Source organism: Salvelinus fontinalis, chromosome 36, assembly GCF_029448725.1.
Source record: "Salvelinus fontinalis isolate EN_2023a chromosome 36, ASM2944872v1, whole genome shotgun sequence".
In the NCBI taxonomy this organism is placed as follows: Eukaryota; Metazoa; Chordata; class Actinopteri; order Salmoniformes; family Salmonidae; genus Salvelinus; species Salvelinus fontinalis.
Window position 1 is genome coordinate 13,213,131 of NC_074700.1, and position 64,274 is coordinate 13,277,404.

Consider the following 64,274-nt stretch of genomic DNA (forward strand, 5'->3'; position numbering starts at 1 on the left):
TGGGTTTTAGATGGAGGTCAGGGGACCTCCAGTAGAGGGTTCTACATGGAGCCCTGGCCACTAACAGCTGGTTGGCACGGGTTGAACCGGGAGTCGGGCAGGGGTGTCCTTTCTGTAAAATGAAAGAAACTGTCATTCATGTGTTTTCTGTGTGCACCAGGTTAATGCCATTAATGTCTCTGTTGGAATGACTGTGTGAGAGGTTGGGGGTGGTTTTTGCTGTTGGGATGTTTATAATGGGATACAGGTATTCGAGTAAGGAGAAAGCAAAATGTGTGTTGTTGAATTTTCTGTTTGCTCAGGCAAAGTTAGCTATTTGGCTATCAAGGAGGAACAGGGTCAAAGGTGGGGGCATAACAGACCCTTTACTACTGTTTAATGGGATGGTCCCTGCGCGCCTTAGGGTTGAGTTTGAGTTCTATAAAATGATAAAAAGTGTGGAGATGTTTGAGGAGATATGGTGTGTTGGGGGGGCTGTCAGCTGTACAGCTGGGGAAGATGTTTTGGATATACGGTTGTAGGAGTGGGTATTGTTTTGTGATGTTGATTTGTATCATGTGGTAGATGGAAAGGTGAGTATGGTACATGTATGCAGCGCAGGATATATTTTGGGTTTTTATTTTTAGGGGGGAGGGTGAGTTTTAAATGAAATGAGAATGTTTCAGTAAAGAAAGTCAGAGAGGGAGAGAGGTAGGTTCTAGTGGTCTGTCCTCTTACTGGGAGTCCGGGGTGCTGCCCAGGGAGAGCCAGCTATGGTACGGTTCAACCTTGCACCCCTCCAGGACACTGGCTGGAGGGGGCCGAGCACAGACCCTGGTGTGGGGATAGAGTAAGGGACAACAGCTGGATAGTTTTTTGTAGTTGTTTTTAGGGGGTAGATCATCCTTAATATTGCTGATAGGTTGTAGCTTCCATCAATGTAATTGTCTGTATCATTTCCAATTCCCCATATATTTTTGTTGTAAGTATATACATATACAGTGTATTTGGAAAGTATTCAGACCCCTTGAATTTTTCCACATTTTGATACGTTACAGCTTTATTCTAAAATTGATTCAATAGTTTTTTTCCTCATCACCTGACACACAATACCCCATAATGACAAAGTGGTAACAGGTTTGTAGTAATTTTTGCAAATGTATTAAACATAAACATAAATACCTTATTTACATAAGTATTCAGACCCTTTGCTATCAGACTCGAAATTGAGCTCAGGTGCATCCTGTTTCCACCTGTAGTAAATTCAATTGATTGAAAATGAAAGGCACACACCTGTCTATATAAGGTCCCACAGTTGACAGTGCATCTCAGAGCAAAAACCAAGCCACGAGGTCGTAGGAATTGTCCGTAGAGCTCCAAGACAGGATTGTGTCGAGGCACAGATCTGGGGAAGGGTTCCAAAAAATGTCTGCAGCATTGAAGGTCCTCAGAACAGTGGCCTCCATCATTCTGAAATGGAAGCAGTTTGGAACAACCAAAACTCTTCTTAGAGCTGGCCGCACTGCCAAACTGAGCAATCGGGAGAAGGGCCTTGGTCAGGGAGGTGACCAAGAACTCATGGTCACTCTGATAGAGCTCCAGATTCCTCTGTGGAGATGGGAGAACCTTCCAGAAGCACTCTACCTATCAGGCCTTTATGGTAGAGTGGCTAGATAGAAGCCACTCCTCAGTAAAAGGCACATGACAGCCCGCTTGGAGTTTGCCAAAAGGCACCTAAAGGACTATCAGACCATGACAAACAAGATTCTCTGGTCTGATAAAACCAAGATTGAACTCTTTGGCCTGAATGCCAAGCATCACGTCTGGAGGAAACCTGGCACCATCCATACGGCGAAGCATGGCGGTGGCAGCATCATGATGTGGGGATGTTTTTCAGCGGCAGGGACTGGGAGACTAGTCAGGATCAAGGGAAAGATGAATGGAGCAAAGTACAGAGATCCTTGATGAAAACCTGCTCCAGAGCTCTCAGGACCTCAGACTGGGGTGAAGTTTCACCTTCCAACAGGACAACGGTCCTAAGCAAGCACACAGCCAAGACAACGCAAGAGTGGCTTCGGGACAAGTCTCTGAATGTCCTTGAGTGGCCCAGCCAGAGCCCGGACTTGAACCCAATCGAACAGCTCTGTAGAGACGCTCCCCATCCAACCTGACAGAGCTTGAGAGGATCTGCAGAGAAGAATGGGAGAAACTCCCCAAATACAGGTGTGCCAAGCTTGTAGCGTCATACCCAAAAAGACTCAAGGCTGTAATTGCTGCCAAAGGTGCTTCAACAAAGTACTGAGTAAAGAGTCTGAATACTTTTTTTTCTGCATTATTACCAGTTCGGATTTAAGTACAACTTTTGTATGACTTAAGCCTTTAGTGAGAGGTCTAATGCTTTAATATTTAATCATTTATACCGCTACATACATAGTGTTACTAGTGTCACTTTAACTGTAGCTAGGTCATCACTTTGGGTAGGCTCAAAGCATTTGCTGTTTCCTGTACATGAAGTGTATAGGAAAATAGCAGTAAGATGTTTTTGAGAGAATGTATGTATATCTGGTTTGTCTGTAGTAAGTTTAATGTGTGTATCCTTTGTGCTTGTAGGTGAGGGAGGAATGTTTGGATCGCTGTCGTCCTGTCATGACAACTCCTCCTTTTTCGTCTGCATGTGCAGGTAGTGTATTCTGACACAGAGCCTGGGACTGAGGGGAGAATGAGATGTGAGTTTATATGAAGATCCCACTCAACATTCCTTACAGCAAACAACAGTTTCTCCATTCCTTAATGTTTTCTATATCTGCTCTGTTACTCCACCTCACTCTCTGTCTGACTTGTGTTCTCTGTGTGACTTGAGTTCTTTGACTTCTGTTCTGTCTGTGGTTTATGGTGTCATTATCTCCACCTCCACAAGGGGGAGTGCCAGACTGATCTGGATAGTCTTATTTATAAACCTCTGATAAACAGGGTGAGTCTTCTGGTCTCATTCACTTTGTTTTATCTCTATCCTGTCCTCACTTCTGTTCTGACAATCTATCATATTCTCTTTCCTTCTCCTCATTGTCTCTCCATATCCTCTCTACCCCTCTCCTCTTCTTTCTCTTCCCACTCCCTACTCTTCTCACTGTGTTTTCCTGTAGACTGAGTGTTGGAAAGAGTACAATGAGAGAGACTGTAAAAGAGGACTGGAGTGTAGAGATGTACCGTTTAGACAGATGATGCTTCTTTTCTAACCTGAGCAGGGAGGTCAGTGTGTGTTTTTGTGTTTTTTCACAAGAATATGTACATATTCTTGTGAAAAAGTGTATGAAACTGACACATACCCATTATTTTATTTTCTCTCCACCTCCCTGTCAGAATGTCATCCTCCCTGTCAGAATGTCATCCTCTCTGTCAGAATGTCATCCTCTCTGTCAGAATGTCATCCTCTCTGTCAGAATGTCATCCTCTCTGTCAGAATGCCATCCTCTCTGTCAGAATGCCATCCTCTCTGTCAGAATGCCATCCTCTCTGTCAGAATGCCATCCTCTCTGTCAGAATGCCATCCTCTCTGTCAGAATGCCATCCTCTCTGTCAGAATGCCATCCCCTCTGTCAGAATGCCATCCTCTCTGTCAGTGACTCTGTAGTGGGTTGTTGTTGAAGGCCCAGGCAGGGGTGTCATGCACCCCAAAAATCTGAGGGGGCACAAAGTAGGGGGTGGTCCAGAGGGGGGCTAAGTTGGAGAATTTTGTATTTAAAAATACATGATGTCTATTCTGCATATCTAAGCATACCTCTTGAGCTGCCTGTATCCTCCTGACTGAGCGTTTCTGGGAATTAGATTGCAAAAAAACGTAATAGTTCCCCTGGATGCGAAAAGTTACAATTACATTTCAATTTACTCTGTTGATTGTCTTTAGGCTTGCTCCTTATGGGAACTTGAGACAAAAAAACATCTAATGGAACATATAATTAAACAGAATTTTGAAGACCCATACAGTTTCTCTTGCTTTTTTTGCAGGTATGGCGCATATGCAGGACTTTTATTTTAACATGAGGTAAGCGGAGAAGAAGTGGGTCCTTTTCCAACAATGCAGAGTTAAAGAAATAGTAACACGAGGAATAAATTCATAATGAATAACAATAAGTATAAATAACAGGGGTACGAGGTAATAACATGGCTATATACAGGGAATACCAGTACTGAGTCGATGTGTAGGGGTACGAGGTAATAACATGGCTATATACAGGGAATACCAGTACTGAGTCGATGTGTAGGGGTACGAGGTAATAACATGGCTATATACAGGGAATACCAGTACTGAGTCGAAGTGCAGGGGTACGAGGTAATAACATGGCTATTTACAGGGAATACCAGTACTGAGTCGATGTGCAGGGGTACGAGGTAATAACATGGCTATATACAGGGAGTACCAGTACTGAGTCGATGTGCAGGGGTACGAGGGGTAGAACAGACCCACGTTTTGAAAGTCTGTTTAATTGAAGTTCTATTAGATGTTTTTTCTCAATTTCCCCTGCGTAAGGACCAACCCTATGGACAATCGGAAGAGTAAGTTGAAATGTAATTGTATTTCACTTCTGGCTTCCGGCGGACTATTCTGGTTTTTGCAAGCTAATTCCTAGCAATGCTAGTGCGTAAATAGGCTACTAGCGTTGCTAAAAGCAGCTAGCTTCTTAACTAGTTATCAGGTTGGAAACATACCTGGCCTAGCTGAAGTCAACTTCATAACATTGCTAGGTGGCTAGTAGTATTGCAGAGAAACAACAAAAACATGGAATTATTATTATTTTAACATTTTCTTACAGGACAAATCTGAGGGGTCACATGCCCCTGTGCTCCTTATGGGCATGATGCCTCTGGACACAGGTGTACTGGACTAAACAGGTATTGGATACAGGTATCTGCCTCTGAATGGATGGACTACCCAGGGTGGGGGCACCATTGAGGTAACTTTGAGTTTGATGAGCTTGGATGACTCCACGACCCAATGCCTCAGTGATACAACCTTTCTACCCTGATTCTTGACATTAATGAATTAATTAATTAATTCAGGTGAAAGAATACAGGGCTTTAGTGATCTGTCCTCACAAGAAGTTGTGTCATTACTCTGACATTGAACTGTCCACCAACAACCTGACCTCTCCCTCTCCAGCTTCCTCAACAACAGGCCCAGTGACTACTGAGAAGTAAGTATGACACAAAATGTACTTTAAATTATATTTTTTCAAGTTTTAAACAGCATTTATTTTTCTCAGACAATTATTGTTCAGTACATCAGAAATGCAATGTTATGTATACATTTAGTATGAATAAAATGTGTCTCTATAATTATTCAATTTTATCTCTGTTCTTTTTTAGTCAGGTCAGTAAATAAATATAAATTACGGTCCCATTCTGATTTGTTTCTAACAGTACCAAAAATTAGAACAGGTCATGGTAGAAATAGTTTTAGTTACTCAGCTCCATGGTCCTGGAATTCTCTCCTGAACATTTTAATGTGTCTAGTTTCGTTGGTGGAGTTTAAACACTTGATCGATGTATATATCATAGAAGAGTGTAATTGTTTTTAGGCCAGCTGTTTTTAGTCAAGACGTTTGTGTTTTTAATGTACAATGTTTTTGTTGTACTGTATGTGTTTAATGTTGTGTTAGTGTATGTAAGTTGTTTTGTCTGAAACGTTGTTCCCTCTGCAGCTATTGGACCAGGTCTCTCTTGGAAAAGAGATGTTATCTCAATGAGAAAAACCTGTATAAATAAAGGTAAAATAAAAAAATTCTCCCTCAGTGTTTCCCTGTTATACCAGATCACAACCTCTGACCTGAGCCTGACCTTTGACCCTCCCTCTCCAGTACAGGGGGTCAGTACAGATGTGGCTGCATTCCCGGGGGTCAGTGCTGCTGTCTGTCTCCTGGTTGCCCTGATGGTAGCCTACAGGAGATACAGTTGAAGTTTACATACACCTTAGTTTTTCACAATTCCTGACATTTAATCCTAGTGAAAATTCCCTGGTTTTTAGGTCAGTTAGGATCACCACTTAGGTTAGGATCACCATTTTAAGAATGTGAAATGTCAGAATTATAGCAGAGAGAATGATTTATTTCAGCTTTTATTTCATTCATCACATTCCCAGTGTGTCAGAAGTTTACATACACTCAATTAGTATTTGGTAGCATTGCATTTAAATTGTTTAACTTGGGTCAAACGTTTCGTGTAGCCTTCCACAAGCTTCCCACAATAACTTGGGTGAATTTTGGCCCATTCGTTCTGACAGAGCTGGTGTAACTGAGTCAGGTTTGTAGGCCTCCTTGCTCGCATACGCCTTTTCAGTTCTGCCCTTCTATAGGATTGAGGTCAGGGCTTTGTGATGGCCACCCCAATACCTTGACTTTCTTGTCCTTAAGCCATTTTGCCACAACTTTGGAAGTATGCTTGGGGTCATTGTCCATTTGGAAGACCCATTTGCGACCAAGCTTTAACTTCCTGACTGATGTCTTGAGATGTTGCTTCAATATATCCATCAATTAGCCTATCAGAAGCTTCTAAAGCCATGCCATCATTTTCTGGAATTGTGATACAGTGAATTATAAGTGAAATAATCTGTCTGTAAACAATTGTTGGAATAATTGCCTGTGTCATGTGTAACGGATGTGAAATGGCTAGCTAGTTAGCGGGTACGCGCTAGTAGCATTTCAATCAGTTACGTCACTTGCTCTGAGACTTAAGTAGTGTTGCCCCTTGCTCTGCAAGGGCCGCGGCTTTTGTGGAGCGATGGGTAACGACGCTTTGTGGGTGACTGTTGTTGATGTGTGCAGAGGGTCCCTGGTTCGCGCCCGTGTCGGGGTGAGGGGACGACGTAAAGTTATACTGTTACACATGCACAAAGTAGATGTCCTAACCGACTTGCCAAAACTATAGTTCGTTAACAAGAAATTTGTGGAGTGGTTGGAAAACGAGTTTTAAATACTCAAACCTAAGTTTATGTAAACTTCCGACTTCAACTGTCTATATATATATTTTTTAAAGTAACCTTTATTTAACTAAGAAAGTCAGTTAAGAACAAATTCTTATTTATGATGACGGCCTACCCCGGATGACGCTGGGCCAATTGTGCGCCGCCCTAAGGGACTCCCAATCACATCCGGATGAGATGCAGCCTGGATATGAGGAACAATAAAGGGAGAAGATTGCAAACATGAAAAAAATAAGCAACAAATGTCAGAAATGTGCAAGTCGTGATAAAATGTAACAGTAACATCCATCTACAGACTGTAGCCTTGGATGCAGATGATGCAGAGATATAAGGCCCATCCTATGAACACATCCTGCTCAGCTCACGAGTACTTCCTGGTAGGCAGAAGAGGGCGCGTTTGGGCGTCCAACTTTGATCTCGTCATACAAAGTCTGCGGCTAAATGTGACAGACAACCAAGAAGAAACTGTTTCAGCATCATGAAAGGTAGACCATTTCCAAAATAGACTACATGGCCTGCCATTCACTTATAGACTGTTTTATTTAGATTTTTGCTCAACGATATCAGATATGACCATTCATGTCTCGCTCTCACTTTGTTCAGTCTTGGCTCAGCCAGGTCATCCACTGTCCCTCTTGTCTGGAATAAAAACAGAACAGAAATAGGTACTTAAACCCATAAACACAATGGATGAACATTGCACAAAACATAAAAATACTGCACATAAAAATACTGCACATAAAAATACTGCACATAAAAATACTGCACATAAAAATACTGCACATGTGCAGAAAATACACAGCAAGCAGAAATTACAGTAGGCTACACATACATGGGCTTACACAAATTCAGATACATAATAACGGCAATGCATACTTACATCTTTATTTCTTGTATTGCCCATAACATCCGCATATATTGTGTTGTCAATTTGATATACTGTGTTTGACAAGAACAAAATATCAACCAATCAGATAGATACTAAACAGGATATCCACAAACATAAACAGGAATTAATAAATGAGACACTTATGAGGCTCCTCTCTCTTTTTCCAATTTCATTAATATTCCAAGGCCAAAAGTCTCTAATTAGGCTTACGCAACATCGTAATCATCCTCAGAATACTTGCAGAGCTATCTGAAATGTTAGTTTATATAGTTGAGGGCCCTATGCTGTACATACCCGTGTTACGGCGGCCCCTGCAGTAATACACTGCCACAGCTACAATGAGGGTCAGCACCACTACAATGCAGATGCTACACCACACCAGCCCTGTAAGATAGTCAATAATAACACCCATATCAATGTTATGCTATTAGACCATACAGTATAACTACAGTCACCGCCAAAATGATTTGCACCCTTAATAAAGATGAGCAAAAAAGACTATGAAATGAATCATTCAAATACTGAGCTATATTGTATGCTCGAAACAATTTGGGAAATTATATTATTTTATACTAACACATTTGCTCAGAGAAAGAGATTTTGTTAACCTGTCTAGGATCAGCGTGGCGCTAGCAGCACACCCCCCCCCCCCCACTGAAAAACCAGTGCCGCGAAATTCAAATTTTTTTTTTTTTTTAAATATTTAACTTTCACACATTAAAGTCCAATACAGCTAATGAAAGACACAGATCTTGTGAATCCAGTCAACATGTCCGATTTTTTAAATGTTTTACAGGGAAGACACAATATGTAAAGATGTACATCTATTACCTAAAAACACATTAGCATAATCCACCATCTTTTATTTGTCCACCAACACCAGTAGCCATCACCAATTCGGCTAAACTAAGATATTTATAGCCCCTAACCAACAAAAAAACTCATTAGATGACAGTCTAATAACATATTTATGGTATGGGATAGGTTTTGTTAGAAAAAAGTGCATATTTCAGGTAGATGGCATAGGTTACAATTGCACCCACCGTCACAAATGGAATAGAAAAACTACTTAGAGCAACGTGTTTACCTACTTACTAATCATCAAACATTTCGTAAAAATACACAGCATACACGAATCGAAAGACACAGATCCTGTGAATACAGACAATATTTCAGATTTTCTAAGTGTCTTACAGCGAAAACACAATAAATCGTTATATTAGCATAGCACATAGCACATAGCAGCCCAGCATTGATTCTAGCCAAAGTGAGCGATAAAAGTCAACATCGCCAAAAGATATTAATTTTTTCACTAACCTTCTCAGAATTCTTCCGATGACACTCCTGTAACATCATATTACACAATCCATATAGAGTTTGATCGCAAATGTTTATATTTAGCCACCAAAATCATGGTTAGACAATGTGAAATGTAGACAAGCTGGTCAGAAAATGTCCTTGCGCCACTTAGACAGTGATCTACTCTTATACATAAATACTCATAAACGTGACTAAAAAATATAGGGTGGACAGGGATTGATAGACAATTTAATTCTTAATACAATTGCGTTATTACATTTTTTAATTTATCCTTACTTTTCAATACAGTTTGCGCCAAGCGAAGCTACGTCAAAAAACATGGCGTCCTAAGCCACTAAAATGTTTCGACAGAAACACGATTTATCATAATAAAAATGTCCTACCTTGAGCTGTTCTTCCATCAGTATCTTGGGCAAAGGATCCTTTCTTGGGAGTAAACGTCTTTTGGTGGAAAGCTGTCCTCTTGCCATGTGGAAATGCCAACTGCGTTCGGGATGAACTGAAAAGCGTGCCCAACTATTCACATCGTTTCAAAAATAAATGTCCCAAAATCGCACTAAACGGATATAAATTGCTATAAAACGCTTTAAATTAACTACCTTATGATGTTTTTAACTCCTATAACGAGTGAAAAGATGACCGGAGAAATATAACAGGCTAAACTAACGCTTGGAACAGGAGAGGGTCGGTGTGCTCCACGCGCGTGACGCACCAATAAAAGACTTGCTAGCTACAGGGTTTTTTGATTTATAGGGCCTGTGAACGCGCAATCGACCCCATTGGAATCGTCATCACGTAAAGGCATCCAGGGGAAGACGTAAGAAGTGTCCGTATAGTCATAGCAATATCAGTGCCCTTTTAACTGACTTCAGAACAGTGGCCAACATTTCTGAAATCTGAATCCATGTCAGGGAAATTGCTGTAGAATGGGCTCTGTTCCACTTAGAGACAAAATTTCAACTCCTATAGAAACTATAGACTCTTTTCTATCCAATAATAATAATAATATGCATATTGTACGATCAAGGATTTTGTGGGAAGCCGTTTCAAAAATTACCCAATTAGCATAAATAGTCTAAACAGCGCCCCCATCCCCAACAGGTTTTAATCAAGTAAACATTTTCTTCTCAAAAAGATAGGTGTCAAAATGATCGACATCCCTGTTTTCAATACTCCAGCACCCTACCCTTGCGAAGATAGCGACACTGATCCTTTTTCAAAAATGTTGTATGAGATTGGAGAACACATTGTGAGGGATCTTAGACCATTCCTCCGTACAGAATATTTCCAGAAATGTTTTATTTATTATTTATTTCGTGTTATCCAATTGGTAGTTACAGTCTTGTCCCATCACTGCAACTCCCATACGGACTCAGGAGAGGCGAAGGTCGAGAGCCATACGTCCTCCGAAACACGATCCTGCAAAGCCACACTGCTTCTTGACACAATGTCCCCTTAACCTGGAAGCCAGCCGCACCAATGTGTTGGAGGAAATGCCGTACACCTGGCGACCGTGTCAGCATTGATTGCACCCAGCCCACCACAGGAGTCGCTAGAGCACGATGGGACAGTGACATCTCTGCTGGCCAAACCCTCCATTAACCCGGACGACACTGGGGCCAATTGTGTGCCGCTGTGCAGCTGGCTGTGACAGTCTGGACTCGAACCAGGTTCTCTAGTGGCACAGTTAGCACTGCGATGCAGTGCCTTAGACCAATGCACCACTCGGGAGGCCCTCGGACTTGCTTGGGCCAAGAAACACGAGCAATGGACATTAGACAGGTAGAAATCTAACCTTTAGTCTGATGAGTCCAAATTTTAGATTTTTGGTTCCAACCGGCTTGTCTTTATGAGACACAGAGTAGGTGAACAGATGATCTCCTCATGTGTGATTCCCACCATGAAGCATGGAGGAGGAGGTCTTATGGTGTGGCGGTGCTTTGCTAGTGACACTGTCAGTGATTTATTTCGAATTCAAGGCACAGAACCAGAATGTCTATCACAGCATTCTGCAGCAATACGCCACGCCATTCCATCTGGTTTGCCCTTAGTGGGACTATAATTTGTTTTTCAACAGGACAATGACCCAACATACCTCCAGGCTTGTATAAGGACTATTTGACCAAGAAGGAGAGTGATGGTACTGCATCATTTGACCTGGCCTCCACAATCACCTGACCTCAACCCAAATGAGATGGTTTGGGATGAGTTGGACCGCAGAGTGAAGGAAAAGTAGCCAACAAGTGCTCAGCATACATGGGAACTCTTTCAAGACTGTTGGAAAAGCATTCCTCATGAAGCTGGTTGAGAGAATGCCAAGAGTGTGCAAAGCTGTCATCAAGGCAAAGGGTGGCTACTTTGAAGAATCTCAAATATAAAATAGATTTTGATTTGTTTTAATACTTTTTTGGTTACTACATGATTCCATATGTGTTATTTCATAGTTTTGATGTCTTCACTATTATTCTACAATGTATAAAATAGTAAAAATAAAGAAAAACCCTTGAATGTGTAGGTGTGTCCAAACTTTTGACTATCAGAAGCTTCTACAGCCATGCCATCATTTTCTGGAATTTTCCAAGCTGTTTAAAGGCACAGTCAACTTAGTGTATGTAAACTTCTGACCCACTGGAATTGTTATACAGTGAATTAAAAATGAAATAATCTGTCTGAAAACAATTGTTGGAAAAATTACTTGTGTCATGCACAAAGTAGATGTCCTAACCGACTTGCCAAAACTATAGTTTGTTAACAATACATTTGTGGAGTGGTTGAAAAACGAGTTTTAATGACTCCAACATAAGTGTATGTAAACTTCCAACTTCAACTGTACATATTACCTAAATGACCTTGACTGACTTCCCCTGCACATTGACTCGATACCCTTGAATATAGCCTTGTTATTGTTATTTTATTTTGTTACGATTTTTCCTTTAGTGTATTTAGCCAATATTTTCTTACTTATTTGTTTAAAACTCTGCATTGTTGATTACGCCTACACCTGTTGTATTCGACGCGTGTGACAAATACATTTTTATTTTATTTTATTTGATAAGCTTTTGGCCCAACCACACCAGCACAGACAGAATGTGTTTCATTAAAAAACACCAGACATGTTTATCTGAATATAGGCAGAGGTGTTATCACACAGTAATTAAGTAAATGTTTTGAGGTATACAACCAATCACTGACAAGGCATTCCACATTCAACACACACCATTCAAAAACCAACAAGGAAGTTAACTGCATTCCTAACTTTATCATGCAAGCACATGTAATACATACTGTAAAAAACATGAGGTGGAGAAAGTAAATAATCCATACAAAACATACCATAGTGGAGGATAGAGAGTAGGAGTATTCCCTGTTTGGAGAAACACGAGAGGGGACCACCAGACATCTCTGTTAGGAGTTGTGTCTCTTTCCTCTGGCTGTACGTCCTCCTCATCTATCTCTGACTGGTAGATAGCTAGACTCACCAAAACACACAGAGAAGAGAGAGAGACATCATTTGATGAGGGCTGCTGTTCTAGAAAAGACTCCCGGTATGTTAGTTGAAAAGGAAGTTACACTCTATAGTCGTTCTCTGAAAAAAAACCTTCACTCAGCTGCAGAGTTAGACGATGAGGAGTGGGCGTGTTTTGGGTCTGTCACTGTGTCCATCAGTCTGATACTGGTGGTTTTTGGAGTGTTTCCTAGTTGCTGGTTGTGAGGTTAATGGTCATGTTATTTTACAGGTAACAGTATTTTTGGAACTTTATGAGCAGACCACTTAGGAGAAGAGAAAGAGAAAGGAGGGAAAGAGAGACAGAGAGGGTGAGAGGAGGGAGAGAGAGAGAAGGGAGAGAGAGAGAAGGGGGAGAGAGAGAGAGAGAAGGAAGAGAGAGGAGGGAGGGAGAGAGAGAGAGAAAGAAAGAAAGAGAGAGAAGGGAGAGATAGTGAGAGAGAGCTAAAGAGTGAGAGAGCATAGCCTTGCTATTGAGAGAAGCCGCCATAGGCAGACGTGTCTCTCAAGAGAAGACAGTCTATGTGCACACTGCCCACAAAATGAGGTGGACACCGAGCTGCACTTCATATCCTCCTGCCAAATGTATGACCATATTAGAGACAGATATTGGCCTCAGATTACACAGACCCAAAAAGAACAAATCCAATTTTGATAAACTCCCATATCTATTGGCTGAAATACCACAGTGTACCATCACAGCAGCAACATGTGTGACTTGTTGCCACAAACACAATTGTAAATTCAGCCCGTATTTATGTTGATCTATTTGCACATCGTTACAACACTGTATATAGTCATAATATGTATATTGTCTTGGAGCTTTTTGTGTGTAATGTCTAAATTGTTTTTTAGACTTTTGTTTATGATCTATTTCACTTGCTTTGGCAATGTAAACATATGTTTCCCATGCCTATAAAGCCCTTTGAATTGAATTGAATTGAGAGAGAGACTTAGAGACAGAGGATGTGATAATACAGTGTGTGCAGTACTTCATATTGGCCTCATATGCCTGCAGAAGGGTTTGCATGAGCAATCCTGCATACTTATGATACTGTACATGAAAAACCTCCCACTTATGTTTTCAGGAGGAAGTGGTTCCGAGGTTACTTACAATGGCTCCCCTTCTACGTTTCAATTAACATGTTGTTGTGACGTAACTTCCTGTGACTGGTGGTCTCCATGGCGACCGGCTTCTGATTCTCAGGAGCAGTGACCTTAGCCCCTCCAAAAATTTAATAAAATCTCTATGTCATGGACACATTAAAGTTCCAAAATGGGGTAAAGATGGCAGGCATATTATTCAGGGAGAAATCCAAACCAGTCTAATTGGAATGGACGGCAGAATAGGCAGAATCCTGGTTTTACTTATGCAGGAAAATAAAAGTAAAGCATGTAATATATCAGAAATTGTGTAATAGAATTATTGTCAACCTAAATAATTGTCAAAATTATAAATATACTTTATATACCAATTGTCTCTATAAGTAGCCTCCAAAATATACACAGAGTATACAAAACATTAAGAACACCTGCTCTTTCCATGACATAGACTGACCAGGTGAATCAAGGTGAAAGCTATCATCCCTCATGTCACTTGTCACTTCGATCAGTGTAGATGAAGGCGAAGGTTAAAGAAGGATTATTAAGCCTTGACACAATTGAGACATGGATTGAGGTGAACGGCCAAGACAAAATATATACTGTATATATTTTTTTTTCTCCCCAATTTCATGGTATCCAGTTGGTAGTAGTTACAGTCTTGTCTCATCGCTGCAACTCCCGTACTGCCTCGGGAGAGGCGAAGGTCGAGAGCCACGCGTCATCCGAAACACAACCCAACCAAGCCACACTCCTTCTTAACACAGTGCCCATTCAACCCGGAAGCCAGCCGCACCAATGTGTCAGAGGAAACACCGTACACCTAGCGACCTGGTCAGCATGCACTGTACCCAGTCCACCACAGGAGTCGCTAGTGCACGATGAGACAAGGATATCCCTGCCGGCCAAACCCTCCCTAACCCGGATGACGCTGGGCCAATTGTGCGCCGCCCCATGGGCCTCCCGGTCGCGGACGGCTGCGACAGAGCCTGGGCTCGAACCCAGAATCTCTAGTGGCACAGCTAGCACTGTGATGCAGTGCCTTAGACCACTGTGCCACCCGGGAGGCCGCAAGACAAAATATTTAAGTGCCTTTGAATAGGGTATGGTAGTAGATGCCAGGCGTGTCAAGAACTTCAACTCTCCTGGGTTTTTCACGCTTAACAGATTCACGTGTGTATCAAGAATGTTCCACCACCCAAAGGACATCCAGCCAACTTGAGTCAACATGGGCCAGCATCCCTGAGGAATGCTTTCGACACCTTGTGGAGTACATGCCCCGACGAATTGAGGTTGTTCTGAAGGCAAAACGGGGGGAAGGGGTGTGCAACTCAATATTAGGAAGGTGTTCCTAATGTTTAGTATGCTCAGTGTATGTGAACAGACCAAAAATATCAATTTGTGTATTATTGGAAAGCTGTCGCGCTATTATGATACAATATCTGTCACGGTCGTCATAATGAGGAGACCAAGGCGCAGCGTGGTAAGCGTACATACTTATTTAATAAAGAATGAGCGCTGAACAAAACTAACAAAAATAACAAAGCGAACCGTGAAGCTAATATGGCTAGTGCAGAACAGGCAACTAGACATAGAATAAGAACCCACAAAATACCCAAGGAATATGGCTACCTAAATATGGTCCCCAATCAGAGACAACGATAAACAGCTGCCTCTGATTGAGAACCAATCTAGGCAACAATAGACATATAAACACCTAGACTTACAAAAAAAAACCTAGACATACAAAAAACCCTAGACAATACAAAAACTAAACAAACCACACCCTGACCTAACCAAAATAATAAAGAAAACAAAGATAACTAAGGTCAGGGCGTGACAATATCAGTACATGTTGCTTTTAAAACTGATCTAAGTCCTATTGTCAACTGATTTCAAACAGTGTATGGCTGTGGATTGCATTGTCTGAATGGAATGTTGACATATTGGCAGTTAATCTAAAACATACAGTGCAGATAAATTCTTCAAATTCATTATTTTACACAATATCTTATCACAGAACTGGCAAACCATGTTTGAACAACTCCCTAACTAAAATGAATGACATTTATCGCATCATAAGAACGTTTCATGTCCATTCTAGTATTCTAATTCCTAATTATATGGCAGTGACACTTTGACTTTGCTGTCTGTCTGTCTGTCTGACCAAATAGGTCTAAACACACAGACACATAAACCCCCTAACTGGAACAGTGGTCTTACCAACCATGCAGGGAAATATAGTCAGACAACCACTAATGTCATGAATCACCTTGACCTGGTCTGTAGGATGAGGAGGAAATATGCAAGAACTGTTAGTCATGCATAGGTAGATTAGCACTTGGAATTCAACACAGTAATGGAAACATTCAATATTGTTACCAATTTATGTCACATTCTGACTTATGAGTCTGACCTTTGTTTACTTGGAAGACCCCTTTGCAATCATAGGTGTGAATGTCCACATTTATATTTTTCAGTTTATTAAAAACAGTGAAGACATTTGTGTGTATTGGTTGTAGAACTACAGTAGTTTAATGTTAAAGTAGAGAGGTCATTACTATCTTAGATGAGGGAGTTATAAAATGTTGCACATCACTCTATTTTTATCAGAGAAAGGATGTCATGTGTCTCAAGTTCTTCATATGTATTTCTGTTAGTATTTCCTGATGTTGCAACTGAACTAGAACTGATCAACCTAAAGTACTAGTTTGGAGAGTTCTATTGTATTGCATTATATTGTATTATCAGGGATATTCTTTGTGTATTAAAGTCAGTATCCAATGTAATGCCTAACATGTCCTTATAGAGTGTGGCTGTCAACAATGTTGTTTAAACACTGAAATGTTGCCTTCCTAACACTTTCCTGTAAAGTTGAGGAGCCCAAGAACTCTATTAGGCTGAAAGGAGAGCTGACCAAAGTAGGTTGGTTGTATGGAAGAGTTGACCATGAGGACAATATCTGTTTACTGTAACAAAGAATTCATTCTATCTGGTGGATAAAAAATAAAACGTTTATTATAAAAGCACGATGCAAAGATATTGTAAAAGTTCAGGTCATTAGAAGCAAACATGTATATGTGACATTCATATACAAAATATGTTATTCTATAATCTGAATGACAGAAATAATGAATCAATGATAATACATACAGTACATTAATTATACATATAATTCAATACACAATACAAAGCATAGAATTACTGTAGCTGTTCATAAGATCTATCATCATTACACCATATAATGTATTTAAGCTGTTAAAGTAATACACACATGGTTAAATTAAATATATGTGTTGTATTTATCTGGTAAATTAAAATAACATACAAATCCTTAATGTACAAGGTGTCCCTCACAGAAAAAACACATGAGAAATGTAACGTGAAATCACGTTTTCACATGTGTAGTTTCATGTCATCACATGTTGCTTCACATGTTGTCACATGTTATCACATTAACTTCAAATAAGATCACGTTATCACATTAACTTAACATAAGATCACATGTGATCACATTAACTTCAAATAAGATCACGTGATCACATGAAACATGTGTTTTTGGAATACTTCACATGTTCACTTGTAAGAATGAATGTGTTTTTTCTGTATTTGTGTGTTCGTGTGCATGTGTGTGCGCACACGTTTTTGTTTGTTTATGTGTGTGTGTGAGCATGCCTGCATGTGAGTGTGCTTGCGTACGTCGAGCAATCATAACCCATGTTCCCAGATTGCTCCTCCTTCTCCTCTGATGGTGTGTCCCTCCATCTCCCTCCAGGACCTGTAACATATCACCACACAAAGTTATTTATCTCTCCATCTCCCTCAAGGACCTGTAACACATCACCACACAAAGTTATTTATCCCTCCATCTCCCTCAAGGACCTGTAACATATCATCACAAAGTTATTTATCCCTCCATCTCCCTCAAGGACCTGTAACATATCACCACACAAAGTTATTTATCCCTCCATCTCCCTCAAGGACCTGTAACATATCACCACACAAAGTTATTTATCCCTCCATCTCCCTCAAGGACCTGTAACATATCACCACACAAAGTTATTTATCCCTCCATCTCCCTCAAGGACCTGTAACATATCATCACAAAGTTATGTATCCCTCCATCTCCCTCAAGGACCTGTAACATATCACCACACAAAGTTATTTATCCCTCCATCTCCCTCAAGGACCTGTAACATATCACCACACAAAGTTATTTATCCCTCCATCTCCCTCAACGACCTGTAACATTTCACCACACAAAGTGATTTATCCCTCCATCTCCCTCAAGGACCTCTAACATATCACCACACAAAGTTATTTATCCCTCCATCTCCCTCAAGGACCTGTAACATATCACCACACAAAGTTATTTATCCCTCCATCTCCCTCAACGACCTGTAACATTTCACCACACAAAGTCATGTATCCCTCCATCTCCCTCAAGGACCTGCAACATATCACCACACAAAGTTATTTATCCCTCCATCTCCCTCAAGGACCTGTAACATATCATCACAAAGTTATTTATCCCTCCATCTCCCTCAAGGACCTGTAACATATCACCACACAAAGTTATTTATCCCTCCATCTCCCTCAAGGACCTGTAACATATCATCACAAAGTTATTTATCCCTCCATCTCCCTCAAGGACCTGTAACATATCACCACACAAAGTTATTTATCCCTCCATCTCCCTCAAGGACCTGTAACATATCACCACACAACATCTTTTAGTGCTTGTAGTCAAACAAAGTGCTAAGAATTAAACAGAGATACTGTAAATAGATACAGTATACTATGATATGAGCATTAGTTCCATATAAGTGTAATACCCTGATAAACCATGTATTAGAAACATGTTTTATTACATCCTCTGCTGTTTAGCCTATGTTGTATTACTTTCATGTGCAAGTTTCAAAGAAAAACGTCAGTAATTTAAAGATCCAATGCATTCGTTTTCATCTCAATGTCAAATCATTTCTGGGTAACAATTAAGTACCAACCTGTGATTGTTTTCAATTAAAATGATCAAAAATAAACAAAAAGCTTCTTTGCAAAGGGTAATTTCTCAAGCTAGAATTTTGCTAGGACTCTCTGGAAGTGGTCTGAGAGGGGAGGGAAAACTGAAAATGAGCTGTTATTGGCAGAGCTGTTCGGAACTCTTTCTTATTGGTGTATTAACACATTTGACATGGTGATGTCACCATGGAAGGCCAAACCTCCATCCCACCAAAACAGGCGGACATTTCCATTGGTCTTTTCAAAACAGCTCTTAAATTAAAAGGGCATCATCATAAACTAAATGGGCCTATCGCGTGAGCACGGAACTTTTGAGGCACTGGAAGGGGTGATGCTGCTCGAGACATAAGGAGAACTGAGACGGACACTATTGTTTTTGAATTTACAACTTTTCCATTTGAAGGGATTACGGATTGCATTTAGCAAAGAGACTGTTGCTTAATTTCACTTACCTCTTACAAGTGTACAGAAAGTCTTGTTAAATATCTATAGAATTGACCTGAATTCACCTGCTGCTGTGAAGAGAATTTTGGCACGGTAGCTTACCTTGTCAGATCAGGAGCTGTTTTGCTGCTTGCTAGGTCGAACAGTGTCAGTGACTGAGTTTTAAGAGTACACTCGCTGTACCCAGAGGTTATATCTTTATTCCTATATTGTAATTGATTGTGTGGTATTTGTGTAACTGCTAATGTTTTATTCAAAATATATTCACGTTAAATTGCATTCTGTGTGTGTTTGTATTTTCAATGAGTCATTGATTTTGTAGCATCGGAAAACATTCTGAAAACAGTAATATAAGCCTTTATTTATTGATTAGTAATATCCTTAACCTCTTGTTTTTCCCCTAGCGAGTCAAAATCATAAAAGTTCATACACTGAGATGTGTTTTTCACCATGATTCCCTTGTTGATCTGTCCAAGTCTGTGGTGAGAGGGTTACGTATAAGTATCAATAGCATCTTACCTGGGGTTGTGACTAGCTTCAGTTGAGAATAGACTGAATCTGCCTCAGGTGGGGTTGTTGTTTCTGTAAGGAGTGAGGATAAAATACATAGATATTCAATATGGGGTCAGAGGTGTGAGGTTCTGACAGGGGGAATATGGAGGGAGGGATGTCCAGTCTTACCTCTCTTCTTCTTGGCTTTGTTCTTCGTTTGGAGGTCAACATCAGCATAGGTCACATCAACAGGTCCAGCTGCTGCTGACAATGGACATTTCCAGTCAACAAATTAGGGAATTAACTTATTTCTTATTCTGCTTCTTCATCAAAACTCTCAAATTGTGAATTTAGTGACTAACTGACAAATTGTATAACAGGTCTTACCTGTGGCTTTCCCTGTCTTCACCTCAGAGTAGACTGCACTTTCTTTTGGATCAGCTGGCTTTTCTGAGGAGGAAGATGGGCCGAGATTTTGTGGATTTTGTTTTATTTTTAAATATATATTGTAAATGTTTCAACTAATCTTTGATACACTGCACATTATTAATTGATGTCACAGTTGATAGTCACCTTTCATTTTCTTGTCCAACTTTTTGAGTTGAATCTGGACGTAGGTCACATGACTTGGTCCAGCAGCAGCATCTGAAACATACAGGTGATACACTAATATCTCTACTTACATTTACATTTAAGTCATTTAGCAGACGCTCTTATCCAGAGCGACTTACTTAGAGCTCTATTCAGTCTGTATTGATGAAGAGTTACAGATTGACTGACAGAAAAGTAAAGGTCATTTCTGATTGAGTCAACATATACAGCGTTTACCTTGAATGTAGTCTCCACTACCGTGTGAACATTGCCTATAAATTTAAATCATGCTGTAACGCTGAACTTCCACGATACGGACTGAATACAGCCCTTAGTCTTACTGTGTTAGTTATATTAAACACATGAAGAACAGCAGTAACTCTATACTGTATTCATATTAAACACATGAAGAACAGCAGCAGTAACTCTATACTGTATTCATATTAAACACATGAAGAACAGCAGCAGTACCTCTATACTGTAAACACATGAAGAACAGCAGTACCTCTATACTGTATTCATATTAAACACATGAAGAACAGCAGTAACTCTATACTGTATTCATATTAAACACCTGAAGAACAGCAGCAGTAACTCTATACTGTATTCATATTAAACACATGAAGAACAGCAGCAGTAACTCTATACTGTATTCATATTAAACACATGAAGAACAGCAGCAGTAACTCTATACTGTATTCATATTAAACACATGAAGGGTTACAGCGGCAGTAACTCTATACTGTATTCATATTAAACACATGAAGTACAGCAGCAGTAACTCTATACTGTATTCATATTAAACAGATGAACAGCAGCAGTAACTCTATACTGTATTTATATTAAACACATGAACAGCAGCAGTAACTCTATACTGTATTCATATTAAACACATGAAGAACAGCAGTACCTCTATACTGTATTCATATTAAACACATGAAGAACAGCAGCAGTAACTCTATACTGTATTCATATTAAACACATGAAGAACAGCAGCAGTAACTCTATACTGTATTCATATTAAACACATGAAGAACAGCAGCAGTAACTCTATACTGTATTCATATTAAACACATGAACAGCAGCAGTAACTCTATACTGTATTCATATTAAACACATGAACAGCAGCAGTAACTCTATACTGTATTCATATTAAACACATGAAGAACAGCAGTAACTCTATACTGTATTCATATTAAACACATGAACAGCAGCAGTAACTCTATACTGTATTCATATTAAACACATGAACAGCAGCAGTAACTCTATACTGTATTTATATTAAACACATGAAGTACAGCAGTAACTCTATACTGTATTCATATTAAACACATGAACAGCAGCAGTAACTCTATACTGTATTCATATTAAACACATGAAGTACAGCAGTAACTCTATACTGTATTCATATTAAACACATGAAGAACAGCAGTAACTCTATACTGTATTCATATTAAACACATGAAGAACAGCAGTAACTCTATACTGTATTCATATTAAACACATGAACAGCAGCAGTAACTCTATACTGTATTCATATTAAACACATGAAGAACAGCAGCAGTAACTCTATACTGTATTCATATTAAACACATGAAGAACAGCAGTAACTCTATACTGTATTCATATTAAACACATGAACAGCAGCAGTAACTCTATACTGTATTCATATTAAACACATGAAGAACAGCAGCAGTAACTCTATACTGTATTCATATTAAACACATGAAGAACAGCAGCAGTGACTCTATACTGCATTCATATTAAACACATGAAGAACAGCAGCAGTAACTCTATACTGTATTCATATTAAACACATGAAGAACAGCAGCAGTAACTCTATACTGTATTCATATTAAACACATGAAGAACAGCAGCAGTAACTCTATACTGTATTCATATTAAACACATGAAGAACAGCAGCAGTAACTCTATACTGTATTCATATTAAACACATGAAGAACAGCAGCAGTAACTCTATACTGTATTCATATTAAACACATGAAGAACAGCAGTAACTCTATACTGTATTCATATTAAACACATGAACAGCAGCAGTAACTCTATACTGTATTCATATTAAACACATGAAGAACAGCAGCAGTAACTCTATACTGTATTCATATTAAACACATGAAGAACAGCAGTAACTCTATACTGTATTCATATTAAACACATGAACAGCAGCAGTAACTCTATACTGTATTCATATTAAACACATGAAGAACAGCAGCAGTAACTCTATACTGTATTCATATTAAACACATGAAGAACAGCAGCAGTGACTCTATACTGCATTCATATTAAACACATGAAGAACAGCAGCAGTAACTCTATACTGTATTCATATTAAACACATGAAGAACAGCAGCAGTAACTCTATACTGTATTCATATTAAACACATGAAGAACAGCAGCAGTAACTCTATACTGTATTCATATTAAACACATGAAGAACAGCAGCAGTACCTCTATACTGTATTCATATTAAACACATGAAGGGTTACAGCGGCAGTAACTCTAAACTGTATTCATATTAAACACATGAAGAACAGCAGCAGTAACTCTATACTGTATTCATATTAAACACATGAACAGCAGCAGTAACTCTATACTGTATTCATATTAAACACATGAAGTACAGCAGCAGTAACTCTATACTGTATTCATATTAAACACATGAAGAACAGCAGCAGTAACTCTATACTGTATTCATATTAAACACATGAAGAACAGCAGTAACTCTATACTGTAAACACATGAAGAACAGCAGTAACTCTATGCTGTATTCATATTAAACTCATGAAGTACAGCAGCAGTAACTCTATACTGTATTCATATTAAACACATGAAGAACAGCAGCAGTAACTCTATACTGTATTCATATTAAACACATGAAGAACAGCAGCAGTACCTCTATACTGTAAACACATGAAGAACAGCAGTACCTCTATACTGTATTCATATTAAACACCTGAAGAACAGCAGCAGTAACTCTATACTGTAATTCATATTAAACACATGAAGAACAGCAGCAGTAACTCTATACTGTAATTCATATTAAACACATGAAGAACAGCAGTAACTCTATACTGTATTCATATTAAACACATGAAGAACAGCAGCAGTAACTCTATACTGTATTCATATTAAACAGATGAAGAACAGCAGTAACTCTATACTGTATTCATATTAAACACATGAACAGCAGCAGTAACTCTATACTGTATTCATATTAAACACATGAACAGCAGCAGTACCTCTATACTGTAATTCATATTAAACACATGAACAGCAGCAGTAACTCTATACTGTATTCATATTAAACACATGAACAGCAGCAGTAACTCTATACTGTATTCATATTAAACACATGAACAGCAGCAGTAACTCTATACTGTATTCATATTAAACACATGAACAGCAGCAGTAACTCTATACTGTATTCATATTAAACACATGAAGAACAGCAGCAGTAACTCTATACTGTATTCATATTAAACACATGAAGAACAGCAGTAACTCTATACTGTATTCATATTAAACACATGAAGAACATCAGCAGTAACTCTATACTGTATTCATATTAAACACATGAACAGCAGCAGTAACTCTATACTGTATTCATATTAAACACATGAAGAACAGCAGTAACTCTATACTGTATTTATATTAAACACATGAAGAACAGCAGCAGTAACTCTATCCTGTATTCATATTAAACAGATGAACAGCAGCAGTAACTCTATACTGTATTTATATTAAACACATGAACAGCAGCAGTAACTCTATACTGTATTCATATTAAACACATGAAGAACAGCAGCAGTAACTCTATACTGTATTCATATTAAACAGATGAACAGCAGCAGTAACTCTATACTGTATTCATATTAAACACATGAAGAACAGCAGCAGTGACTCTATACTGTATTCATATTAAACACATGAAGAACAGCAGCAGTAACTCTATACTGTATTTATATTAAACACATGAACAGCAGCAGTAACTCTATACTGTATTCATATTAAACACATGAAGAACAGCAGTAACTCTATACTGTATTCATATTAAACACATGAAGAACAGCAGTAACTCTATACTGTATTCATATTAAACACATGAAGAACAGCAGCAGTAACTCTATACTGTATTCATATTAAACACATGAAGAACAGCAGCAGTAACTCTATACTGTATTCATATTAAACACATGAAGAACAGCAGCAGTAACTCTATACTGTATTCATATTAAACACATGAACAGCAGCAGTAACTCTATACTGTATTCATATTAAACACATGAACAGCAGCAGTGACTCTATACTGTATTCATATTAAACACATGAAGTACAGCAGCAGTGACTCTATACTGTATTCATATTAAACACATGAAGAACAGCAGCAGTAACTCTATACTGTATTCATATTAAACACATGAAGAACAGCAGCAGTGACTCTATACTGTATTCATACTAAACATAACATACACTATACAGTACCATTAATATTGTTCCCAGATGGATTGATCATATCATAGATGTGATCGCCACCTGTTGGTCAAAGAAGAGAGAGAAAGCCTAGTTATGTTGGTTATCCCTCAACTTGTCTAGGGACAAAGAGTACAGTAACATGTTGTTATATAAAGGGGATGTTGATGAGTCAGTGTATGAGGTTATAGAGAGAGGAGTGACAGAGGTCTGTTCTGAGAAACTGACCATGCTGCAGACGTGTATACCCAGCATCAGGATCCTGACCCTGGGTAGATCCTTGGTCCTGTTGGGGGTCCTGGTTGGTGCCCTGGGGCTGGGGGTGCCTAGGGGGAGAGATATACTCATGAAGAACTAAGACGATATGTTACTGAATTAACATAGTTGAGAGACAGGTGTACTCACAAGAATATTCTGTTAAAACAGGAACCTGTAATGAGAAATGCATACTATTATATCAGGTAATTTCTGTTTTGAACTATTGTAATTACACATTTTTCTAACAAAATATGAACTACAGAGTTAAATGAATAATACAAATCTCACCTTTGGCGTTTTTAAATCTCCACAGCAGGACGAGGAGAATGACCAGTAGAAAACCAGAAACAACCAGACCCACAACCACTCCTACTAGGACTGATGTAGAGGATCCAGGAGATACGACTGGAGAGAGAACAGCACAACACCATCAGACTGAGAGAGGTAATATAGGAGTATAGACTAGCCTGTATCTTTTGATCATTTAGTTGAGATCATATTTTCTGTGGGAGTACAAATCCAAACGTATGTTAATATCAACACTAAAATCACTATCACACAGATAATGAAAAGTTAACTTGAGATCAGTATGTCACGCCCTGACCTTAGAGAGACTTTTATTTCTCTATGTGGTTAGGTCAGGGTGTGATCGGGGTGGGCATTCTATGTTTTCAATTTCTTTGTGTTTTGCCGAGTGTGGTTCCCAATCAGAGGCAGCTGGTTATCGTTGTCTCTGATTGGGAATCATACTTAGGCAGCCTTTCCCCCCCCCTACAATGGGGCAAAAAGTATTTAATCAGACAAAAATCGTGCAAGTTCTCCCACTTAAAAAGATGAGAGGCCTGTAATTTTCATCATTGGTACACTTCAACTATGACAGGCAAAATGAGAAAAAAAAATCCAGAAAATCACATTGTAGGATTTTTAATGAATTTATTTGCAAATTATGGTGGAAAATAAGTATTTGGTCAATAACAAACAAACAATATTTCTGGCTCTCACAGACCTGTAACTTCTTTAAGAGGCTCCTCTGTCCTCCACTTGTTACCTGTATTAATGGCACCTGTTTGAACTTGTTATCAGTATAAAAGACACCTGTCCGCAACCTCAAACAGTCACACTCCAAACTCCACTATGTCCAAGACCAATGAGCTGTCAAAGGACACCAGAAACAAAATTGTAGACCTGCACCAGGCTGGGAAGACTGAATCTGCAATAGATAAGCAGCTTGGTTTGAAGAAATCAACTGTGGGAGCAATTATTAGGAAATGGAAGACATACAAGACCACTGATAATCTCCCTCGATCTGGGGCTCCATGCAAGACCTCACCCCGTGGGGTCAAAATGATCACAAGAACGGTGAGCAAAAATCCCAGAACCACACGGGGGGACCTAGTGAATGACCTGCAGAGAGCTGGGACCAAAGTAACAAAGCCTACCATCAGCAAGGGCATTGAAGATGAAACGTGGCTGGGTCTTTCAGCATGACAATGATCCCAAACACACCGCCCGGGCAACGAAGGAGTGGCTTCGTAAGAAGCATTTCAAGGTCCTGGAGTGGCCTAGCCAGTCTCCAGATCTCAACCCCATAGAAAATCTTTGGAGGGAGTTGAAAGTCCGTGTTGCCCAGCAACAGCCCCAAAACATCACTGCTCTAGAGGAGATCTGCATGGAGGAATGGGCCAAAATACCAGCAACAGTGTGTGAAAACCTTGTGAAGACTTACAGAAAACGTTTGACCTCTGTCATTGCCAACAAAGGGTATATAACAAAGTATTGAGATAAACTTTTGTTATTGACCAATACTTATTTTCCACCATAATTTGCAAATAAATTCATAAAAAATCCTACAATGTGATTTCTGGATTTTTTTCTCTCATTTTGTCTGTCATAGTTGAAGTTACATTACAGAGCTGGGACGCAAGATGGCTCAACGACTGATCACACGGCTATGGACCCAGGAATGGAGACGACTATGAGTAGGAACACAGCACATGAGACAACCATAACAGCAGCAGGACACACACTTCAGGTGTGCAGCTGTGGTTGGGAGAGAGTAACATCGGCAAGGGTGTTAAGGATCCATTAAGGGAGGAAAGGTGCTTGGTAGAGCAGAGACAGGGACCTCGCATTGACCAGTACTTCTTACGAAGCAGCCAGTCAAATCAGTCGAATGAAGCACAGCGACGGGACGCAAACCAAAGTTCGCAGAGCATCAGCACCCCTGTAACGGAGGAGGATAACACAAGCACAGAAATGCCGGTGGATGAACTCACCCAACCACAGAGACCTCTAAAAGAGGAAAAGGTCAAAGGGCACAGACCGAGTGTGAAGTGGCCCAAAGCTGTTGAAAAGAGAGAGTGGGAAACAATCAACAACGACCTGACAAATCTTGGAACAACAGGTAGGAACAGCAGAGAAAAAGCTTGAAAGGATGGGAGACATTATCTACCACTACGGAGAAGAGGGCTTTGGAGTAAACGAAAGGAGAAGTGGCAAGACACCACCCGCGCCAGCTAAATCTAGGAGGCAGCAAGAGATCGAGATACTTGTCAGAGAGAGAAGGCAGCTGAGAAAGCAGTGGAAGAAGGACTCTGATGCAGAGACAGAAGGTCTCATGCTACTCCAAGCAGACATCAAATGTCGGCTGGCAACCTTGCGAAGAGCGGAAAACTTAAGGAAACTTCGTAGGAAGAAGGAACACTCAAGAACACGGTTCTATAAAAAACCCTTTAAGTTTGTCAAAGACCTCTTCGCAAAGGAAAAGTGCGGAATCCTGAAAACTCCAAAGCCAGAACTGGAAAAACATCTGGAAAAGGTCCACCAGGACACGAAAAGGCATGAGCAGATAATCATCCCACATGACATCCCACCTATTCAACCACCAGAATTCAATCTGGACACTGACCCTCCAAAATGGAAGGAAGTAGACAACGTTGTCCGACGAGCAAGAGCGGCCTCGGCTCCTGGGCCTAATGGAGTACCATATAAGCTCTACAAGAACGCCCCAGATGTTCTACGCTTTCTTTGGAGGCTCATGAGGATAGTGTGGCAGAAGGAAATAATACCAAAGGCATGGCGAAGGGCTGGTGGAGTGCTAATCCCGAAAGAGAAGGATGCGACAGACATCAGTCAATTCCGACCAATCTCCCTTCTCAACGTCGAAGGGAAGATCTTTTTCAGTATAATAGCACAGAGGCTGTCCACTTACCTGGAAAGGAACAAGTACATTGATACATCTGTACAGAAAGCAGGCATTCCTGGTTTCTCTGGTTGCCTGGAACATACTAGTATGATTTGGCACCAGATCCAAACAGCTAAGAAAGACAAGAGAGACCTCTATGTCATCTTCCTCGACCTGGCCAATGCCTTTGGCTCAGTTCCCCATGAACTCCTCTGGGAATCCTTCAACTTTTTCCACGTACCAGAACCCATCACTACACTGGTAAAGGCCTATTTCCAAGACCTGCAATTGTGTTTCACAACACCTGACTTCACAACAACATGGCGGCGCCTGGAAGTGGGCATAATGGCAGGCTGTACAATTTCACCTCTGGCCTTCACTATGGCCATGGAAGTCATCATCAGGGCATCGAGATGGGTGGTCGGCGGTGAGAGAACTAAGGAAGGGCTCCGTCTCCCACCTATCCGAGCATACATGGATGACATGTCTACACTGACCACCACTGCAGCATGCACCAGGCGGCTACTTGCAAAACTGCAGGATAACATCAAGTGGGCCCGGATGAAAATCAAGCCAAGCAAATCTCGAAGCATCTCCATAGTCAAGGGACAGCTTAAAGATGTGAGGTTCTGCATTGGAGATGACCCGATACCAACGGTGTCTGAGCAACCCGTCAAGAGCCTGGGTAGATGGTACAACGAAAGCCTCCGAGATAAAGAACAAGTGCAGCAAGTAAGACAGGACATCGCCGACGGACTTGAGAACATCAACAAGACCCTACTGCCTGGGAAGTTTGGTGCCTACAGTTTGGACTTCTCCCCCGGGTAATGTGGCCACTCACCGTCTATGAGGTCCCAATAACAACAGTGGAGAAGATGGAGCGAACCATTAACTCATACATGAAGAAATGGCTGGGTGTCCCACGATGCCTGAGTAACATCGGCCTCTATGGCAAAGGGGTCCTTGAACTACCTCTTACAAGTCTAACGGAGGCGTACAAGTGCTCTAAAGTAAGACTTCAGATGACATTGAAGGACTCCAAAGACCAGACCATTAGCAAGGCTGCACCTCCCCTACAAACTGGACGGAAATGGACATCATCCAAGGCTGTGCAGCAAGCAACATCAGCCCTGAGACACCAAGACATTGTGGGGAATATCCAGTATGGAAGAGGAGGCTTTGGCCTGGCAGCAAGCAAACCAACGTTCCATAAGGCAACAACATCTGAACGCAGGAAGCTGGTGGTCGAGGAGGTGCGCAGACAGGAGGAGACTGCAAGAAGTGCAAAGGATGTCTCTCTTGCTAAACAAGGGCAATGGACGCGGTGGGAAGGCCTGGAGAGGAGAAAGATCAACTGGAGTGAGCTTTGGCAAATGGAGGCAAGCAACATCAGCTTCATCATAAGAGCTGTTTATGATGTGCTTCCATCACCAAAAAACCTACATCAATGGTATGGCGAGGACCCGACCTGCCCCCTCTGCCCAGCTCCAGCGACTCTCAGGCATCTAATGACAGGTTGCAAGACCAGCCTCTCACAAGGCCGCTACACCTGGAGGCACAATCAGGTCCTCAAGAGCCTGGCTGCAGCACTTGAGACCAAGAGGAGTGCAACCAATTCATTACCTCCAAAAACAAGCAATCCCGTCAAAACAACAACATTCATCCGGGAGGGACAGAAAAGGCCCAAGCATCCTCCTACAAAGCCAGAAACTGGACACCTAGGCATGGCCCGGGACTGGAAGATGCTTGTCGATATTGGCCAGCAACTCATTTTTCCACCTGAGATTGCTTCTACCAACCTTAGGCCAGACATGGTACTCTGGTCCCCTTCACGAAAGGCTGTGTACATCATAGAGCTCACAGTCCCGTGGGAAAACTCTGTTGAAGAGGCCTACGAGCGTAAGAAACTGCGTTACACAGTTGGCAGCAGACGCAACTCAGCGTGGCTGGAATGCAAAAGTATGGCCAGTTGAAGTGGGATGCAGAGGATTCGTGGCTTCTTCCACCATCAGGTTGCTGAAAGAACTTGGAATCCATGGACAGGCTCTGCGGCAGACCGTCAGAGCAGTTTCTCAAGCAGCTGAAAGAGGCAGCCAGTGGATCTGGATCAAACGGAAGGACCCTTGCTGGGCTATAATTTCATGACCCCCCACCCCCACCTGAGAACCCAATTCAGATCCCTCCAACTTGAGGAGAGCATATGAGGTATGCGGTCAGCTGTAGGGCTGGCTCAGGGAAGAGGACGCCCCTGCCTTGCATAGTCCCGTGGGAAATCTTAATTGGGCATGGGACACAAGCTAAGGCTTGATCACCCTTTAGCTGGCCACCTTTGATGAGGGTGTTTAGTGATTAAAGGCCGAAACACCCACTGATTCGAAGGCACACTACTGAGGATGTGTCCCAAAATTGACATCTTAACCCAGTCTAAGAAATAAACCTCCCATGCCACTCTGTCAACATCACGGCAAATCTCATGTGAGTGCATACCATCTATTGGCACAATGGACAGTTTTAACATCTCGTCCCGTGTTTTATGATTCAGGCCTCTCTCATCTTTTTAAGTGGGAGAACTTGCACAATTGGTGGCTGACTAAATACTTTTTTGCCCCACTGTATGTTGTGGGATCTTGTTCTTGTATTATTGCTGTTGAGCCCTACAAGGCTGTACGTTTCGTTGGTCTTCTCTTTCTTGGTTTGTTGCTGTTTATCATTAAATAATATGATTAACCTACCCCACGCTGCATTTTGGTCCATTTCTAACGACGAGCGTAACAGAAGATCCCACCACCAATGGACCAAGCAGCGTACCCCGGAGTGGAGGACGAGCTGGACATGGGAGGAGGTAATGGCAGGGCATGAGAGCCTGCCGTGAAACAGGCGAAAGCAGCGAGGGAGGAATGGCGGCGATACCAGGAGTCACGGCAAGGACGGAAGCAAGAGAGGCAGCCCCCCCCAAAAAATGGGGGGGGGCACACGGGTTGGCGAGCGGAACGAACGGAACTAAGGGGTGAACGAGAACCAACTCCCTGTAAATACAATTAGGAGTTGGTCACGGTTCAAGTGCCACGTTTTCCAGTTCTGCGCACCGTGCCTTCAGTGCGCATCCATAGCCCGGTGCGCTCAGTGCAAGCTCCCCGCAGTTGTGCTAGAGTGGGCATTCAGCCAGGACGGATTGTTCCTGCTCAGCGCTCCTGAGCTCCGGTGCGTCTCTTTGGCCCAGGGTATCCTGCGCCAGCTCTACGCACGGTATCCCCAGTTCGCCAGCACAACCCAGTACGGCCTGTTCCAGCTCCCCGCACTTGCCGTGCTACAGGGAGTATTCAGCCAGGACTCGTTGTGCCAGCTCTACGCTCTAGACCTCCAGTGCGCCTCCACGGCCCAGCATATCCTGCGCCGGCTTTAAGCACTATGCCTCCAGTGCGCCTTCATAGCCCAGTGCGTCCCGTGCCAGCTCTCCACACTCACCGAGCTAAAGTGGGTATCCAGCCAGGACGCGTTGTGGCAGCTCCCCGCACCAGGCTTCCACTACGTCTCCTCAGTCCGGTGGGACCTGTTCCGGCTCCACGTACGAAGCCCCCAGTGATTATCCATGGCCCGGAGCCTGTAGTGATGATCCATGGCACGGATCCTGTAGTGATAATCCATGGCATGAAGCCTCCAGTGATGATCCATGGCCAGGAGCCTGTAGTGAAGATCCATGGCACGGAGCCTGCAGCGACAGTCTCCAGTCCGGAGCCTGCAGCGACGGTTCCCTAGTCCGGAACCTCCAGCGACGGTTCCCTAGTCCGGAGCCTCCAGCGACGGTTCCCTAGTCCGGAGCCTCCAGCGACGGTTCCCTAGTCCGGAGCCTCCAGCGACGGTTCCCTAGTCCGGAGCCTCCAGCGACGGTTCCCTAGTCCGGAGCCTCCAGCGACGGTTCCCTAGTCCGGAGCCTACAGCGACGGTTCCTTAGTCCGGAGCCTCCAGCGACGGTTCCCTAGTCCAGAGCCTCCAGCGACGGTTCCCTAGTCCGGAGCCTCCAGCGACGGTTCCCTATCCGGAGCCTCCAGCGACGGTTCGCAGTCCGGAACCTCCAGCGACGGTCCGCAGTCCGGAACCTCCAGCGACGGTCTGCAGTCCGGAACCTCCAGCGATGGTCTGCAGTACAGATCCTCCAGCGGTTGTTCCCAGTTCAGAGCCTCCGGCGATCATCCACAGTCCGGTTCCTCCGGCAACGATTCACGGTCCGGAGTCTCCAGCGACGATCCACGGTCTGGTTCCACGGAGGCAGAGGGATCAGCGTGCGGAGCGGGGGCATCCCGAACCGGAGCCGCCACCGAGGATAGATGCCCACCCGGACCCTCCCCTATAGTTTTGCGTCCGGAGTCCGCACCTTTGGGGGGGGGGGGGGGGGGGTGTACTGTCACGGTGTGATCGGGGTGGGCATTCTATGTTTTCTATTTTGTTTGTGTTTGGCCGAGTGTGGTTCCCAATCAGAGGCAGCTGTCTATCGTTGTCTCTGATTGGGAATCATACTTAGGCAGCCTTTTTTCCCACCTATGTTGTGGGATCTTGTTCTTGTATTGTTGCTGTTGAGCCCTACAAGGCTGTACGTTTCGTTAGTTTTCTCTTTCTTGTTTTGTTACTGGTTATCATTAAATAATATGATTAACCTACCCCACGCTGCATCTTGGTCCATTTCTAACGACGAGCATAACACAGTATCGTTGTCTCACCTCTCACTGTCATCCAGCTCTCTGGTGATTCTCCCTTGTCAGGGGATTTGCATTTGTAGAATCCTTCATCCGACTTGGATACTGCAGGGATGGTCATCTCTCCTGTGGTCTCATTCTTGATGAGTACTCCATCTTTGTAGAAATCAGCCTTGATGTTTGAGCTGGTTGTCCAGTATTTGCATCGCAGAGTCACAGAGTCTCCTTCAGTCACGGGATGGACAGGGCTCTCCAGGATCACATCACCAGCTGTTTAACATAATATATAAATAATACTGTAAATCTGCATACTGGAGGATCACCCTCAATATCTTATTAACTTGTATTTTATAAGAGATGCAATTCAGTTACAGAATTGAACATGTCGTACAACAGACGTACCATCCACTGTGATGTTGACAGCATTACTGTACTCTCCTGATCCAGACTCACACCAGAACACTCCACTGTACCATGTGTATGTGTAGCTAATCGTACATGTGGATCCTGTTATTGATCCCCAGTTAGAGACACACCCTGACTCTACTCCTCTTTCTGTGTATCTCATCAGTCTCCATCCAGTAGAGTTCCTCTTCTCCTCACAGCTCAGTGAGAGAGACTTTGATCTAAAGTGTTGAGTTGTGTTGGGACTTATTCTGAGAGACACTGAAGACTGCAGATCTGAAACAAAGAGAGACAGAATCAAACCTTTATTTAAATAATATATATTATACACACGAGGGAGACTTAAATATGTTTGAATGCAGTTAGTTACCTCCTGACCAGAGAAACTGAGGTTGACTGTAGAGTGTGTCATAGACTGGGTCTCCTCTCCCAGCTCTACACACATATCCTCCTGTGTGACCAGCAGGACTCAGGGTGTAGAAGCTCTCTGTAGTTCCAGTACTACTGTCAGATAGGGGCTCTACAGAGTATGACTTGTCTGATAGAGAGGGTAACCCAGCTCTGTAGGGACCAGTCCTGTACCAGGAGAACCTCCAGCCTGTAGACGTCTTGTCAACTTCACAGCTCAGAGTCACTGAGTCTCCAGGGTTCAGCCACTGAGGAGAGATACTCAGGACAGCCTTGGGTTTATCTGTTAAGAAGGAAAGGCAGGTTTCAAACTTTTAATATAAAAAATATTCTAGGTAACCATGACTCGTATAAGCTTAAATAGACTTACCAGACACATTCAGATGTACAGCATCACTGGTCTTGGAGATCTTGTTTCCCTTTACACCCTCACAGGTATATGAACCACTGTTAGACCCGTAGGAAGGACTGATTGTGTACTCAGGCTTTGTGTTAAAGGAGATCACTGACTGACTATTCTTATACCATCTGTAGTTCCAGTCAGAGTCTCCTCCTCCCTGTATGTCACATCTCATAGTAACAGTCTCTCTAATGAATATCTGGGTCCAGTTGGGTTGGAGGGTCAGAACAGCAACAGGTCTCTCTGCACAGACACAACACAGACAACTGACTGAATAAACAGCTACACAATTTAAATGTGTGCATTTATCAATAGGTCTTCTCATGAATATAGCTTCAAATTAGCTACAGTTGTTGGGATACAGTAAGCAGACAAAATATTATACCCTACATTACTTTCTATCAATATAAAATAGCATCTTATTTATCAAAAAACTAGTTTAGACTCACCAGTAATGTTTATCTGGACTGGGTCACTGTACAGGGTGTAGTAGACTGGGTCTCCTCTCCCAGCTCTGCACCAGTACTGTCCTCCATCAGAGACACTGACCCAGCTGAGTGTGTAGGAGTATCCAGAGGTTGTGGTTACTGGTGTAGAGTCTGGTCTGTGTCTGTACCAGTAAAACTTCCATCCAGAAGACTCTACAGTACAGCTCAGTGTCACACTGTCTCCTGTGAATACGTCCTCCTTGTCTGAAGTCAGTGTAGTCGACGGCTGATTATCTGTTGGTATTGCAATAGAATTGAGTGGACCATCCATTGTCCTGATACACTACGACAACAACCTCAACAAGTTAGTGATGGAGCATCAATAGTAAACTCACCAGTAACACTGATGGGGAGGAAAACACTAAGATGAGACCACTGAGGCCGACCTGTCCTCCCCCCAACACAGCTGTACTGACCAGCCTGGTTAGACAGAGTGGTGATGGTTTGACCAGACGTACTGGATTTGAGGTTGTTGCCTATAAACCAGCTGTACGTCCAGTCTGTGTACATTGATATGTCACACTGCATGCTGACTGTCTTTCCAGAGTAGAGGAGACCCTGAGGAGAGATACTCACTGAAGCCGTGGGTAGAGCTGTAGAAATACAGTTAAATATTAAGACATATGTAGTCAGAGAACCAATCTTTCCAGATGATGATCTTACTTCAGTAGGTAATACAGTAACTAGATATTAACACACTGACCATGTCTATTTGATTGACTCAATATAAATAGTGTTTGACACACAAGAGAGACACGACAAAGTAACTCACCATTCACAGTGAGGGTAATAACATTACTTGGTTGTGAAGATGTGGGTCTAGATCTTCTCTCTCCCTGACACAAGTAGAGACCCTGGTCAGACTCAGCAGCTCTACTGATGGTGAGGGTGTCTCCTGTTATAGTGTGTCTGACAGACTGGGATACTACATTATCAGTCCTGTCTTTGTACCACTGATAGTTCCAGATACTGTCAAACCCTACTGAACACGTCAGAGTAACTGTCTCTCCAGGGAACACAAGGTTTGGCTCTACACTCAGTGTAGTTTCAGGCAGAGCTGAGAAAATTCAGAGCAGAATATTAGAACATCTGCATATATGCTTGGTGTTTGAAAATAATTGAGCTGTTGCTGTTAAGTTTTGATAAAAATTACATTTTCCGTAATGTGTATGTTGACTCGCTTTAGTTAGAATTTACAGTATGCATGTCTGTATTCTATAAGATTAACCCACATATGCTCAGACTTGATAATGTCCAGATTAAAAATAGCTCACCAGTGACGATGATGGGGAGAGATGAGCTGAGATTTGACCACTGGGGGCGCCTTGTCCTTTTCCCCAGACACTGGTACTGACCAGCTTGGTCAGGGAGAGAGATAGTGATGGTTTCACTGGTCTGACTGGAAAACTGTTGGTTGTTTATGTACCAGTAGTACGTCCAGTCTGTGTAGTCTGGTATGTCACACTGCAGAGTGACTGTCTCTTCAGAGTAGAGGGGACCCTGAGGAGAGACACTCAATGTGGCCACGGGCAGAGCTGTGAAAACACAATCAAAAAATATCCAATATACACTGAGTGTACAAACATTAGGAACTTTCCATGACATAGACTGACCAGGTAAATCAGGTAAATCCATCCAAGTCACCTGTTAAATCCACTTCAATCAGTGTAGATGAAGGGGAGAAGACAAGTTAAAGATGGATTCTTAAGCCTTCAGATAATTGAGACATGGATTGTTTATATGTGCCATTCAGAGGGTGAATGCGCAAGACAAAAGATTGCAGTGCCTTTGAATGGGGTATGGTAGTAGGTGCAAGGTGCACCAGTTTGCGGCAAGAACTTCAACGCTCCTGGGGTTTTCACACTCAACAGATTCACGTGTGTATCAAGAATGGGCCACCACTCTAAGGACATCCAGCCAACTTGACACACCTGTGGGAAGCATTGGAATCAACATGGGACAGCATCCCTGTGGAACGCTTTTGACACCTTATAAAGTCCATGCCCCGACGAATTGAGACTCTTTCCAGGGCAAAAAGTGGACGGTTGCAACTCAATATTAGGAAGGTGTTCTTAATGTTTTTTACTCTCATTGTAAATGATTATAGTTACCCATTGAGATGTTTACATGATTAGATAGACTTACCAGACACAGTTAGTTTTACAGCATCACTGGTCTTGGAGATGTTGTTTCCCTTTACACCCTGACAGGTATATGAACCACTGTTAGACGTGTAGACAGGACTGATTCTGTACTCAGGCTTTTTATTAGAGTAGACTAACTTCCTGTTGTTATGCCACTCATACTGCCAGTCAGAGTCTCCTCCTCCCTGTATGTCACATCTCATAGTAACAGTCTCTCCAATGAATATCTGTTTCCAGTTGGGTTGGAGGGTCAGAACAGCTACAGGTCTCTCTGCACAGACACAACACAGACAACTAACTGAATAAACAGTTGCAAGGAAAGTGTTCTTAATGTTTTGTTCACTCAGTGTATATTGTGCAACTAAATACTTGCAGCTCTTACCACATTCTTTACATTCTCTCTCAGACACAAACATCCATGGATAAAAATGTAACTAAAAAGAGCTTCAGTATAACAATACATCCACTACTTGAATATTGAAACACGGAAGGCCAACATATTTAGTGGGGCTCCAGTCCACAACGTAATACGTATGCTAGTATTACAGTAAATGGTTGAAATGACTGAATAGCATCTCACCATCAACTCATGTGCAGAGTCATTCACTGATATTAAAGAAGAAGTTTTGCTTTTTTACAACCAAATGTCTATTTTTTTAATGTAAATCCCATGTTATAGAACGGTTCAGACACCATTTTGTGATTTAAAACTTACCCTAAAGAGCAAATCACTTCCCCATCCTCCTTATGGGGAACCCCCAAAAACATGATCAGTCTCTAAAATCACCCTAACACGTCATTTTAGAAACGGTAAAGCTCTCAGTTTCATGATGCAGGTATTTAGATGTTGTATGCATGAAATTGTGTCATACTGAACTTTATCCACAATGTTATACACCATTTTTTACGACTCGAGACATTTTCCCATCCAACTATTCCATTCTCCATGTAGCCTACTGCTACAGGTAACTGTCAAAATAAAGGAAACACCAACATAAAGTGTCTTAATAGGGCATTCGGGCACCACGAGCCACCAGAACAGCTTCAATGTGCCTTCGCACAGATTCTAAAAGTGTCTGCAACTTCCTGTGTGGAAGCACCCCATGCTTTCAATATACTTGCTACGGTTATTATTCACTGTCTTTTTACTGGTTTTTTATTTCCTTACTTATCTATTGTTCACCTAATAACAATTTTTTACTTAAAAATTGCACTGTTGTTTAGGGCCTGTAAGTAACCATTTCAATACCTGTTGTATTCGGCACACGTGACAAATTCACTTTGATTTGATTTGACTTTGTATCCTTAATTTATTGAAGTGTTTCCTTTATTTTTTCAGTTACCTGTAGACTGAACCCTTCTATAACATGCCATTTACAAACAAAATCGAGATTTGTTTGTAAAAAATAAAACTTCTCCTAATGAAAGATCTGATTAGCTCTTTCATTCATATCGTTATGACAGCAAAGTCAGCTTTTGAGATCTTTCATTCCTATCAGTACCTTCATGCTCCATGAGATTATGGTGAGATGCTGTCAGACTGGTCAGATGCTTTTCAGAATGGTGAGATGTTGCCAGACTGGTCAGATGTGAAATCATGTGAAACCATGTGGTTTTGGAACACTTCACATGTGATGATATTTCACATGAAGGATCACATGTGGATTTTCAAACGCGATTATATAACTTTTTTATACATTTTCACGTGACAAAATAGCCACATGTTTTCAACTTAAAGGAAAGGTTCACTCATTTTGAATGTTAAATTGTTTTTGTGCATCTCTAAATGATATTCTATTGATTCCCAGGGTCATTTCATGTTTTCATGTGTATCTGAGTTGTTGGAGTTCAAGCAGACAGAAATAAGGCTGGTATGATGTATCATACTGGCTCCAATACAGGTTTTAGTCTACCTTCATAAACACAGCCATCATAACACAATCACCTATCAGTCAAGTAAAACATGTACATAAACTATGTTTCCTACCTCTTTACAGATCATACATACACAACTGAATCACCTGTTCTCATAACATTAATGAACGTGAGGAAGGAAAAGCAGAGACAAAGATGATGAAACATAAAGAGATGGAGGTTTGATCAAATAAATGAATATCTACCATCATCTTCACCACAGTGTCCACAGTAGATGAGGATACTCAGCACTTCAACAAAGACAAAGAAAGGCATTACAGTACAGAAGTAATACAGAAGTGTATACTACTATAGTAATAGAGTAGTAATATTAACATTAGTGCATTGTGCTCATAGACAAACACACAAACACTAATACAATGTCAGTACTTACAGAGCAGCACACAAAGCATTGTGTTCTCCATTCTGTCCCACTGACAAGTGACTTTCTCTACAACTACAGTTCTTCTGACAGACCCCTCTACTTCCTATATGATGACAGTCTGTTTAGATCACACCTCTTCACCGTCACTCAGAAAATAGAGTGAGAAAATTATCGAGAAACGTACAAAGGTTGTGAGAAAAAAGAGTAGCGGTTGATGGCGTGTTAATTTTCTGACCAACTTCTTCTTATGATTGTCTACATGACCTCACACTGGTTCCTTCCTCTTTATTGGAGGAAAGGAGGATGGAACGAGAATAGAGATCTGACATGAGATCAGTTTGGTATCAGAATGTGCAGATATTTGTTCATTTTTACACCCACCATGCACAGATACATTTACATTTACATTTGAGTCATTTAGCAGACGCTCTTATCCAGAGCGACTTACAGTAGAGTGCATACATTTTTATTTAAAAAAAATTGTTACATTTTTTTTTTACATACTGAGACAAGGATATCCCTACCGGCCAAACCCTCCCTAACCCGGACGACGCTATGCCAATTGTGCGTCGCCCCACGGACCTCCCGGTTGCGGCCGGCTGCGACAGAGCCTGGACGCGAACCCAGAGACTCTGGTGGCGCAGCTAGCACTGCGATGCAGTGCCCTAGACCACTGCGCCACCCGGGAGGCTTATAGATAGATGCCTCCCCTCAAACCTTTGCTATGGTGACTACTGGTACCCCAGCTAGCCTCAGCTTCAGCTATCCCCTCCATACACACATACACTATTTCTATAGGAGGAAGTGTCAAAACCACAGTCAGCTATCTGACTCTTCTCAGGGGTTTGGTGGGTGACTTGTTCATTAGTCAGATGATTCTGAGGGACACTTTTAGTTTGATAATGTCTACATAGATATGTCTTTGTTATTGTGTTGTTTATGGCTGTGTTTCAATTTGTTTGTTTATGTGATGTGTGTCAGTGTGTCATTTGTTCATTAATTGTGAACATGTGTGTGTGTGTGTGTGTGTGTTTTTTGTTGTTGTTGTTGAATATAGCACATAATATGAACATTTAATTATTGTATCAGTTTTTTTGTATTTTGTATTCAAATAAAACCATTATGTGTTCCTCATTTGCATAAGTACACCAGGCATATTAGTTAATATGAATAAAGTAACATAAAGGGGAGGAACATGGCTGCCACCACCAAACACTTGCTCTGTCTACCCTACCTGCACTCACCTGTGTTGTCTGGACTGCCTCTTTAATTATTGTTGTTGTCACGTTCACTTGCATAATTCAACAAGTGTGTCAATAGCAGGATACCCTCAGATTAAAAACCAACAGGCTTGTCTCTAGATTACACCTATCTAAACATACTTTACATTGTTTGCGAGGTCAGACATACTATCACTATAATGTGAGTGTTCTAGTCACGGTCACCAGAATACTCATTATTACGCACACCTGTCACCATCGTTACGTGCACCTGCACGTCACCAGGCTCACCTGGACTCCATCACCTGCCTGATTACCTATATATGTCACCCCCTTTGGTTCTTTCCCTAGGTGATATCGTTTCTGTTCCAGTGTTTATGTCTACGCTGCACGTGTTTCTTGTTTTGGTCTATGTTCATTTACACTCCCTGAACTTGCTTCCTGACTCCCAACGTTACAGTTCATGTTCGGAAGTTGCTTTCATTTCAACACATCTAATTTGTAAAATGTTTTACTGTATTAAATTATAACGTTTTATGGAATTGAAAAAAGTTAACACTGATCAAAATGAAGTTATCTTTCTTGTCTTAATTGTGGTATAAGTGTTGAGACGGTACATTAAATCCCTGATGAAGCTTTAGCGTTCTTATAGATTCAATGGAAAGTTAATGTATCCCATTGAGCCAATTTCATCCATTACCGGAGTGTTTTTGAGACATTTCCACAGTTGTAACGTTAACCGGAAAAAATGACAGGCACAAGCACGAGTATGAAAGAGTCTCAGGAGTACAATTAAAGTAATCAATCCATGGAGATTGAAGTGACAAGTGGAATTTGCACCCCTCAAACTCAGGAAATAGATGTCTGGAAAAGACGGATACTCAGGTGGGCGGGGCAAGTATGTTTCTACAGTCACAGACTTCACCATTAGTGGGCACAGTCAGGTCAACATCTGGGGGTTTCTTATCGCCCAGTTCTCTGTTTGTCTGTTGCCAGTTTGATTTGTTCTTCAAGCCTACCAGCATTTTCCCCCTTGCTCCTGTCTTTTTCTAGTTCCTGTTTTCTAGTTATCCCAGTTTTGACAATTCTGCCTGCCCTGACCCCGAGACTGCCTGCTGTTCTGTACCTTATGGACTCTGATCTGCATTACTGACCTCTACCTGCCCTTTAAAAAAAAAAAATATTTAACCTTTATTTAACTAGGTAAGTCAGTTAAGAACAAATTCTTATTTACAATGACGGCTTACCCCGGCCAATCCCGGACAACGCTAGGCCAAATGACCTGTCGTTTTGCCTGCCCCCGGTTCTGGTAATAAACTTTTGTTACTTCGACACTGTCTGCATCTGTGTCTTCTCCTGAAACGTGATCCATACAACGTAATAAGAACATACAATACCACAAGCAATTTAAGAAGCAGACACATTCCTCAACAATGAGGTCCTCCATTAAAACATGAACTGCCCTAGAGGCACCAGATCATCAATGTGCAGAGAGCAGATCATTCCATACACAGGCCCACAAAAAACTCAATGCAGATTTCCCTAATTCTGTAGTAATCAACAGGACCTCTAGAACTAGCCATTCCTGTCATTGGGTATGGTGACTCATATGTCTGTAATTTAACAATGAAGTAAGGTATGGTGGAAGTTTGAACAAGAGGGCTTTATAAAAAAAAGAGAGCAGTGCATTGATGTACGAGGCTTAAGAGGACCAGCCTACTTTCTGATACAGAACAGAGTGATTCCGCCGAAGTCGGTCCCTGTCCTTGTTCGGGCGGCATTCGGCGGTCGACGTCACCGGCCTTCTAGCCATCGCCGATCCACTTTTCATTTTCCATTTGTTTTGTCCTTGTCTTACACACCTGGTTTCAATCCCCCCAATTACTTCTTCATTATTTAACCCTCTGTTCCCCCATGGTTGTTTGTGAGTGATTGTTTGTGTAATACGGTCCATATTTGTGGGCCGATTTATTGTGTTGTATTTGTGATAATCTTGAGTAAATGACGTTTATTACTAATTTCTGCTGTCCTGCGCCTGACTCCTCTACACCACACAGGAACTATTACAGAATCACTCACCCCCGAATGGAGTCAGCAGGAGCAGAGGAGAGGAGCGCGTCCAGCAGCAAGCGACCATGTTGCAACGTCTGGGCACCGCCATGGATCACGTGCTGCAGACGATGGATCGTTGGGAGAGAGGAGGAGGTCTTCCAGCGCCTCCACCAGCCCCACTACAGCAGGCCCCACTATCCAACCCTCCTTCACCCGGTCCTAGCGGGATTCGGCTCTTGCTCCTGAGGGAGTATGATGGGACAGCTGCCAGATGCTAGGGGTTCCTACTCCAGCTGGAACTCTACCTGGCGACCGTCCACCCGGCTCCTTCAGGACGTGAGAGCATGTCCGCCCTCGTCTCCTGCCTTTCAGGCAAAGCCCTGGAGTGGGGCAACGCCGTATGGAGTGAAGGAGACGCAGCGTTGGACCATTACACAGAGTTCACCCGGCGCTTTCGGGCAGTTTTCGACCACCCGCCTGAGGGTCGAGCGGCGGGTGAATGTCTGTTCCACCTGAGGCAGGGAACGAGGAAAGCGCAGGATTTCGCTTTGGACTTCCGGACCCTTGCCACCAGCGTGGGATGGAACGACAGGGCCCTGATCGATCACTACCGGTGCAGTCTGCGCGAGGACGACTGTTGGGAGTTGGCCTGCCGAGACACCACCCTCACATTGGACCAGCTGGTGGACCTGTCCATCCGGCTGTACAACCTGCTGACTGCCCGCGGACGTCCGGATCGGGACCTGTCAGTTCCATCCCCCAGCACCTCCGCTCCGACACCCATGGAGCTGGGAGGTGCTGCACTTAGGGCGACCGGAGGAGGGGCCATTCCCTGCACCATCTGTGGCCGCAGAGGGCACACTACTGGTCGGTGCTGGGGGGGTTCCTCAGGGAGTCGAGGCAGCAGGCAGGGCACTATCGTGTCACCCCAGGTGAGTCGGCACCAGGCTCACCCAGAGCCCCCTGTTGCTCACATGTATGTGTTTATTAAATTTCCTGAGTTTTCCCCGCATTCCCAGCATAAGGTGCTCGTAGATTCAGGCACAGCTGGGAATTTTAGTGATCGTTCATTTGCCCATAGTTTAGTGATCCCCTTGTTCCTGTGGATATGCCCTTCCCTGTGAACGCCCTAAATAGTCGTCCATTAGGGTCAGGGCTGATTAGGGAGGCCACCGCTCCCGGTCACAAGGAGAGGATCAGTCTCTTCCTTATTGATTCTCCTGCATTTCCCGTGGTGCTGGGCCTACCCTGGTTGGCCTGTCATGACCCCACTATGTCGTGGCAACAGAGGGCTCTCAAGGGGTGGTCACGAGATGCTCAGGGAGGTGTGTAGGGGTTTCCATCGGTGCTACTACGGTGGAAAGTCCAGACCAGGTCTCCACCGTGCTCATCCCCTCAGAATATGCCGATTTGGCTCTCACCTTCTGTAAGAAGGAGGCGACTCAATTACCACCCCATCGACGGGGGGATTGTGCAATAAATCTCCTGGTAGACGCAGCACTTCCCAGGAGTCACGTGTATCCTCTGTCACAGGAGGAGACGGCGGCTATGGAAACATATGTCTCCAAATCCCTGGGGCAGGTATACATTCGGCCCTCCACCTCACTTGCCTCCTCGAGTTTCTTTTTTGTGAAGAAGAAGGATGGAGGTCTGCGCCCGTGTATTGACTATTGGGGTATCAATCAGATCACGGTGAGATACAGCTACCCGCTGCCTCTCAACGCCAGTGCGATCGAGTCAATGTACGGGGCGCGCTTCTTCACAAAATTGGATCTCAGGAGCGCGTACAACCTGGTGCGTATCCGGGAGGGGGACGAGTGGAAGACGGCATTTAGTACCACCTCAGGGCACTATGAGTACCTCGTCATGCCGTACGGGTTGAAGAATGCTCCATCAGTCTTCCAGGCCTTTGTTGACTACATTCTACGGGACCTGCACGAGCAGGGTGTAGTGGTGTATATCGACAACAATCTGATATACTCCGCTACATGCGCCGAGCATGTGTCCCTGGTGCGCAGGGTGCTTGGTTGACTGTTGAAGCATGACCTGTACGTCAAGGCTGAGAAATGTCTGTTCTTCCAACAGTCCATCTCCTTCCTAGGGTACCGCATTTCCACGTCAGGGGTGGAGATGGAGAGTGACCGCATTTCCGCCGTGCGTAATTGGCCGACTCCCACCATGGTAAAGGAAGTGCAGCGGTTCCTAGGGTTTGCCAACTACTACCGGAGGTTTATCCGGGGCTTTGGTTAGGTAGCGGCTCCCATTACCTCACTGCTGAAGGGGGTACCGGTGCGACTGCAGTGGTCGGCTGAGGCGGACAGGGCTTTTAATCACCTGAGGGCTCTGTTTACCTCGGCGCCCGTGCTGGCTCATCCGGATCCCTCTTTGGCATTCAAAGTGGAGGTGGACGCGTCCGAGGCTGGGATAGGGGCCGTGCTCTCTCAGCACTCGGGTACGCCACCGAAGCTCCGCCCCTGTGCCTTCTTTCGAAGAAGCTCAGCCCGGCGGAGCAAAACTATGATGTGGGGGACCGGGAGCTGTTGGCTGTTGTCAAGGCTCTGAATGCGTGGAGACATTGGCTTGAGGGGGCGAGACACCATTTTCTCATCTGGACTGACCACCGCAATCTGGAGCACATCCGGGCGGCGAGGAGATTGAACCCTCACCAGGCAAAGTGGGCCATATTTTTTACCCGTTTTGTGTTCACCCTGTCCTACCGACCAGATTCCCAGAACGCTAAGGCAGACGCACTGTCCCGGATGTATGACACAGAGGAGCGGTCCATGGATCACACTCCCATAATCCCGGCCTCTTGCCTGGTGGCACCGGTAGTGTGGGAGCTGGACGCGGACATCGAGCAGACATTACGTACAGAGCCCACTCCTCTCCAGTGTCCAGCTGGGCATCTGTACGTTCCGTCTGCTGTCCCCTGTCCGGTTGATCTATTGGGCCCACACGTCACCCTCCTCTGGTCATCCTGGTATCGGTTGGACAGTGCGCTGTCTTAGTGGGAAGTACTGGTGGTCCACCTTGGCCAAGGACGTGAGGGTTTATGTTTCCTCCTGCTCGGTGTGCGCCCAGTGCAAGGCTCCCAGGCACCTGCCCAGAGGGAAGTTACAACCCCTACCCGTTCCACAACGGCCATGGTCGCACCTGTCGGTGGACTTCCTGACGGATCTTCCTCACAGGGCAAAACCATGATCCTGGTCGTTGTGGATCTGTTTTCTAAGTCCTGCCATCTCCTCCCTTTGCCCGGTCTCCCTGCGGCCCTACAGACTGCCGAGGCCCTGTTCACTCACGTCTTCTGGCACTACGGGGTGCCTGAGGACATAGTCTCTGATCGGGGTCCCCAGTTCACATCCAGGGTATGGAGGGCTTTCATGGAGCGTCTTGGGATCTCGGTCAGCTTCACCTCAGGTGTTCACCCCGAGAGTAACGGGCAGGTGGAGAGAGTGAACCAGGATGTGGGTCGGTTTCTGCGGTCACATTGCCAGGCCAGCCTTGGGGAGTGGCCGGCCTTCATCCCCTGGGCAGAGATGGCCCAAAACTCACTCCACCACTCCTCCACTAACCTCTCCCCCTTCCAGTGCGTACTGGGGTATCAGCCGGTTCTGGCACCTTGGCATCAGAGCCAGATCGAGGCCCCTGCAGTGGACAAATGGTTTAAGCGCTCGGAGGAGACTTGGGATGCTGCTCATGTGCACCTGCAACGGGCCGTGAGGCGGCAGAAGGCGAGCGCCGTCCGCCACCGCAGTGAGGCGGGTCTGGCTCTCGACCAGAAACCTGAACGATGTATGCTACAGGTTACAGCTTCCCCCAAATCCGTGTCTCCTCAGGCCGATGGTGGTTGGTCCACTCCAGGAGTCTGAGGTGCGGGAGGTTCCTCCGCCCCCTCTGGACATCGAGGGGGCCCCAGCATATGCTGTTCGAGCCATCCTGGACTTGAGGTGTCGGGTGAGGGGCCTTCAGTACCTCGTGGAGTGGGAGGGTTACGGTCCGGAGGAGAGATGCTGGGTGCCGGTGGAGGACATCTTGGACCCTTCGTTGCTGCGGGAGTTCCACCGTCTTCATCCGGATCGCCTTGTGCCTCGTCCTCCGGGTCGTCCCCGAGGACGGTGTCCTCTCCTTGTTCGGGCGGCGTTCGGCCTTTTAGCCATCGCCGATACACTTTTCATTATCCATTTCTTTTCTCCTTGTCTTACACACCTGGTTTCAATCCCCTAATTACTTCTTCATTATTTAACCCTCTGTTCCCCCATGGTTGTTTGTGAGTGATTGTTTGTGTGTAATACGGTCCGTATTTGTGGGCTCGATTTATTGTGTTGTATTTGTGATAATCTTGAGTAAATGACGTTTATTACACATAGATGCTGTCCTGAGCCTGACTCCTCTACACCAGCTACACACAGGAACTATTACAGTACTGAACTTATCAGCCGTAATAAAGAGTAGTGTGCAATGATAAACTGTGTACAATGGCTTCAATACAGTGGCAGCTGCATTCATTTACAATAGATGATATCGCAATTGTCTAAAACCAAAATGAATGTTGACTGAATGATTTGTTTCGTATATATTAATGAAAGGTATGCCCTATGCCTATAATGGAATCACATTTTATTACTTAACTTCTTAACTTACTCATGTATATGCTTTTTGAAAGAGTTTTTGGTCAATTCAGATACTCAAATATTTATAAGCGGGGACACGATCAATGTGGGCATTATCCAATACGGATAAATAATCAGGTACATTTTAAGGTTTTAGTCTAATCTGCATTTCGGACCAATTTCTGTTCAACAAAGGTTTTCTGCAAAGCAACAAAGGCAGATTGTAGCTCTGAAAGAGCCTTCTCAACAGAAGGGGCAACAGAATATACAACAGTATTGTACGCATACAAATGGGGGTTCCAATTTCTTACAGACAATATAGAAACTAATATGGTCATTGGTCACATAGCAACAACATAACCCCTCAGTGTACTGGTTCTGCCCTCTTACTCCTTCCTCTCTCTATCTAATCATAATAGTACAGACATGGAACACTTCTGTATGGGCTCATATCAGTAGAAGTCAATCTGAATGTGGTTTACAGAAGACTGACTGCACTGTGGTGCATAGAGATTTTGTTAGTGATTGTTGCTTTGCATAATAATAAATTAATAGGAATTTTCTAATAATAAATGCGTTGTTTCAACTCGGCAATACAGACAGTAAAAGGAATATGCACTTACATAATTTCCCCCCCAAAGCAATACAATGATGTAAGAAATGTGCACTTTTTATTTTATATATGAAAATGAATACAAAATACAACACTCCTTCTCCATTACACTTACATAGTGGAACACTCATCTGGCTCCTATAACTACTACTGTAAAAATACAACAATTAATAGACTTACATAGACAGTATATATGTATATAGAAACATGCATTAATTTAGTTAATAACAAACTATACATGTTCTAAATTAGTTATAATAGGTCATTCAATCAAATATAAACCAAGCCACTCCTCAGTAAAAGGCATATGACAGCCCGCTTGGAGTTTGCCATAAGGCACCTAAAGGACTCTCAGACCATGAGAAACAAGGTTCTCTGGTCTGATGAAACCAAGATTGAACTATTTTGCCTGAATGCCAAGCATCACGTCTGGAGGAAACCTGGCACCGTCCGTACGGTGAAGCATGGTGGTGGCAGCATCATGCTGTGGGGATGTTTTCAGCGGCAGGGACTGGGAGACTCGTCAGGATCAAGGGAAAGATGAACAGAGCAAAGTACAGAGAGATCCTTGATGAAAACCTGCGCTCAGGACCTCAGACTGGGGCGAAGGTTCACCTTCCAACAGGACAACGACCCTAAGTACACAGCCAAGACCATGCAGGAGTGGCTTCGGGACAAGTCTCTGAATGTCCTTGAGTGGCCCAGCCAGAGTCTGGAATGGAACCCGATCAAACATCTCTGGAGAGACCTGAAAATAGCTGTGCAGTGACGCTCCCCATCCAACCTGACAGAGCTTGAGAGAATCTGCAGAGAAGAATGGGAGAAACTTCCTAAATACAGGTATGCCAAGCTTTTAGTGTCATACCCAAGAAAACTCAAGGCTGTAATCGCTGCCAAAGGTGCTAAAACAACGCACTGAGAAAAGGGTTTGAATACTTATGTAAATTACATATTTCACTATTTTTTCATTTTTTTTTGCTAAAATGTCTAAAAACCTGTTTTTGCTTTGTCATTATGGGGTATTGTGTGTAGATTGATGAGTGGGGAAAACTTTTTAAAATTCCATTTCAGAATATGTCTGTGATGTAACAAAATGTGGAAAAAGTCAAGCGGTCTAAATACTTCCCGAATGCACTGTCAACACCTGTATGTAAAAAGGATTGTTTTATGTAAAATACAACATAAAAAATACAGCAAATTCCACTTTTAAACATAAACAGGCACTACACTCTTGTTTAATTAACAAACTGAAATAAAGAGAGAAGTGTAATATTTCAAGAAAAAGCAAGACCATCAACAATAACAGAGGAAAGCATATGAGCCACCAAAAGCTAAAAAATGTCAACTTACAAAACAATAACATTCAGCATTTGTGAAATTCCATTCAGTGATATTAAACTCAGTAAACACTATCATATATCAATGTCAAAATGTCAAAATCATTCAAATTATTGCTCAGTGTACAGTTCATACTGTTATAATCACACAGATGATTCAGTCTGTTCGATGACATCATCAGATCGTATCTGGTCTTGAGGAGATTTGACTGTTGAACACAAACCTACAGGAATGGAACGGATGGAGAGTAGCATTAGAGTTTTTTGACGCACGGATCCCTTTAGCGGGATCATTTTCATCAACAACCGCTAAATTGCAGAGCGGCAAATGTAAAAAAAAAATGCAAAAAATATTTATATTCATGAAATCACAAGTGCAATATAGCACAACACAGCTTAGCTTGTTGTTAATCCACCTGTCGTGTCAGATTTTGAAAATATGCTTTACAGCGAAAGCAATCCAAGCGTTTGTGTGTTTATCGATCACTAGACAAAACATTAAGAACACCTAGCAGCAGTGTAGATTGGTCACGAAAGCCAGAAAAGCAATAAAATTAATCGCTTACCTTTGATGATCTTCAGATGTTTGCACTCACGAGACTCCCAGTTACACATTAAATGTTCCTTTTGTTCGATAAAGATGATTTTTATATCAAAAAATCTCCATTTGTTTGGCGCGTTATGTTCAGTATTCCACAGCCTTAGACAGGTCATCAAGACTTGACGAAGAATCCAAAAGAGTATCCGTAAAGTTCGTAGAAACATGTCAAACGTTTTAAATAATCAATCCTCAGGTTGTTTTTAACATCAATAAACGATAATATTTCAACTGGACTGTAAACTATTCATTACTGGAGCGAAAGAAAATGTCGAGCAACCAGTGTCGAGCGCATCAACTAATGGAGGGACATCCGTGTATCCACTGACGCGTTTTGATAAATCTCGCTCATTTTTCAAAATAAAAGCTTGAAGCTATGTCTACAGACTGTTCACACCCTGAGGAAGCCACAGGAAAAGGAATCTGGTTGATATCCCTTTAAATGGAGGAAAGGCAGGCAATGGAACAGGGACTTTTCTAAATAAGAGTCACTTCCGGGTTGGATTTCCTTAGGTTTTTGCCTGCAAAATCAGTTCTGTTATACTCACAGACAATATTTTGACAGTTTTGGAAACTTGAGAGTGTTTTCTATCATAATCGGTCAATTATATGCATATTCTAGCATCTGGACCCTAGAAATAGGCAGCCTACAATGGGAACGTTATTTTTCCAAACATAAAAATTCTGCCCCCTAGCTTCAAGAGGTTTTAATTGATCCAACTGCTCTTTAAACTGTACACAGTTATAAACAGTAATCCATCAGAAGTAACTGTAGCCATGTGGTAAAATTCATTTTTATTAACTGGGTGGTTCAAGCCCTGAATGCTGACTGGCTGACAGGTGTGGTAAATCAGACCGTATAACACGTTTTTGTAATATTTATGCCAGATGGTCATGTTAGCCTGTTGATATTTTCACATTGACATGAAGAAGTTAGCTTCTTGCTAGCTGAATAGCAGTGTTCTCAGAACCACGTTGTGGAGTTGATAATAATATTATTTGAAGAGTGAGTAATTATCATAATTACATTCTATTTCATGTAAAGCTTCAGTGTGTTGTATTATGTTTCATTTTAGAGTTGTAATTTATAGGTTGATATGACATTTCCCCCAGTGCAGTATGGGGGAGATGAGGATCTACTGTTCCATGTGGGGTTAAGGTATCATGTGGGGTTCGGGTATCATGTGGGGTTAGGGTATCATGTGGGGTCAGGGTATCATGTGGGGTCAGGGTATCATGTGGGGCTAAGGTATCATGTGGGGTCAGGGTATCATGTGGGGTTGGGGTATCATGTGGGGTTAGGGTATCATGTGGGGTTAGGGTATCATGTGGGGTCAGGGTATCATGTGGGGTTAGGGTATCATGTGGGGTTAGGGTATCATGTGGGGTTAAGGTATCATGTGGGGTTAGGGTATCATGTGGGGTTAGGGTATCATGTGGGGTTAGGGTATCATGTGGGGTTAAGGTATCATGTGGGGTTCGGGTATCATGTTGGGTCAGGGTATCATGTGGGGTCAGGGTATCATGTGGGGCTAAGGTATCATGTGGGGTCAGGGTATCATGTGGGGTCAGGGTATCATGTGGGGTTGGGGTATCATGTGGGGTTGGGGTATCATGTGGGGTTAGGGTATCATGTGGGGTCAGGGTATCATGTGGGGTTAGGGTATCATGTGGGGTCAGGGTATCATGTGGGGTCAGGGTATCATGTGGGGTTAGGGTATCATGTGGGGTTAGGGTATCATGTGGGGTCAGGGTATCATGTGGGGCTAAGGTATCATGTGGGGTCAGGGTATCATGTGGGGTCAGGGTATCATGTGGGGTTGGGGTATCATGTGGGGTTAGGGTATCATGTGGGGTTAGGGTATCATGTGGGGTCAGGGTATCATGTGGGGTTAGGGTATCATGTGGGGTTAGGGTATCATGTGGGGTCAGGGTATCATGTGGGGTTAGGATATCATGTGGGGTCAGGTTATCATGTGGGGTTGGGGTATCATGTGGGGTTAGGGTATCATGTGGGGTTAGGGTATCATGTGGGGTTAGGGTATCATGTGGGGTCAGGCTATCATGTGGGGTCAGGGTATCATGTGGGGTTAGGGTATCATGTGGGGTCAGGGTATCATGTGGGGTTAGGGTATCATGTGGGGTTGGGGTATCATGTGGGGTTAGGGTATCATGTGGGGTTGGGGTATCATGTGGGGTTAGGGTATCGTGTGGGGTTGGGGTATCATGTGGGGTTAGGGTATCATGTGGACAGGGTGTTTGTAACTATTCATATTGATTTATATTTTTTTGTTTTTCATGCACAATGTAATTTTGTTTTATGGACATCTTGTACTCAGTTATTTGAAATGTTAGAAAGTCCATTCTAACTGTTAACATTGTGGTCTTTGTATTTACTTGCTATTTTATAGAAAGCAGAGCCACTACCGTTTATGCATTTTACTTTGTACTTATTGTAATCAGATTGTTTTTATGCACTTTACTAACACATTTATTTTACTAGATGGTGGTTTAGACTGAAATGTACTTTATGGTGACTTGCAGTGATTTCCCTCCTACATTATCCTATTTTAAATGTAAGCTTTGACAGAATATACAACCCCAATTAGTTTGTGTTCAGTGCTGGGTTACTTTCGCCAGGTTAAATTATGAAAACTTTAGTTTGCCTTTTTTGAGAGGAAAAGCTTCCATAAAAGACATTTAACAGAAATAGCTGCCCCTGGACACTTTGTCGATTTACATTTGAAATGAACCAATTCATTCCACATTAGTTTTAAAGTGATATAAAAGCATGCCATCTCTAGCTGGATAAACTGATTGTAAAGACACTGAAAGAAAGTTCTCACCTCGAGGCCTGCAGCATTTCACCATCAGCATGATGGACACCAGTAGAAAGGGAGACACCACCAGTAGACCACACAGCATCCTGGTCAGAGAGATGGAGACAACAGAACCTGGAGAGACTAGAAAAACAAATGTTTTACCATCAAGACAAAAACATACACAGTAACTCTCTCACACACACAGACAGCTCTTCTCACCTCTCACTGTCACCCAGCTCTCTGGTGATTATCCCTTGTCAGGGTATTTGCATTTGTAGAATCCTTCATCTGACTTGGATACTGCAGGGATGGTCATCTCTCCTGTGGTCTCATTCTTGATGAGTACTCCATCTTTGTAGAAATCAGCCTTGATGTTTGAGCTTGTTGTCCAGTATTTGCATCGCAGAGTCACAGAGTCTCCTTCAGTCACGGGATGGACAGGGCTCTCCAGGATCACATCACCAGCTGTTTAACATAATATATAAATAATACTGTAAATCTGCATACTGGAGTCATCACCCTCAAAATATTATGATCTTGTATTTTATAAGAGATGAAATTCAGTTACAGAATTGAACATCCTATCATACATTGAAATGTTGTTGTTTTTTGTGTGAATGTCGTACAATAGACGTACCATCCACTGTGATGTTGATAGCATTACTGTACTCTCCTGATCCAGACTCACACCAGAACACTCCACTGGACCATGTGTATGTGGACCTGATGGTACAAGTGGACCCTGTTATTGATCCCCAGTTAGAGACACACCCTGACTTCACTCCTCTCTCTGTGTATCTCATCAGTCTCCATCCAGTAGAGTTCCCCTTCTCCTCACAGCTCAGTGAGAGAGACTTTGATGTAAAGTGTTGAGTTGTGTTGGGACCTATTCTGAGAGACACTGAAGGTTGCCGATCTGAAACAAAGAGAGACAGAGTCAAACCTTTAGTTAAATAATATATATTATACACATGAGGGAGACTTAAATATGTTTCAATGCAGTTAGTTACCTCCTGACCAGAGAAACTGAGGTTCACTGTAGAGTGTGTCATAGACTGGGTCTCCTCTCCCAGCTCTACACACATATCCTCCTGTAGGAGTAGGACCAGCAGGGATCAGAGTGTAGGAGTCTTCACTAGTCACATTGTCAGATAGGGGCTGTAGAGAGTAAGACTTGTCTGATAGGGAGGGTAACCCAGCTCTGTAGGGAACAGTCCTGTACCAGGAGAACCTCCAGCCTGTAGACATCCTGTCAACTTTACAGCTCAGAGACACTGAGTCTCCAGGGTTCAGCCACTGAGGAGAGATACTCAGGCCAGGTTGTGGCTGATCTGTGATTAGGCAGAGGACACGTTTAAAACTTTCAATCTAAGAAAGTATTCTACTTACCAGTCACATTCAATTGTACAGCATCATTGATCGTGGAGAGCTTGTTTCCCTTTACACCGTCACAGGTATATGAACCACTGTTAGACATGTAGACAGGACTGATTCTGTACTCAGGCTTTGTGTTAAGGGGGATCACTGACTGACTATTCTTATACCATCTGTAGTTCCAGTCTGTCTCCTCCCCCCTGTATGTCACTCACTGTCGCTTTGGAAAGAGCTGTGAGAGAAGGGCATCAAATTGCATCAAATGAATCAGATGATTTGAACATTATTTGATACACATCGTGTGGATTCATTTCCAACAGTTCAGCTGTTGTTGTAGAGTTTTGATAAAAGTGCATTTTAGGTGTACAACAGTTGCTGCCAAATATATTGGCACCCTTGCACTTTTCTTAAATAATTCCCTATTTCTTCTAAAATAAGTTGATATTTACTGTCAGTATAGCTGGGCAGGGATGAGAAAACAGATTTGCAGATTAGACACATGCTATACATTACTTAATCTGGATACAAGTAGCTATTTCAAATGACTCTTTAAAGAAAGGTTTTCTCAGAATTTGACATGTTCAGTTAGTGAACCATGTGTGTGGTGGTATCGGGTTAGAGTGATGAAATGCAGAAAAATACATTCTGATTATTTACTCACCTTGAGTGTTCTACAGATGAAAAATGCACAAAGCACTTAAACACAGAAAGAGAGACGGAGAGGGAGAACGAGAGAGAAAAGGGAAATAGAGAGAGCAAGAAAAAGATAAATAGAGAGAGTGAGAAAGAGAGAGAGTTAAAGAGGGAGAAAAACAGAGAGAACTGACTAAATTACATTGACAGACTGAGAACAGGAATTGAGCTAGAAGACCAAAACTATACAATTTTATTGAATCTAAAAATATATTTGGTAAAAAACTACACAATGTATATAGATGTGTGATGTTTCTCAGGCTCATGCAACAATCAAATTAGAAGCTGCAGTGACCATCAACTCCATTCCTCTCTAAACACAGTGTAACCAAACAAAGTCATCATCTGATGCCATATGTATTGTGCATGGTTGACATACTTCAAATTCTATAAATGAAACAATCTCTCGTCCAATAAATGAACTGTGTTCCATTCTGAGCCGCTGGTAAGTGACTGAAGACACCAGCGTTTCCTCCGGACCAGAACCTTACAGTTCCTGTGGCTGTGACACAAATGGGTCTTTGTCAGAATTAGAAAGCTACAGATCCTTAAAGAGAAACAGAAAAAATGTGCATCTGATGTCATGTTCATCTTGACACAACTTCCTCTTTCTGTTAAAGGAGCAGACACAGCAACACTGTGGTCTTATTGTTGGTGGAAGAGAGAACTAACAAAACTAAAGTAATGATCTGAGGAAGGAGCATTGATGATAAAATTATATTTGTGCAAAAGGCAACATTGCATTGACCATACCCGGTCATGTTTACATTTTCAGTAGAATCTTTAATTGCAGTAGGAGAAGTGGAGAGGTGTCAAAGGGTTTACTTCATGGTTTAGGAGCTATTTAGAAGTTAGCTGTGTGTGAAGATTATTGGTTACAAGGCAGGTCTGTCAACTGTTCAGAGGAATAACACAGGAAATTAGTTATCAGACTGCAGTGGAGGCTCCTCAGAAGAGCAAGGAGAGGACAATCCTCCTCAGTTAATTTCATAAAAATACATATTTTAAAACATTTCAAAAGTGATCCTTTTTAGATAAAATAATATTAAATATATTCATGTTACCAATAATTGTTTAAAACACACTGTTTCGCAATGGTCTACAGTAGTCTCAACTGCACTCTGTAGGGTAGCACATGGTGTAGCCAGAGGACAGCTAGCTTCCGTCGTCTTCAGGATACATTGACTTCAATACAAACCTTAGGAGGCTCATGGTTCCAACCCATTCCATTGACTTACAAAGTAATTATGACAACTTCTGGAGGATGTTCTCCAACCTATCAGAGTCCTTGCAACATGAACTGACATGTTGTCCACCCAATCAAAGGATCAGAGTATTAATCTAGAACTGAAAGCATAAGCTACAGCTAGCTAGCACTGCAGTGCATAACATGTGGTGAGTAATTGACTCAAAAAGAGAGAAAGACAATAGTTGAACAGTTTTGAACAAATTAATTTCTTCAAAAATTAAGGAGAAGCAAGAGCGAGACAGAGAAATTTAGTTTAAAAAAAATCACGTTCAGTTTCACTTACTTAGCTAGCAAATGCAGCTAGGTAGTTTAGCCTACTGAAACACCCTGCTCAAACAGAGGGATGCTATGTTAGCTAGCTGGCTATGACTAGAACTCTTCCAATTCAAGATAAACTTTTTGTTTTACTAATTTATTGCCACCGGGGCCAGCTGGTGTAATCGCTAAACTGCTTACTGACTGTACACTGTAACGTTACTGCATGATTGAAGCAGGTTTACTGATGCTTTAGTTCTATTAGCTATGTTGACTATGACGTTACTTTAGCTAATCAAATCAAATCAAATTTTATTTGTCACATACACATGGTTAGCAGATGTTAATGTGAGTGTAGCGAAATGCTTGTGCTTCTAGTTCCGACAATGCAGTAATAACCAACAAGTAATCTAACCTAACAATTCCACAACTACTACCTTATACACACAAGTGTAAAGGGATAAAGAATATGTACATAAAGATATATGAATGAGTGAACGGCATAGGCAAGATGCAGTAGATGGTATAGAGTACAGTATATACATATGAGATGAGTAATGCATGTTATATAAACATAAAGTGGCATAGTTTAAAGTGGCTAGTGATACATGTATTACATAAAGATGGCAAGATGCAGTAGATAATATAGAGTACAGTATATACATATACATATGAGATGAGTAATGTAGGGTATGTAAACATTATATTAAGTGGCATTGTTTAAAGTGGCTAGTGATACATTTTACATAATTTCCATCAATTCCCATTATTAAAGTGGCTGGAGTTGAGTCAGTATGTTGGCAGCAGCCACTAAATGTTAGTGGTGGCTGTTTATATGGTTACAACAATATGGTTACAACAATGTAGGCTGTGTGTAGCGGTTATGACATGGTTTGGCTTGTAAAGTTTTTTTTGCCTTGTCACATACAACTGATGTGTTGTGCATTGAAGTCCACAAGCGAAGAGAAAAGGTGAGAGGAGGAGAGCGCATAGATGCAAGAAGGAATACAACGTGGCTGCTATGAAAGTGACCCATGTTTGCACATGATCAGGGGTGTATTCATTCCACCGATTCTGTTGAAAAACGTTTCTTAAACGGAAGCAAACGGGGATAAACATACCTGAATTCTTCCAATAGAAACTCTTCTCGTTTGCAACTGTAGGATTAATGATTACACCCTAGATCAACTAGATTTAGGCAAGAGTGTGTCACTGTCTGTCACCTCAAATTTGTCATAGGCTAGCAACCTCATGATGGGTATAGGGAGAATGTTTGTATCATGTAGTAGCGTAAACCTATCGTTGTTATATTGACCTGGGTGAATGGAATATGAATGACAGTCATCCAATATGCTGTAATAGAAATAAGGCCATGTTCATAAGGAAAGAAATCATCCTCCCTCATGTTAAACGGCTCAGACCGCCACTGTCAGTGATGGATTAAATGTAAAGGAGAAATGAATATGACAAGTGAACTACAGTATACTGTATGCTAAAATAACATTGGCATCCATCTCTCTGATAAACACAGAAAGCCCCATACACCTTTTCATGTAAAGGCCTGTTCACCATTTTGACATCTACAACCCTCTCCATTTGTCTCTCTCTGACCACAGTGGAAAAAAACAGCTTCACACACTCCACCCTCCTTCACAAACCCTCACTGCTAAAGAGGAAGAGATCAAACCATAACCACTCAAATCCTCTCTGTTTGAGCAGGGTTGTTGGTTTGTTGGTAACTATCACAAACCAGTGTTAGGTTTCTCAGGCTTTGTGCACAGCATTTTATGTCTTGAGAGGCATACACACAAACAACCGACTTAAGTGGTCCAACCTTTGTTTGAATGGTCAAAAAGGTTCCAAACATACAGTGGGGAGAACAAGTATTTGATACACAGCCGATTTTGCAGGTTTTCCTACTTACAAAGCATGTAGAGGTCTGTAATTTTTTATCATAGGTACACTTCAACTGTGAGAGACGGAATCTTAAACAAAAATCCAGAAAATCACATTGTATGATTTTTAAGTAATTCATTTGCATTTTATTGCATGACATAAGTATTTGATACATCAGAAAAGCAGAACTTAATATTTGGTACAGAAACCTTTGTTTGCAATTACAGAGATCATACGTTTCCTGTAGTTCTTGACCAGGTTTGCACACACTGCAGCAGGGATTTTGGCCCACTCCTCCATACAGACCTTCTCCAGACCCTTCTTTCACATCCCTAAATTTGTCTAAATCAGAATGAATCATAATATTTCATCACAGGACATGAAGTGAACAATGGTTTTAATTTTCTTAACTCACAGTAGTGACTCCCAAACGTGGTGTGCAGGCCACGTACTGTATGTCTATGTGCACTGAGGCGCGAGCTCCCATTACCCACAGACATGACAGACACTGACAGACATGGAGCAGAGATGCACAAATTACAAATAAAGGAAACATTTCTATATGGAAATAAACTAAATGTATTTCTGTAAGTGTAGCGAGTGTTCATGTCCACCTGAACATCGTATCCACTTGGAGGATTGCAAACGTGTAAATTACTGCATTTAAATATTAAAGTTAAATGCACCAATAACTTGACCAAACATTTCCTCGACACATGATTGGACTTGCGCACAGTAAATACTCATCATACTGGTAAAATTGGAAAAGAACAACAATATATTTGGAGAAATTCATTACTAAATACATGGGGAAAACATGAACGCGCCAACCTATTTATAAATATGTCTCCTTTTAACTGAAACACATTCTCAGCCACGTCATAGATAATGTGGGGGAAGCTTTTGCTGACCTCTGAAATTGTGCAAACCTGTGCATTGCCAAACTGCCAACTACTACCAAAGATGGTGGATAAATGAAGGTCTTACTCAGACACTTTACCATTGAAAGAAATGGTCACAGTTCCTGTCTGGCTCTCCCATAGACACCAATGTGATAACAGCTGGGTCTGGTCTGCTTAGTTCATTGACTGACTGTATATGAAGCAGAAAAAAGGAGTGAGTGAGGTGTCCCGCTTCCTCTTCCGTCTCTGCTACTACCACTGTTATTGACGTAAATATTGTGAATAATGGCACTGATGAGACACCTAGTGGAATGTATTGAATGTGACTGATGACAGTATCTATTCAGTAAGATGGTTCTGGAGCTTAACATGTCTTCTCCATGCAACACATTACAGAGATCTGTTATCTGACAACAATACCATGACATTAATGCACTGACACACATCTCTCTTTTTGTTGAGTCATGCTAGAATAACACAGTGGATCGTGCTATATGTAAAATGTATTGTAAGCCATGGTGATACAGTAGTAGTAGTAGTAGTAGTCGTAGTAGTAGTAGTAGTAGTGGTAATTGATTTTTTCATACACGTTGGTACATGTTTGGTCATTTTAAAAGCATGAAATAGGATCAAAGGACTAATACCTCATGTGAATCCACCTCAACACATCATTTACCTGCCTTGGACAACAAGCAACAGAGACAGTATGTAAATATGAGAATAGTGTCACTGTCACCGGTTATACAAATAGATTCACAGAAAACAACAGTTGTTTCCACAGCTGTCAGTATCAGGCTCCAAGAGAGCCGACAAAAAGAGTGACATTGAAAGGTTCTGTCGTGATGAAATGTATTATTATTAGAAAAGATTTGATGATATATGATGTTATATACAGTATTATATTAGGATTATGGAAATAATGTATTATCTGCTGGCTCTCTATAACCATCTATCATGAATGATACTGAGAGCATTTTATAAGCATCCAAAGTCCCTGTGTTGTCCTATGTAAAATGATGGACACACACAGTAATTACAGCCATCTAGAATCCTACCTACAGTACATTCTACAGGCCATGTTTGAATGAGCGTGACACGCCAATTGTCTTGGTACTGCCTTTAGAGATGGTATCAGTATGACTGCAGTACATTGACAGGGATGCTAAATTACCACATATGCAAATAAAGTTATAGTGTACCACATCAAATAAAGCCCAGGGGAAAATTGGACCTGAATATGAGTTCTGTATTGCACCTCACCACCGCCTTTTCTCAGCATTCTCCTGGGACGTGTGTGTGTGCAAGCTTTCGGGCGTGTGCAATCCTTAATTTGAGCTGTATCCTGCCGGAACAGGATCCGGCACCTCTCCATTTTGGACTGTTTCGTTCCGGGACCTATTTGGCCGGGTCCGGTTCCTCTCGTGGCATGAATGTTTTATTCTTCACTTTTTGCAAAATGTAAAATGATAATAAAAGCGATCAAAGTGAATCCCCTCCCCCCACACTACAGTAGTGTTGATTCCCCAAAGCATGTTTGAATATTGTATATGCTATCATTGTATATCAGGAAGTGTATATCAGGAAAGACAGGTTTTTTTCTTGAAAAGGACAAAGTCCAAAGTAAAGTGTGGGTCCCATGTTTCATGATATGAAATAAAAAATCCCAGAAATGTTCCATATGCTCAAAAAACGTATTTCTTTCAAATGTTTTACACTCATTTGTTTAATTCCCTTTCTCATTTGCAAAGAAAATCCATCCACCTGACAAGTGTGGCATATCAAGAAGCTGATTATTACACAGGTGCACCTTGTGTTGGGGACAATAAAAGGCCTCTTTAAATGTGCAGTTTTGTCACACAATGCCACAGATGTATCAAGTTCTGAGGGAGTGTGCAATTGGCATGCTGACTACAGGAATGTCCACCAGAGCTGTTGCCTTCCAACAGGAAAATGACCCTAAGCACACAGCCAAGACAACGCAGGAGTGGCTTCGGGACAAGTCTCTGAATGTTCTTGAGTGGCCCAGCCAGAGCCCCGACTTGAATCCGATCGAATATCTCTGGAGAGTCCTGAAAATTTCTGTGCAGCAACGCTCCCCATCCAACCTGACAGAGCTTGCGAGGATCTGCGGAGAAGAATGGGAGAAACTCCCAAAATACAGGTGGGCCAAGCTTTTAGCATCATACCTAAGAAGACTTAAGGCTATGTCATAGAAGAGAGATTAAAGTAGATGTCACGCGTCAAAATTTAAGATTTATGACCCTATGTCCTGCTAAAGTGTGCATGCCCATATTTGGGTTTCCTGTCCGGACCCCCTGTTGGTTTGGGGGGGGCGTGGTTTAAAGTGCCCCTATGTTTGGTCATCCTGTTTCTCACGGCTTAGAGTGTGTAAAAGAGTTTTATGATGTTTTTGAATTTTTCATGCTGTTTGATGTCTAGTGTCCTGTTTGGGGTTGGTGTGTAATGAACATTTCAAAGAGTAAGGCCTATTTTATTGCTTATAGCCCTCCGGGGTTGTTTTCTATGAAACACGAATGTCCGGGGGTATTGGGCTTTGCAGCCGCCTTATAAAGCCCCTGAACAATCCATGTTTAAGACTGTACATGATAACCCCCTGAATATTAAACAACAATGCCCCCATGCCAATTTTCGGGATGTTATGCTCGGCTTGTCATGAACCCAGTGACCAAAGCATTGAGGAAGTTCTGTGTGAAGCTCCAGAATGTTTTAAAGGATTTTGGGGTACGAGTGAGGGCCATATTTCTTACATATTCCAGCCGGAGGATTCTACGGTAAAGATATTCACAGACAGTGGACCCAAACCCCTTTATCAGGGAAAACCTGGGAGTTTTTCTCCTGCTCTGGGGATGAGAGAATGGCTAAAGATCAGGCTGGCGCTCTGTAAAATTGAACAGGCTCTGCGTGGTACACAAGTCCCGTGTGGCTCAGTTGGTAGAGCATGGCGCTTGCAACGCCAGGGTTGTGGGTTCAATTCCCACGGGGGGACCAGGATGAATATGTATGAACTTTCCAATTTGTAAGTCGCTCTGGATAAGAGCGTCTGCTAAATGACTTAAATGTAATGTAAATGTACAAAGGTGCCAGGATATGCTTTGGAAGAACAGGTCTTCGGCGGCCGTGATCTGAAGGCCCTAAGAATCGCTTCAATGGACTATAGCCCTGACAACAAAGTGACAATTTTAGCCTGTGAAGTTTATGATGGTGCTAATGCTACAAAGTCTGTCAATTCTCCTGTATCTTCCAGAGCATGCAAAGATGTAAACTTTTTTATTCCTGTGTTTAGTTTTAAATGGTTGGATTATCCGATTTTCATAACACTTATGAATAAGCTGGACAGTCTCTTCCAAAATCGTGAACAGTTAAAGACGTATTATCTACCCCTGGAGTGAAAACTTACGGCGTTTTGAAGGACCTTGCAAGAGAGCCAGGCATTTTGATGATGACTTGGAAACGGATAAGGGTCAGGGCTAACCAGGCCCTTTTATCTGTAAGAAAGGCAGCGTAAAAGACCTTAATTATGAACGGTTATAAAAATGTATGTACTAAATATTTTGAATGAAATAAAATATGTTTTTAAAAGCAGAATCTCACCATGTCATGAACTCTCTAGTTTTGTTCTCTATGCATTCTTAACGTATAACATGTCAATATTATATAAAGTGATTAGAGCTTTAATATTGTCGAATGTTTTATAGATTCTGAAGCATTCACGCAGATACTTCGAGATATAACTGAGCTCGAACCGTCCGTTGGTTCTCCGGAACAACTTGCCTGCATCCCAACGCCGTCCCATTATTGTAGATGTGAGTCCAAGAATTCCATACATAACCATATTTATACCTTAAAAACAAAAAGTGTGGGCATCTTATATTAAAAGCTATTTTATGTGTTTACAGCGGACATTCAGCCTAGAAGGATAACTGACTCCCTATGGAATCTGAACGGTTTCAGCGGAGCAGAGGCCTCTGATGCAATTCTACCATTCACCCCGGATGTTTTATTAAACACGCCGAGAACAGATGCTTTAAACGGCAGGTCAAATCCCCCGGGAACGTCCTACGGAGCGCCACATCTATCTAAAAACCAACGGACAATTAGTGCGCAGATCCACAGTTCCGCTTCAACCCCTCCAGAACAATACTACTGGGCCGGTATTCACAAGACAACGCTCCAAGGACCCGGTATGAATATATATATATATATATATATATATATATTATTATTTATATATAAATTTTTTATATTTATACATTTTTATGCATGAATATGTTAAAACAAGGACGAATATTATTATTTATTTTTTTCAGCCTACCCAGCTACAGAAACGGCAGATGCTGTAATACTGGTTGACCAAAGACAACTTCCCATAGTTTCAGAGCTTCTTCAGAACAGCCCTCTTCAAAAAAGCCGAGGTATTTAATTAATGTAATGTTAATATATAGGATTATATATGAAATGTATTTGATCTTTTTTTATCTAACATATTTTGTGGTTAATAACTTATTTTTATGTATGTATTATTTTTATTTCAGACTCCTCCCCGGCGTATAAAGACATCGAACCCCTTACACAACTACAAACAGCGGAGGATGCACAGACAACCATCGCAGAGGATTTCAGCGCACAGACACCCGTCAATAAAACAGCGAAACCGGATGATTTCAAAGTTTTAAATGACATTTCTGAGGTAGACGATTTGATGTTCTGTGAAGCGGCCAACCTTCTTGCCAATTCTGTGGGGGCAACAGCCGATTCTGAAATAGACCAAGCGAGGTTTTTCAAGGCTGTTACTCAGGGTTTAAAATCACGAAAGGTTTTACTTCAAAGACGTATGTGTATTCTACTAGAGCATCAATACAGTCAGGATGTGTCATTCTGGCGTAGCGAGCTTCCCCGTATGTTAAAAAACAGTAGGGTTAAAACAAGCAAATACCGCCGTAAAAAAACCCAAAACATATGTAAACACAAGAACACACATCCTTAATTAGACAAATGGCGCCCCCTATAGACCTAAGCGAGACAATTGAAAACCTCTTAGCCCAGATCCCGCCAGAGCTCCAAGATATAATTAATCATATGAATGATTCGGGGGTAACTGACATAATGATGATAGATGAAAGCCTATTATCACAGATTCCAGCCGAACTCATAGAAATTATTACTCGTATGAATGAGTCAGGGCCTTCCGATGAAAACATGTTATCACAGATTCCCGAAACAATCATATCTCTAATTACCCAGATGAACGAGAGCCCGAGGTTCAATTCTGCACTACATACACCTCTAAACCTGCCTTTAACACCCAGGTCCGAAGAGTCTGAAACCCAATACGATGTTTTTGAACAGTTGGACAATTGTCTAGCAAATCTGGAGGGGGAAGGTCTTGATCGCAGTGTACAGAACGAGAGCCCGAGGTTTAATTCTGCACCACATACACCTCTAAGCCAGCCTTTAACACCCATGTCCGAAGAGTCTGAAACACAATACAATGTTTTTGAACAGTTGAACAATTGTCTAGCAAATCTGGAGGGGGAAGGTCTTGATC

General features: G+C 42.2%; 2 protein-coding genes, 1 long non-coding RNA gene and 1 pseudogene across 3 annotated transcripts; all 4 read right to left on the minus strand.

Annotated features, from left to right (window-relative positions):
• Positions 1-4,530: 4,530 nt before the first annotated feature.
• Positions 4,531-13,712, minus strand: LOC129835228 (uncharacterized). Its single transcript, XR_008756398.1, has 6 exons — positions 12,498-13,712; positions 8,139-8,228; positions 7,836-7,894; positions 7,550-7,594; positions 7,071-7,392; positions 4,531-5,913 (listed from the first exon to the last, which is right to left on the minus strand). It is a non-coding gene; the product is annotated as an uncharacterized LOC129835228 (long non-coding RNA).
• A 2,873-nt stretch (positions 13,713-16,585) lies between these two features.
• Positions 16,586-33,611, minus strand: LOC129835229 (uncharacterized). The gene is made up of 11 exons (XM_055900756.1): positions 33,346-33,611; positions 32,968-33,213; positions 25,357-25,473; positions 25,216-25,240; positions 25,039-25,136; positions 24,823-24,873; positions 20,302-20,373; positions 20,116-20,178; positions 19,918-19,989; positions 19,756-19,818; positions 16,586-17,548 (listed from the first exon to the last, which is right to left on the minus strand). Exons 1-11 carry the CDS (start codon positions 33,509-33,511, stop codon positions 17,424-17,426), a joined length of 1,098 nt encoding a protein of 365 aa, XP_055756731.1. The 5' UTR covers positions 33,512-33,611; the 3' UTR covers positions 16,586-17,423.
• A 355-nt stretch (positions 33,612-33,966) lies between these two features.
• Positions 33,967-42,468, minus strand: LOC129835417 (carcinoembryonic antigen-related cell adhesion molecule 5-like). The gene is made up of 7 exons (XM_055901065.1): positions 42,387-42,468; positions 36,790-37,059; positions 35,919-36,179; positions 35,103-35,237; positions 34,606-34,878; positions 34,127-34,399; positions 33,967-34,004 (listed from the first exon to the last, which is right to left on the minus strand). The coding sequence occupies exons 1-7, from the start codon at positions 42,466-42,468 to the stop codon at positions 33,967-33,969; spliced, it is 1,332 nt and encodes a 443-aa protein (XP_055757040.1).
• A 6,595-nt stretch (positions 42,469-49,063) lies between these two features.
• LOC129835419 (uncharacterized) lies at positions 49,064-55,236 on the minus strand (annotated as a pseudogene).
• Between the last annotated feature and the right edge of the window lie 9,038 nt (positions 55,237-64,274).

Bases quoted from the DNA above. Each gene is read 5' to 3' on its own strand.
- LOC129835229 (XM_055900756.1), bottom strand. From the start codon at position 33,511: ATGAGATACACAGAAAGAGGAGTAGAGTCAGGGTGTGTCTCTAACTGG. The intron at 25,137-25,215 runs GTGAGTACACCT...CTCTCCCCCTAG, and splicing joins TGTTTTAACAGAATATTCTT to GCACCCCCAGCCCCAGGGCA. The intron at 20,374-24,822 runs GTACTGTATAGT...TGTATGTTTCAG, and splicing joins ATCTGGGAACAATATTAATG to ATGCTGCTGCTGGACCAAGT.
- LOC129835417 (XM_055901065.1), bottom strand. From the start codon at position 42,468: ATGGCGGTGCCCAGACGTTGCAACATGGTCGCTTGCTGCTGGACGCGC. The intron at 34,879-35,102 runs GTACGTCTGGTC...CAATACCAACAG, and splicing joins AGGCAACAACCTCAAATCCA to ATAATCAGCCGTCGACTACA. The intron at 34,400-34,605 runs GTGAGTCTAAAC...GTGTCTGTGCAG, and splicing joins AGTCCAGATAAACATTACTG to AGAGACCTGTTGCTGTTCTG.